This window comes from Lepidothrix coronata, unplaced genomic scaffold (genome assembly GCF_001604755.1).
Source record: "Lepidothrix coronata isolate B3197 unplaced genomic scaffold, Lepidothrix_coronata-1.0 Scaffold324, whole genome shotgun sequence".
Lineage (NCBI taxonomy): Eukaryota > Metazoa > Chordata > Aves > Passeriformes > Pipridae > Lepidothrix > Lepidothrix coronata.
The window spans coordinates 79,041-145,310 of NW_016690504.1; the positions used below are offsets into that span (position 1 = coordinate 79,041).

The following is a 66,270-nucleotide window of genomic DNA, read 5'->3' on the forward strand; positions in this document are numbered from 1 at the left end:
GGCGCCCAGCGGGACGGGGGCTCTGGGCTCCATAAAAACCCTCGGGAGGGCACATCACACCCACCCCAGGCATGGAGAGCCAGCGCTCGTCCTCCTACAGCCGCCGCTTCGGCCCCGCCACCTCCATGCACCGGGTGCCCCCCGCCAGCCCCCCAGTCCGGAGCCACCGGGGACCCCGTGGCACCCACCCGGCCGCCCGGCTGGGCTCGGGCAGGATGGACTTCTCGCTGGCCACGGCGCTCAACTCGGAGTTCCGGGAGACACGCACCAGCGAGAGGGTGGAGATGATGGAGCTCAACGACCGCTTCGCCAGCTACATCGAGAAGGTGCGGCTGCTGGAGCAGCAGAACAAGGTGCTGGTGCTGGAGCTGAACCAGGCGCGGGACCAGGAGCCCTCCCGCCTGGGGGACGTTTACCAGGAGCAGCTGCGGGTGCTGAGGCTCCACGTGGAGCAGTTGGGCACCGCCAAGGCCCGGCTGGAGATCGAGAGGGACAACCTGGCCCAGGACCTCAGCAGCCTCCAGCAGAAGTAAGGCACTGTCCAGCTGGGGCTACTTCTGGGGACCAGGGTGGCCACCAGGAGCAGGATGGAAAGTGGCCACTGGGATGGGTATCAGGGTGATTACCAGGAGCAGGGTGGCCACTGGAATGGGGACCAGGGTGACCACCAGATCCAAAGTGGCAGCAGAGACCAGGATGGCCGCCAGGATGATGACCAGGGTTGTCCTGGAGACCACGGTGGTGATGGGGATGGTGATGTGGCCGGGGAAGTGGTGATGTCATGGGAACCATGGTGGTGGCAAGGCCCAGGGTGACCCCTGGGACCAGGATGGAGACTGGGGGGTACCCAGGGATCAGGGTGGCCACGGAGACAGGAGCAGGGTAGCCCTGGGGACCAGGCACTGATGTGCACCAGGCTGGTGGTGGGGACCACGGTGACCCCTGGGAACAGCGTGAGATGGTGGAGGGGGTGTGGGATGGGTGCAGGCACTGACACAGGGTTTGGGTGGGTGCTGGGGCTTGACACAGGGGGGTGTGTCTGTGGGCAGAGAGGGACAGATCATGGTGCCAGAGGGATCACGGTGCCAGAGGGGTCACAATACCAGACATGTAATGGTGCCCCTGCTCTGGCACAGGCTGCAGGACGAGGTGACCCTGCGGCTGGAGGCCGAGAGCAACCTGGCTGCCTACAGGCAGGTGAGGGCAGGGGCCACATCCTGCACTGCAGGGGTTCAGCTCCCATCTTGTCCTCTCCTTGGGATGGGCAGGAATGGGGAGGGGGTGGACAGGAGCAGGCAGTGAGGGACTAGGGTACATTACAATGGGCAGAGAGGGGCAGAGAGGGGCAGGGATGGGGCAGGGATGGAAAGGGATGGACCATGGATGGGCAAGAATGGGCAGAAAAGGGGTGGGGATGGGCAGGAGTAGGCAGTGAGGGACTGGGATGTGTTATGATGAACAGAAATAGGCAGAAACAGGGCAGGGTTGGAACACGGATAGGGCAGGAATGGAACAGAGATTGGGCAGGAATGGAGCAGGGATGGGCAGGAGTAGGTAGTGAGGGACTGGGATGTGTTACAATGGGCAGAACTGGGCAGGAGAGGGCAGGAATGGGCATGGCCAGGCAGCTCAGGAGGGAGCAGACCCAGGGGGCCAGCCTGGGACTGTCTGCTCTGTCCCCCCACGGTGACAGGACGTGGACAACGGCACCTTGGCTCGCCTGGACCTGGAGCGGCGTGTGGGGACCCTGCAGGACGAGATCGCCTTCCTGCGCAAGGTCCACGAGGAGGTAACCCTGCCCAGGGGGGGCTGGGGGTCCTGGGGCTTGGGGGGCTGTGCTGACTCCCCTGTCCCCACCAGGAGCTGCGGGAGCTGCAGGAGCAGCTGTCCCGGCAGCGGGTGCACGTGGAGGTGGACGCCAGCAAACCAGACCTGACGGCCGCCCTGCGCGACATCCGCAGCCAGTACGAGGCCGTGGCCGCCAGCAACGCCCAGGAGACAGAGCAGTGGTACAAGTCCAAGGTGCAGATTGAGCTGGTGGCCTCACGGAGGGGTGGCCTGGCTGTTCCCCCCGGAATGTCACCTCCTTGGGGCTGGGGTTGCTCACCCGGGGTTGGGGGGTGGTGAGGGGGTGTGGGATCTCTGCTGTCCCCACCCGTGTCAGGGATGTTTTCTCCGTGTTCCTGGGGCTGTGTCCCTCCTGTGGAGCACAGCAGAGCTGTGCCCCCAGGCCATGTGCCACCGGGACACATCTCTGCTGCGTGGTCCCATCCCGTGGCCGTGTCCCTGTCCCAGTTCGCAGACCTGACGGACGCGGCCGCCCGGCAAAACGAGGCCCTGCGCGCGGCCAAGCAGGAGGCCAACGAGTACCGGCGCCAGCTGCAGGCCCTCACCTGCGACCTGGAGGCTCTGAGGGGCTCGGTAGGTGATGGCCATGAGGTGCAAGAGGGGGGACACGGCCTTGGGGAGCTGCCACCACCATGGGGTTCCCCAGAACCCCAGTGGGACATCACCCAGTGCTGGGGAATGGCGGCTCCCCTGGGGTGGGAGATGGGCACTGGGATGAGCCCCCAGCTCCTGGGAGAAGGTGGCCATGGAGGGTGTCACGGCCCCTTGTGGCCCCCCAGAACGAGTCCCTGGAGAGGCAGCTGCGGGAGCTGGAGGAGCGCTACGCCCTGGAGACGGCCGGCTACCAGGACACAGTGGCACGGCTGGAGGAGGACATCCAGAGCCTCAAGGAGGAGATGGCCCGGCACCTGCAGGACTACCAGGACCTGCTCAATGTCAAGCTGGCCCTGGACATGGAGATCGCCACGTACCGCAAGCTGCTGGAGGGCGAGGAGAGCAGGTGATGGCACAGGAGGGACTCCACGTCCTTGTGGTCCCTCTGGGGTGTCCGGCTGGGTTGGGGACCATCCTCCAGACCCCACTGCCCCAGCCCCGGGCGGGTGGAGCTGGGGGGCAGCAGGACCTCGCGCTCTTCCCAACACCCTGGTTGCTCCTGCAGGATCACCATCCCCGTGCAGAGCTTCTCCAACCTGCAGGTCCGAGGTGAGGCTGGGGGGGGGGCAGGATGGTGGCACAAGCAGGGATGGCTTCTGGGGGCTCTGTGGCAGGAGATGCCACCTAGGCCATCCCTGTCCCATCCAGAGGAACTGGGATGTTTTTCTCTGAATCTTATGGAACCAGGACTCCTGGTTTTCCCAGGATGGGGGGAGGAGGGTGCCATGGACACATCCCCCAGGCTGAGCGTGTCCCCAAGGCTGAGCATGTCCCCAAGCCCATTGATGTGCCCAAGACTGATCACATCATCACATCCTCAGTGACAACCACATCCTCAAGGCCAGTGACATCCCCCTGGCCAATTGTGCTCCCCAAGGACAAGCCTGTCCCCAAGCTCAGTCACATCCCAAAACCACCCATGTCCCCATGGTCAATGACATCTCCAAGGTCAAAAATGTCCCCAGTGCCAACTGTGTCCCCAGGGCTAATCACATCCCAAAATCAGCCACATCCTCAGAGCCAACACTGTCCCTGAGGCTGGTTGTGTCCCCAGGGCCACTGTCTCCCATGGTTCAGGGTTTTCCAGCCCAATCCATTTACTTTGGGCCTCTCCACCTGAGCGTGGCTGGAAGGGCCATACCCTGGCCACGGTGTCACTGCCTTGTCCCGGCCTTGTCCCCCAGAGAACAGCCTGGACACCAAATCTGTGTCAGAAACCCACGTGAAGAGGAGGATCGTGGTCAAAACTGTGGAGACTCGAGATGGAGAGGTGGGAAATCCTCATCCTTGTCACCCACGCTCCACCCCCTCTCCCCACGGGGTGTCCCCAGGAAACTTGTACATGGGGCCACCATCCCTGAGCCCCAGGAGCAGCCCGGGCAGGGATCCAGTGATCCCAGTGCCCTGAGAGCGCGGCTGGGCTGAGCCCGGCAGCTCAGAGAGAACACAGCTCCCTGTCACACGTGTCCCTGTCCCCATCCCCAAGCTCATTCGAGCCCAGGCAGGCTCAGCCGGGAGCGGAGCCTGAGCCGGGGGTGATGGTCCCTCTCTCCCTCCGGCTCCAGGTGCTCAAGGAGTCCAAGCAGGAGCACAAGGAGGGGCCGTAGGGCGGACGATCCCGAGCTCCGCAGGTCCTGCCCGACGCTTCGAGGGAGCCCCGCGGGCACGGGGGGCGGGAGGAGCCGGCGGTGCCTCGGGGGGCATCTCCCTCCCCTGCACCCCTCGCCTCTCCCGCCTCACCCCGTGCCCAGGGACCCCCCCACCCTGTTTGGGGCTGGCAGAGAGCAAAGCGCCCATCGGAGCGGGCACCGTGTGGGGCGGGGGTGGGCAGCACGCAGGACCAGGCAGAGCCAAGCTCCCCGGCGGGATCCTGCCGCATTCCCACAGCACGGCGTGCCGGTGGTTTGGGGGCTGTTCCTGCCTCGCCGCGGGTCTCCAGCTCGCCAGTGCCGATGGAGAGGATCCACCCTGTTTTGATCTCCATGCAGTCGTTGGACAAGATGATGGTGCCAAGAGCATCTCCTGCTCCCACCTTGCTGCCCTCTCTGGTCTGGGAGACCTCCCTGGATCTCCCCAGTACACCCTGACCCCCAGCACCCTTGGGTGGGGGCTGCAGAGTGCAAGGCACCCGCCGGAGAGGGACATTGCCTTGTCACCAGGGGTTGGTGAGCTCAGCTGAGAGGCAGGGGCAGGAAAATGGGGAGGATGGAGAGGCAGGGGAGGAGGAAGAGGACAATGGAGAAGCAAGATGCTCTTGGGATGGTGTCAGGGGATGATGAAATGGGGATCAGGAGGGATTCCTGGAGGTGTCCAGGGTGGTTTGTGGGGGCAGTGTGGGCTGGGTGGCCTCAAGAACTTCTCCTGGCACAGAGCCCTGGCACTGTCCTGACCCCCACACTGGGTGTCTGCCACCAGGGTGTCCCCAACACTGTGGTGGGGACAAACAGATCTGAGGGGTTCATGGTGAGGTGTGACCCCTGGCCCTACACTTGGGGGTCTCACATAGGGGAAAATGGAGAGAAAGGGGGTGCAGAGGAGGAGGAAGATGTTGGGGGCTCTCACAAACGGAGCAATCCCTGTCCTGCCTATCCCACCTGGGGTCACACTGTGAGCCAGGGGGTCTGGGGACCAGGGCTGCCCCAGTCACAGCCCCTGCCACACACAGAACCTGAGCCCATTCTTCCATGGGCATTCAGGGTGGGGTTGGAAGAAATCCCTTGTCCCTGGGCTGCATGTGGCCCTGTGCCCCCACCTGTCCTCCCCCAGACCACCCAGGGCATTGCCCAGCCCCACTCCCACCTTCACTGCAGCCACCGACCACGAGCAGAGCCTTCCCTGATGCCATCTGACACAGGAGCAAGGACCCAGCAGCACTCCCCGTGCCCTGCCAGCCCCTTGTGATGACACATCCCTGCTCTTGGATCCATCCCCTCATCCCTCTGTCCCCCTCATCCCCTGGCTCAGGTTTGCTTTGCTCCAACTCCAGAAAGGCCATTCCTGGGGCAGGAGATGTTACAGGAGCCCAGGGCGCTGCCCAGGGTCGGAACCCAGGGGGAATCCAGCGTGGCCCCCACGAGCAGCCTCCCTTGTTATTAATTACTGACTTATTAATTGCTGAGCCTATCACAGCTCGGGGTGAGGAATAAAGCTAATGAACATTCTGGTTGTTCCTGAATCCACCTCTCTGCAGCCAAGCCATGGGGTTTGGGAATTATCTGGGCATTGGGGCCCTTTGGGGGCCCAAACTGAGCTCAGTGCTGTGTGGGGATGTGCTCAGGGCTGAGCCCCACGGCACAGACACGCTCCAGGGGCCAACACCCGTGAGGGACCGAACACGGGGAGGGGGAGCAGGGATAACGCCCTGAGCTGGCAGCCAGGCAGTGGGGTGGAAGAGACCCCCTTCCCAGGAGGGGAAGCAGGGATCTGCTGAGGGTTCTCCACCCTCCCAGGAAACTCCTGGGATCCTCTGCTGCTGTTGGGGCTGAGGGTGGATTTGAGATCCTGCACATCATAGACACAGTTCAAGTGCCAGGGCATTGTTGGGCCCCTCAGTGCCCTCCTGGACAGTGACAGTTGTCTTGGGAATGTTGAAATCCCCAAGCCACATCCTTGGAAAAAGGGGATGAGCCTAGTGGGGACGTCCTGCTCCATACTGAGGAGCAAGTGGCCACCAAAACCCTGCAGAGATGCCACCACCTTTGGGGGACGTACAAGATAACATTGTCTGGCACAAACATTGACTCCCAACTCTGTGCTCAGTTGGATGAGTAAAAACCCTCAAAAATCAGACACGTTTCTGAAGAAAATCACCTGATTAATTTGAAAAATATTTTTTGTCCTTCAAAAATGAAAAAAAAAATGTTTAAACCAAAATTAAAAAAAGAAAAACAGGTTTGCTCCAGCTAAGGAGCTCAAAGGAACATTGAAGGGTTTGGGATGCTGGGACTCACAGTTCTCAGCAAGAAAAACAAGTTAAATAAGGGAAAAAAGGGTGAGAAAAGCAACTATTAATTGAATTAAAATAGTTTGGTGGATCTTTTTATCAGCCTTTTAGGAAAACAACTCTAATAAATCACTGATGCGGACCAAGAACTCTGTAGAGCTTGGCCAGAACATCTTGCATCAGCTCCAAGTTTTCATTGGAAAAAAAAGGACTTTATTGAGCTTAAACCCCCACTGTCAGCCAAGAACACATCCCGGCAGTGTGAAATCCTGCCAGGAACAAATCCTGGCAGTGCGAAATCCCACCTGGAACAAATCCTGGCGCTGTGAAATACCCCCTGTCCCCACTAAGCTGTGCCAAAACAGGGAGTTTCCCACATCAGTCCTCGGTGTCCTGCTCTTGCCCGAGGGCAGGGTGAGCAGGGGCTGGCAGAGATCGATTGGTGGTGGCCAAAGCATTGGAAACTTCCAAAGGGAGGATGATCCAAGTGCCCCGTGGGGGAGATGCTCCAGCCTGGCCAGGTTCCTGAGCGCCCACCAGCAGTGGCAGCCCGGGTGGGTGAGGATGAAGATATGATGATGATGAAGCCCATGTTTGCTCCCCACCGACCCTGCCTGGATGCCCAGGGTGGCAGGATGAAGATGATGAAGATGATGATGATGAAGCCCACATTTGATCCCCACAGCCCCTCAGCTCAGCTGTTGGCAGGTCAGGTCACACCACACACCCACGGACCAGGAGAGGCAGAAGGAATGGCACCACAGCAGAGTGCAGGGACACAGATGTCCCCAAGAGAGGTGCCACAAAGCCCAACATTCACACGTCAGGCCTCAGGGATGGATCCTGTCACCAGGTGTTGGGTGGTTCTTGTCTGCCAGGGTGAATCTGCCGTTTGCTGGGTTGGGTTTTGGAACAAAAAGGACCCGACAGTTGTCACTGGCATTGATTACATCTCCCAAATCCCCTGAGTGACCACGGACACAGGTGGAAAAGGGAAGGGACTATCTGGGTTTAGGTTTCTCCTTCACTACCCAGCAATGTTTTCTTTCCCTTGGTTTTCTCCTCATCCAAGAGACTCTCCCATCCCCATCAGTGAGGACACCCTGCCCAGAGACCACAGCACCACAGCTCGGGAACTGAACTTTATTTGTGCAGAACTCATGCTCCGGGTAGTGCCAAGGTCAGGCCTTGAGTCTCTTCTGAGCCTCTTTTAGCCCCTGAACCCCCTCAGCCGAGCTGGAAACACTTCATCAGCTCCACCACCATCCTTTCCTCCTCGTCTTCCTTTTCCGAGTGGGTGTCCATGGCGTGAGGTTCCCTCCCTGCCTCCTGGCCTGGCTTTTCGGCAGCCCAGCAATCCCTGCTCAGGCCCTGCAGCTTCCTGAACAGATCCCGGCCGCTCTCCTTCTCCGCCTGGCTCAGGAGCTCCACGTTCAGCCCGAAGCGCCGGGTGCCCGCCAGGCCCTGCAGGATCTCCAGGACGGCAGCCCCGTCTCCAGGATGGAAGTTCTCTGCCAGCACCCTCAGGAATTCCCCCAGGAGGCCAAAGCCCACGTCAGCCCGGAAGATCCTGCCCAAGGCCTCCCCTCCCAGCTCCAGCAGAAACCGGTATTTCTCTGTCCCGCTCTTCAGGCACCTGCGCCAATCCCTGTGGAATTCTGCAGCTGTTCCAGGCAGCTGATCCAGCTCCTGAAGGAAAAAGGAGTCACTCAGGTCCTTTTGCTTTGTTTCCCCTCAAAGGCTTTGGTCCCCCTGCCCCAATCAGCCAAAGATGTTTCTCACAGGGGCTTTGGCGGCACAAGGAGCTGCTGAGGGGGAAAATGAGAAGACAAGGAAATGCCAGGTGCCTCGAGCCCAGAGAAACCTGGGAACTCCAGGGGCAGAAGGGAAAGGTGGATGAGATGTGACACCTGGTGTGAACGCAGACGGTTGTGGAGTGATCCTGACCCCAACCAGAACTGCTGCCCAGCCAGCAGGATTAACCCAAACCGGCCCTTTTCCATGCTGTGGATCATTAAACTGTGGGTGAGGATGAGGAGCAGTGGCATAACCCAAAACACAAGTTCCACCTCAACATGAGGAGCTTCTTTCCATGGAGGTAGCAGAGCACTGGAACAGTTACCCAGGGAGGTCATGAAGACATTCCAAACCCACCTGGACATGTTCCTGTGGCACCTGCTCCAGGTGACCCTGCCTTGGCAGGGGGGCTGGACTGGGTGATCTCCAGAGGTCCCTTCCAACCCCAGCTGGGATTCTAAGGAAGCACTGGCTGTGCTCAGCCAGAGGCTGTTCCAGGGAGGATCCTGATGCACATCTCTGGGTTGCAGGAGTGTGGGCTGGGAGGGCTCTGCTCCCCCATTGTTCCTGCAGACCGTGGGAGGCACTGGGAGCTCTGGGCCCAGGCTGTCCAGCCGCCATTCCCACAGGGATGGAGCTGACTCTTCCTGAGGGGGGCCAGCCCAACCCTGTGGGGATCCAAACCCTGATGTTCCAGGGTCTGGGAGGGCTGGCTCACAGTCCCTGAGTAACTCCTACATTCCAACTAACAGCCAGACTGTTCCCAAGCCATTTCCAGCTGTGGAGGAGGCCCCGGAGTCTCCCCCTCACCTGTGGGATCTCCTCAGTGTGGGCAGGTGATGCCTTGGCTGGGGCTGCACAGGGATTCCACAACACATTCCTCCTCTGCCCCAGCCTGTCCTTCTTCTCCAGAGGCTTCAGATGTGAGGCCAGCACGATGTTCCTGCAGGGAACAGGGATGGGAGGGACAGGGGGCAAGAGAAAACACTCTGAGGCTCCGAGTTACTTCCATCCAGAGGCACTGGACAGGCTGCAGGAGCAGGGCCTTATCAGTACAAGGACAAACCAGCTTAAAATTCCCTGGGAATCCTGTTATGGGGACTGGCAAGTGTTTGGGGTAGAAAAAGCCACTTTAAAATGCTTTCCTGCCTCTCAAGGATCAGGCAGTGACTGAGTGCAGGTGAATCCATGAATGGAATTTGATCTGGTCCTACAAAATGTGGTAAAAATCCTGGATCCACCTGTGGATGTCAAGGGACAGGGAGTCGCCAGACAGATCTGTATGGGATCCAGGACTTCAGTGGGGTTTGGGAGTCCCACATGGCTCTATAGGACATCCAGGAGTTCAGTGGGGTCTGGGAGTCCCACATGGATCTACAGGACATCCAGGATGTTGATGGACACTGGAAGCCCCAGCTGAACCTGCAGGTGGATCCAGGAGTTTGGTGGGCACTGGGATTGCCTGGCACTGCTCCCTGTGGAGCAGCCTTGCCATCCCAACCTGCTTCCAACACCCCGGACAGAGCAGTGACGGGGCTGGGAGCAGGGACGGGACTGGGAGCAGGGACAGGCTGGGCAGGAGACAGGGGACGTGTGTCACAACCCTCCTGTCACAACCTTCTGTTTCTGCAGCCCCAGCAGGGCCTGAGGGGTGTGGGGAGAGAGGAGGGGCTTGGAGTGGGAATGGGGACAGGGAACAGTGTCCTGGAGAGGGGACAGCCCCTTCCCAGTGCTGGGCCACAACCGGGCACCACAGAGACCAGTCCCGGAGCAGGGACCGAGCTCAGCTCACACGGGGCCACCCGAGGAGATTTGGGGACAAATCTGAACCACAACCGATTGTCCTCGGAGCCGGGTCGTTCCTGGGATCCCGAGGCCGTTCCCGGGATCCCGGGACTGCTGCCCAGCCACTCCCGCCTCGGGCCCCCCCCCGGAGCAGCTCCGAGTTCCCGGAGCCCCCCAGGACGAGCTCGCCCCGCACCTGAAGTCGCGATAGTCGGGGACGCCCTGGAGCACCGCCCTCAGCTTGGCCTCGCCCTCCCGCTGCCGCCGCTCGTCCTCGGCCAGCGCCGCCCGCAGCTCCCGCTGCAGGGCCGGGAGAGCTGCCCCGGGATCCATCCCGGGATCCATCCCGGGATCCATCCCGGGAGCACAGGCACGGCGCACCCCACTATCGCGACAGCCCTGCCGGGGATGGTCTGAACGACCCCACCCCAGCCCTGCCGGGACTGGCCCCACGGATCCCGCTCTTATCGCGACAGTCTGGCCTTGGGGACTCCACTCCCACTGTGAGTGAGCCCTAAAGGCCACGCACGTGGGCGGCAATGGGGAAGCCCCGCTCCTATCGCGACAGGCCCCGACACAACTGCGGCCCCGGAGCCCCTCAATGTCGCGACAGCCCCGCCGGGTGCCGAGGCCCCCGGCCCCAGGGCCGCTCTATCGCGACAGTCCCGCTGGGTGCCGAGCCCCCCAGGGCCGCTCTATCGCGACAGTCCCGCTGGGTGCCGAGCCCCCCAGGGCCGCTCTATCGCGACAGTCCCGCTGGGTGCCGAGCCCCCCAGGGCCGCTCTATCGCGACAGTCCCGGCCCCGCTCCCGCCTCCACAGCGCCGGGGCCGCGTGAGGCCCCCCGGGGCTGCCCCGGCCGCGCCTGACAGACCCGGCCCCGCCGCCCCGCGCGGCCCCGCCCGGCCCGCGGACCCCGGACACGCCGGGACCGAGGCCGAACCGAGCCCGAACCGAAACGGGCCCGACCTCCGCGCTTCCCCAGCGGGCCCGGCGCCGCCGGAGGGCGCGGGAGGCTCAGTCGTGACAGGCGGCGCGGGCAGCCCAAGGGGCCTTCGGTAGCGGCGGCGCCGGCGAGAGCGGGACCGGGACGGGTGAGGGGGGGAGAGGGAACGGGGACGGGAAAGGGAACGGGAAAAGGAACGGGAGAGGGAACGGGAAAGGGAAAGGAAGCGGGAACGAGGACGGGAACGGGTGAGGGGGGGGAGAGAGAGAGAGAGAGAGAGGGACAGGGAACGGGTGAGGGAACGAGGACGGGAAAGGAACGGGAGCGGGGACGGGTGAGGGAGAGAGAGGGGACGGACCGGGAGCGGGGGGCTCGGGGTGGGGACGGGAGCGGGTCGGAGCGGGGTCAGAGGCAGGCCCAGCACCGGTGCCCCGGTGCAGCACTCGGTCACCGCCCCCCGCCCCCAGCATGGACACCGACCTGTACGACGAGTTCGGGAACTACATCGGGCCCGAGCTGGACTCGGACGATGACGATGATGAGCTGGGCCGGGAGGCCAAGGACCTGGATGAGGTGAGGGGGGGATGGCCCGGCCGCGGGGCTGGGATCTCGTCCCCGGGGTCGGGGTGGGGTTGGGGTTTAAAGGACTCACCAGATGTGTGCCCGGGGTGAAGGGGAAGGCAAAGCTCCCGCTCGGGTCACGGTGGGGACTGGGAGCTCCTGCAGCCGGCCTGTGTTTGAGTGGTGGTGCCAGTCCCGGGGAGGTTCCCTGTCCCTTTCGGGGTCTTCTCAGAAGCTGAGGTTGCATCAGGAGCCAGATCCCCCCGGGGGAAGGCAGAGAGAGACCCCAGGGACACCAGGGGGGCAGGAGGAGGGTGGGGGGAGCAAAGGGCTGAGCCACAGGGGGAAGGAGGAGGTAGTTCCCATCTCCTGTGGGTCTGTGTGGGATGGGGGGGTGTTGTGTTGTGTGTGAGCTGGTGTTGGAGTCCCTGCCCGTGCTGGTGTCTCTGCAAGCCCAGGGGCTGTTCATTTTCCTGAGGAAGAGCTGTGCTGCTCTCCCAGGAGCTGCTCCCCCAGGAGCTGCTCCCAGGGCACCTCTGTGGGGTGCTGTGGGTCCCTGGCTGGGGTTGAGCTGAGGGTGGGCCCTGTTTGGGGTGCTGTGGGTCCCTGGCTGGGGTTGAGCTGAGGGTGGGCCCTGTTTGCAGCTGGAGGATGATGATGATGACGATGACATGGGGGAGCACGACGAGGAGCACCCTGGCATGGAGGTGGTGCTCCACGAGGACAAGAAGTACTACCCCACAGCTGAGGAGGTGTACGGGCCTGAGGTGGAGACCATCGTGCAGGAGGAGGACACACAGCCACTCACTGGTGAGTGGGGAGGGAGAGAAATGGGTTTCACTTCTGTGCTGCCCCTTTGGAGCCCCCTCACAGCCCCAGGAACACACACAGACTCCTGTTTGTCTGGTGTGTGCAGGTTTGGGCTCTCGTGGTTGTTCCAAATCCCAAAAAGAAAAGCAGCAGTCAGCAGAGACTTGAAAGATGTTTAAGGAGAAGTTAAATACGTTTAAGTCATCTTCTTTGATCCCTTTACACTGGAATATTTGTGTTGGAAGGGCCCTGCAGTGACCCTCTCCTGCAGCTGCTTTGATAAAGAGAATCTGTCAGCTGGAAAACTGGGGGTTTGATGGCAAAACTCCCTGTTCCTGGAGGTTGTTCCTGGTTTGGGGGCTCTGGGTGCAGTTTGTTGTTCTTTCTCTTGTTTCAGAGCCCATTATTAAACCCGTGAAGACCAAGAAGTTCTCCCTGATGGAGCAGACGCTGCCAGTCACTGTCTATGACATGGAGTGAGTGCTGGGGGGGTCAGCTCAAGCTGTCACCACTGCTGGTCCCCCCTGCCCTGAGGGGTCCTGCTCTAGGCTGGGAGGGGTGGCAGATTTTTGGAGGGCTCTGGCTTGGTGTCTGACTGACCCCAGCAGCTGCTTCCCAGGTTCTGAACCAAGGACAAAAGGAAGGAAATGCAGGACAGACCATTTCCCAGACGTTTTCCCTCCCCAGCACAGGGCAGGGCTCGGACACAGAGGGGGAATCTCATCTCAAGGTTGAGATAAAGTTCCATAGTCAGAGCCTCTTGTGGCTCAGGAAATACTTATGGAATGGTTTGACATGGAAGGGACCTTAAAGCCCATCCAGTGCCACCCCCTGCCATGGGCAGGGACACCTTCCACCAGCCCAGGTTGCTCCAAGCCCTGTCCAACCTGGCCTTGGACACTTCCAGGGATCCAGGGGCAGCCACAGCTTCTCTGGGCAACCTGTTAAATATTCATGTGGCACACGTCATATTGGGACATTTTAGGTTGATCCCAGTCTCAAATTAGACCCTGTTTATCCTGGAGGAGCTCCCACTGGGAATTCTTATGCTGCTGGGTGAGTGCAGAGCTCTGTGCAGGTCACCAGGACCGTGGGCGTGGTGGTGCTTGCTGGTTGTACCCCAAAGCAGCCCCTGGGACACCAGGACTGGGAGAAAATCTCTGCAAAAAAATTCAATCTAACTTAAAGATAACATCTCACACAAGTTTGATGTGGAACAAAAAACATAATTTTCTTTTTCTATTAAAAATCTGATCTTGGCATCAGCGTTTTTGCGTGCTGTGGTGGGTGGAGGGTCCGTGTCCCCTGCTGCAGTGTGTTTGTGCTGTCCCTGTTTGGGATGAGCAGATGGAGCTGTGGGAGTGTCCTTGGGCTCATCTCTCCATGTGCCACTTCATGGCCAGTCAGAGCTTTTCCCGGGTTTTAATGGTCTCTCTGTGTGGATCCCAGAAACAGGAACGGCTGAGCAGCAGCCCCAGTGTGAGCAGTCCCTCTGCTTGGCATCCAGCAACCTCTTGTTTTTCAGAGGGAACAAGATGTTCCTGGAGCTGGTGCTCACTCAGGAATTCCCAGAGCTGTTTTGGGAGGGTCCACCCCTGCTGTTTTCGGTGCCCAGGAGGATTCAACAGAACCAGAGCAGAGCCCAAGAGCTGCTGGGGCTGGTTTTCCTCAGCAGTTCCTTTGGCTCAGTCATTATCCACTGATTCCCTGCTCCCTCTGTGAGCTGTTCACCCCATTTGTAATTAATTCCTTTTGGCCCTGTTTGTTGATATAAATGGTTAGGATGGGGCCCAGAGAAATTCCTTGTGGGACGTTGCCAGAAACCTGCGAGTTGGGTATCGATTTCCCATTCAGCCTTATTTTCATACCAATTAGCAAGCTTTTAATCAGGGTTAGTATTGATTTCTGTATTTTTTAGCTCTCAATCGAAATGTTTTACGTTAAGAAGTCTACTGCATCAGTGAAAACTTAATCTGTTTAAAAAGGAGGTGATTTGACAGCACTTATTCTCTGCGGGCCTGTGGCAGTGGCTGCATGTTTTATAGCCTCCCATTATTTTTTAGGGTTGGCAATTTAGGCTCTCAATTATCTTTTGGCCAGGATCCCTGCAGAAGTGACTTGGCCCATCATTACCCAGCTTGGTTGCTGGTTCCAAAAAGACTTAAATTCCGTTGCTGTTTCCTTGAGTCCCTGGAATGTCACTGTTTTAAGACCTGAAAATCAGAATTAATGGCCTGTGGACCCCCTGGCTGCTTCCAAAGCTCTGTGGGGTGCTTGTTATCCAGCACGGTGATTTACTTGACTGCCTGCCACGGTTTGAGTGGAAGTGCTTCATCATCTGAGTGCATGGATGTGACTTTTGCTCCAGCACTGACTGGAAGAGAAGAAAAATATTCAATAATATTCCATCGCTGGCAGCTTTGCCGACTCCGTCTCCTCCCACCCACTGCCATCTGTCTGGGACTCCAACTCTCTTGTCCTCCCCATCTGGGAAGTGGGATTCTTCCCCCGCAGGGCACCGGCGGGATGGAAGTTTGGCGAGGATTCAGGGGGCACCGTGGATGGAAAGCGTGGCTGAGATGGCACCTGCTTTTCTTAGACACGGCAGGAGCCTCCAACAGTCTTTTGTGTTTTGTTCCCCCAGTTTCCTGGCAGATCTCATGGACAACTCGGAGCTGATCCGGAATGTGACTCTGTGTGGGCACCTGCACCACGGCAAGGTACTGGGAACATCCAAAGTGTAGTGATAGTAATGGTGACCTCTCTGTTGTTTGCTTTGCCATCTGTCCACAGCAGCACCTTCTGCTCCTCTTGCTGATTCGCTTATAGGACCATGGAATGGTTTGGGTGGGAAGGACCTTAAAGCCCATCCAGTCCCACCCCATGCCGTGGGCAGGGACACCTTCCACCAGCCCAGGTTGTTCCAAGCCCTGTCCATCCTGGCCTTGGACACTTCCAGGGATCCAGGGGCAGCCACAGCTTCTCTGGGCAACCTGTGCCAGGGCCTCCCCACCCTCCCAGGGAAGGATTCCTTCCCAATATCCCATCTAACCCTGCCCTTCTTCAGCTCAAAGCCATTCCCCCTTGTCCCGTCCCTCCAGGCCCTTGTGAAATTTGTAGGTTTTCTCGTAGGTTAAATCTGTAGGTTTTACAATAAGGTGCCCAAGGTTCTCTGTGCTGCTGCAGGAGGGCTGGGGTTGTGTTTGTCCCTGTCTGAGTGGAGTCACCTCCTTTCCCTTCTCTTTCCCAGACATGTTTTGTCGACTGCCTGATAGAACAGACGCACCCGGAGATCCGGAAGCGCTATGACCAGGATGTGAGTGAGCTCCTGCTCTATTCCTGCCCTGCCCTGGGAACAGGGATGGGGTGGCTTTTGCACCCTGAGGGAGGCTTTTATATCCCATGTGCCTGGGGACAAGGTGATTCAGGGACTGGAATGTAGGACTGGAAAGCCAGAGCTCAGTCCTACCTCCGCCTCTGTCACTTACTCCCCACCTTAACTGTGTGTCCGAGTTACTGTGTGTCCTGCTCCAGATTTATTATTTGAGACCAAAATGTGATGTTCTGACTCTTGTTTTGCCTTTGCAGCTCTGCTACACTGATATACTGTTCACAGAGCAAGAGGTGAGTGGTCTTGCAGCGATTTTATCCAGTTATCTCATGCTTTACTCAGTTACAGTAGGCAGTTTTCTTGTCTATTTTAACACCTTTTTGTGCTTTTCACATTTTGGTTATTTTCTGTATCTGCTCCTCTTGTTTGCCTCAGTAAGGTCCCTGGTCCAGCTTTCTTCTATTTCCCACAACCCTTGTCTCCATGGGTGATTTATAAACTGTGTAATGTTAAACCTACAGCAGAGTCACCCCAGCATGTGGGTAACTCTTATTTGCTTTGAGAGAAAGAGGGGGAAGAGGTTTGCAGCAGTTATGGATGAGGAGAAAAACTGTTTCAAAATAAATACGTTTCTCCTCCTTTTCCTTAGCTGGCTCCATGTGGTTGGGCATGAGTGGGAGGTTTATTTTGTGTCATGACCAGAACAATCCTATGAAGCATTTTTTTCTCTTCATCTTAACGCTCTACTTTATGCTCAGTGTGATCAAGTCTTGCACTTTGAGGTGTAACTTGGCAGCAGCAGAGGGTGAAAGCACAGACAAACGTGCACATTCTGTGTCTGGTGTTGCATATTGTGCCTCCTCAGCTGGCATCAGTGCAGTGGTGGCTCACCAGTATGAACCAGTACAACTGGGGCAGCTGGGCTGGGTACTGCAGTGATCTGACGTTGTTATTCCTTCTCTGGGAGTAACAGCATGTCCTGGATGGATGTTAACTTCTTTCCATCTTTCTGATTTTTGCTTGGTCACCTTCTACATCTGCACATGGTGATCACTGTATTTACTTTTGACCTGCTAATCCTGCTTTCCTGTGTTTCAGAGGGGAGTGGGGATCAAGAGCACCCCAGTGACGATTGTTCTGCCAGACACCAAAGGAAAATCTTTTCTCTTCAACATCATTGACACCCCAGGTGATCGTGCAATCCTGAAAATCCTGCTTTGGGAACCACTTGGCTTTGTTTTGTATTTTTTATAGCTGATTCCAGCCTGGTCCTGAGCCTTTAGCTGAGTTCATTCCTCTGAAGTCACTTCCAGCAGTAACAACTACAGCTGGCCCTTAGTCACGCACTCACAGCATGGTTTGGGGTTAAGAGACCTTAAAGACCACCTAGTTGCAACCCCCTGCCATGGGCAGGAATAAGTCAGGCCTGTGTTTGTGATTAGCTGGCCTGATTGAGGGCTGATGAGGCTGAAGGGGTGTTTCACTCCAGAATACAAACAGCACAGGTAAATTGGCTTTTCCTGGTGTTGCAGTGGGATTGTGCTTTGCTCAAATGCTGTTGCCCCACAGCAAGACTCAGCAAATTCCCTTGAGCCTCTGACCGGCTCCTCTGGAGGGAACATAATCACAGATCAACTTGTTTTAAGAAACTTTAGGAAAGAGGGTCTTGGGACACATCTGCTGAGCTACAGCTCAGGCTGAGGGAGGCTAGAGCAGGAGGAGGAGGCTGCAGGGAGAGGCATCTGTTGTCTTTGCTGAGGAGAAATCTTCCTTCTTTTCCTGAAGTACTTGCAAAGAGCTGTGAGAAAAACAGTAACAAATGTGAGGAAAAGTGCCTGTTAAACAAGTTGTTGTGGATATTCTCAAAAAAAAGCATTAAAGCTGAAGTTGAATCCCCATGGGGAGCTCTGGCAGCTGCTCCCGGGTCCCTGTCTGGAGAGGAAACCATCTCTGTTCTACCTCCCTGGGTACCAGCAACCACAGGAATCTGCAGAGCTTCCCACCCTCTGTGCTGCTGCATCAAGGCTTTCTCTGCCTCCACTCACCACCTCTCTGTGGTTTTGAAGGTCATGTCAATTTTTCCGACGAGGTCACAGCCGGCCTTCGCATCTCGGACGGCGTCGTGCTCTTCATCGATGCAGCTGAGGGGGTGAGTGCCAGCTTCTCCTAGGGGTGATCCTCAGCATCTCTTCTCTGGAGTCTCTGCTCCTGCCTTAGCATGAAGGCCTGGGTTGGGTTCAGCTTGCCGGGGTGAAGGTTTTTTGGAGGATGGGTTGGGAAGTGAGTTTTCCGTCCAAACAGGCAGTGACGCCTCTGGCTCCTGTGTCCGGGCTGATGTGATTCGTGTGGCCTGTAGGCTGATTACTCAACTTGTGTGCATCTCCATCCCCATGGTACCTAAAACTGAGCAGGTTATTTATACCAGAGATGTCCACAGGCTTGGATTCAAGGAATTCAGTTGGGTCAGCAGCTATCTCGGAGCTTCAGGAGGATTAGCTGATCGCTGGTGGCTGAGCCTGGGCTTTTCTGCAGCCTGGCAGCAGTGTAGGGGTCACTGGCTGCCCCTCACGCCCCAGATAGCATTTCATGGAGGCTTTCCTGGGGCTCTGAGCTGGTTGTTCCCTGCAGGTGATGCTGAACACGGAGCGGCTGATCAAGCACGCGGTGCAGGAGAGGCTGGCAGTGACCGTGTGCATCAACAAGATCGACCGGCTCATCCTGGAGCTCAAACTGCCCCCAACAGATGCTTATTACAAACTCAGACACATTGTAGATGAAGTTAATGGTCTCATCAGGTGAGGGGGTTTGTGTCCCTGTCCCACTGCAGGTGCTTCTCTCTGTGTATGCCTGAAAACACATTAGTTTGTCTCTTGATACATTGAATCAGAGAAAATGGGGCAGGAAGAACCATTGGAAATTTATTTCAGCCAATATGTTGAATTAGGGAGGATAGGCTCTTCCTGACAAGCTTCATGGGATTTCATTTCCCCCCCATTTTATTTGTCCTCCATTAAGAAGTAGGGACAGAGCAGTGAGCTTCTGTGTTCCCAAATATCTCAAATTATCCAGAAATTATCCAGATTGTATCCCAAACTGGAGGTTGAGATGTCTCAAAGCTCCTAAATATTTGCTAAAAAACCAGGAGGGCTTGCTGTTCCAACCCCTAAACAAAGATATGATACTGATATAATCAAAGATATGATACTGATAATAATCAAATCTCCTCGCCAGCCCTGCTCAGGGAAGGGAGGGACATTTTGGTAGCCATGCATCATTTCCGTGTATTCTGCATCCAGGGAATTTCTTTAGCAACCTTCTGCCCTTCAAATGTATGTGGATTTGCACATGGGCTTCCTGGCTTGTCTCTGTTCAGTGTGTGCTGGCATCAGGCAGCTGGGAGGACGGTAATTCATCCTGGCTTGCCCGTGAGCTCATTAAAACTGTTTTGATTAAATTCTGTCCTTGTATTATCTTTTCCCTTACTTGGTTGACCAACTTGGATGCTTTTTTTAGGGAAAGAAAACCTCCCCCAGACAAAAAAATCCAAAGCACTTGTGCTGGTAACTTTTTAGTTCCAGGATCTTTAAATCTTTGCACATTAATGCTTTCAAGTTTCTAGGCAGAAAATGTTCCTGACCCTGAAATTCCGATGGCGAACGAGCTGCAGCTTAAAGATGCTGCTTGGCAATGCAGGAACCCTGCCTGTCACGTACTGCTGTTGGGTGTGGGAGGTGGGTTGGAGTGTCTCCTTTGGTTCATAACATTGATTTGGGTTTGTTTTCCTCCTCTCAGCATGTATTCCACTGACGAGAACCTGGTGCTGTCTCCCCTTCTGGGGAACGTGTGTTTCTCCAGCTCGCAGTACAGCATCTGCTTCACGCTGGGGTCTTTTGCAAAGATTTATGCAGACACATATGGTGAGGATTATCCAGAAACCTGGTGCACTTCAACATCTCATTCCCCAACCTTTTTTTTGTTGAGGTTTTCTAAGCCCTGCAGCTTTCCCAGCACGGAGATGGCCAGTGTTTGTGTTCGGGAGTTGCTGGGACATGGGAGGAACTGCAGAGCTGAGCCTTGGAGGGCAGAAAGCAGAAATACAGTTTTAGCTGGGTATTTTCTCCTGATAAATGTTTCTTGAGTGAGAAGCCAAGATTTTATACATACCCTAAAGCAGGAATAACAAGCCCTGCTCTGGCAGTCGAAGGCAGGTGTGTGAGTCGTGCTTTGCCTCCTTATCAGCAGCTCAGGAGAGAAGCAGTTAAGCTCTTCCTGCCTTTTCCCAAAACTCTCCGGAGTCTGAGACTCGGCTGCAGCTGGGCACAAGCTTGGCCCACAAGGTTTTGCACTCTTGCCCTCATTCTTTTTTAAGAAACTGTCTTTTTCTGTCTTTGATGTAATTTCCTGCTCCCCAGGTGCCCACTCAGGGCAATCTGCTGTGTGGAGCAGTGGACTCTGTGCTGGCACGAGCAGCTGCACAGCCCAGGTTTTTGAAGTCTCCCACTGGGGAATTCAGGGATCTGTAGGAGCCATGAGGGGGGGGGAAGAAGGAGGTTGTAAAGCAGCTGGCCCAGCTCCTGCAAAGAAATTGGCCTGAGGGAGGATGAAGTTGTAGAGGTCAGGGACCGGAGTGTCAGGACTGTCAGGGAGTTTGGAGCAGTAAATGAGCTCCCCGGGTGTCACAGCGTTAACTCAGAGCCTGCTGGGATGAGACCCCATCTTTGTGGGGGCTGAGAAGAGCACAGTCAGCAGGAGATGCCACCCATTTGGGGCAAGAAGGAGCTGGTGGGGTACTTGAAGTTGGGAATATTGGATTCTGGTCATCAGGGATTGTGTGTGCAGCCACCACACATCAGCTGACAGGAGTTAGAGTGGTTTAAGTGTCCAAATAACAGCCACCATAAAATTCCTTGTGCTCACACATCTGCCCACAGCCAAAGCTTGTTTGGAAACTGCTGTAGGTTTTCACCGTGTCCTGTTATTTGTAAATTCACCGTGACAGCCAGCTCTGTTCCCTCAGCACTGGGTGTTTGGCTGAGAAAGAGAGAGGAACCTGGAGATGTTCAGCAGGGCAGAAAATGCTGGTGCTGAGCCTGAGGGCTGGAGGGCAGCCCAGCACCTTGGCACTGCAGTGTCAGTCACAGCGTTCCCGTTTGGAAGTGCAGCAGATGTGGCTGGGCTCCTGCAGCGCAGTGTCTGGCAGCCAGTGCTCCTCAGCTCTGACCTCCTGGGTAGCTGAGAGAGCTGGAGTGTTCCAGTCTGTGAACTTCAGTGTCCCTGGGCTGCTGGGGACATCCTCAGTGGGCTGTTTCTCCTCACCTCTGCCTGGTCTCCCCAGGTCAGGGCTTAATCTTTCACTCAGAGTTGGGACCTGGCGTTCACTCACCAGCATCAGTTCATTAAATCGAATCCTCAGGGCTGTTTTAAAAGCCAAAAAGTAAAGATTTCCAAGCTGAGAGAAATACATCTGATTCTGCCATTTGCTTTTTCCCTTTAGGAGACATCAATTATCAGGAGTTTGCCAAGCGGCTTTGGGGTGACATCTACTTCAACCCGAAGACGTAAGAACCCTGTTTGAATGTCTGTTACTTTTTTCCTGGGTTTTTCCCTCTTTCCCTGTAAAATGTGGACTAGATGACCACCCAAGGTCATTCCAACCTGATCCTGTGATGCAGTACTATCTGGAAGGGTTGAGTCAGGCCTCCTGCCTGGTGTGAATCCACGTGGTCCTCCTGAATCCCATAAGCAGGGGCAGAGAGGCTCCTCTGGCCTTTGTTTGGAGTCAGCCTGGCCGTGACAGTTTCCTGGGGCTCAGGAGGGAGAAGAGGATAACCTGGCAGGAGCAGAGGCCGTGTAGGGGTGGTTCCAGGCTGCAGTTCTTGCTCCTCATGTCTCCCCTGGTCTCCAACAGCCGCAAGTTCACCAAAAAGGCCCCAACGAGCAGTTCCCAGCGCAGCTTTGTGGAGTTCATTCTGGAGCCCCTGTACAAGATCTTGGCTCAGGTATGTGGTAGTTCTTTCTCCTGTCTTTTTTCTCTTTCTCCAGCCAAGAGCAGTCAGGGCCTGGGCACTGGGTGGCAAGTTTGGTGCCTGTGGGACTCTTCTGTCCCGTTCTGCAGCGTGATCTTCACAAGGGCTGATTTGGGGGTGCAGAGCAGCAGTGACAAACTCCATAACAGTTGTTCCTTGCAAATGCAGCCCCGTATTTGCAGTAAATGGAACTGCCCTTAGTGTTCCTGGTGTGCCCTGATAGCAGCCAAGTGGTAGTGCTTGGACTTGGAGCAAAGACTTGGAGCACAAGTCTGATGAGGAGCAGCTGAGGGAGCTGGGGGGGCTCAGCCTGGAGAAAAAGGGGCTCAGGGGGGACCCTTTGGCTCTGTAGCTCCCTGACTGGAGGGGGGAGCCTGGGAGCTCTGATCCCAGGGAACAAGGGACAGCCCAAGAGAAAACAGCCTCCAGCTGTGCCAGGGGAGGGTCAGGTTGGATATTGGGGAAAATTTCTTCACCAAAAGGGTGATCAGGCATTGGCACAGGCTGCCCAGGGCAGTGGTGGAGTCCCCATCCCTGGAAGTGTTCCAAAAATATGTAGATCTGGTACTTGGGCACATGGATTAGTGGTGGACTTGGTCTAGTGGTTGTGTATATAGAGGGCTTTTCCAACCTTAATGATTCCATGATCCTGTGATTTGACCCATGTGGCTCTCGTGTGAGCTCTAAACCAGTGCAGGTCCAGATCCCTGTGGGTGATGTGTGAACCTGCACCTGGCAGTTACTGGCTTGGATCCCCCCACTGAAGTGAGAGTGGGGCTTCTTGTCTTGCAGGTGGTGGGGGATGTGGACACGACCCTGCCCAGGACCCTGGATGAACTTGGCATCCACCTGACCAAAGAGGAATTGAAGCTGAACATTCGGCCCCTCCTGCGGCTGGTTTGCAAGAAGTTCTTTGGGGAGTTCACAGGTAAAAACTGTTTGTCTTCCCCTCCACAATCTTCCCTGTACCCCGATACCTCCCACCAACAGTTAAGGGGTATATTTTGGCCACGGGGTGCTCACTTGCACAGACCCTGCTGAGCTTTCCAAATACAAACCATTAAACCACCTGCCCACAGGATACCGCTCACCTCTCCCCACTGCTGTGGGTGCGCTGTGGTCACAGTGGCTTTGCCTTGTGCTTGTGGGATCTATTTCTTTCCTCCACACTGGTTAATCCTGTCCTCACCAAGTGTCCCTGTTCCAGGCTTTGTGGACATGTGTGTGCAGCACATCCCCTCCCCGAAGGTGGGGGCCAAGACGAAGATCGAGCACACCTACACCGGCGGCGTGGACTCGGACCTGGGCGAGGCCATGAGTGAATGTGACCCCGACGTAAGGAAACTTGTGTTTATTTTGAGTGTCCAAACCCAAGGCAAACAGGCCCTGCTCTCCCTGCCCTCACAGGGCAGCTGCCTCCCAGCCAGCCATCTGCACAGATTTCACTCACAGCACTCTGAAACCTCTCATCCGACACTGGCACAAATCTCCTCACTCCGAGGAGCTTCAGCTGCCTACCAGGGCAGCCCTGGAGAGAGGGAATTGTTTGACAGCGTTCAGAGAAGAACAGGACTAGGTCAGGACTCCAGAGCACGTGGGAGAGCTGCAGGGTGGTTTTGTGTCCTTTTGTTGCCTTTTTGTCCCTTTTCCTTGAAGTTTGATTCTCTTCCCAAACTGAGAAAACTGATCTGAACTGTGCTGATAAAAATAACCCTGCATTAGTTAGTCAGCACCTTTCCTCTGAAAGCCCTGCAAAACCTTCCTCCTCAAACAGCTTGCACTGAGCTGTCACTCGGAGTTGTCTGGAGCCACCAACGCCGGCAGCTGAGGGAGGAATTTGCCTGTGACTTTTGCTCTGATGTCTGCAGAGAAAATGAGTCTCTTATTTTAATGAGTTGTGATTATCCACATAACACTCCACATTGGTGACTGTCACCACATCACCAGGGTGGAGTGACCTTGTGGGACTGGAGGCTGTGGTCTGTGGGGGCTCAGGTGCTCTGCCCTGGGCAGGTTTGCAGGCCAGCAGGTGACATTTCTCCTCATGGCTTTGTCCCAGCCACCATTTGCTGCTCTGCAGGAGGAGGGATGGGAGCTCCAGAACAGTCCACCAAGGTCATTCCAGGGGTTTCCACACAGGGCAAGGAGATGTAGGGCCTCCAGTGGGAAGAAATGAAGGAATTGGCAAATCAAAAGAAGTATTCCTAAATTCCAGCCCATTAGTCCCTTTTATACGCGAATCATGGAATCACAGAATATCCTGAGTTGGAAGGGACCCACAAGGATCATCGAAGTCCAGTCCTGCCAGGTCTGTGCGTGTTTCTTGTCTGTGCTTTGGAAGAGGCTCATTTCTCTCTCTCTGTCACGGGAAGGGTCCCTTGATGTGTCACACAACAAAAATGTACAGCACTGATGATGGTGTCCAGTTCCACGCCTTTGGCAGGGTGCTCAGTGGCACCATTCACGCTGGACAGCCTGTGAAGGTCCTTGGAGAAAACTACACCCTGGAAGACGAGGAGGATTCCCAGATCTGCACCGTCGGACGCCTCTGGATCTCGGTAGCAAGGTATGGAAAGCTCTGGCAAGGGGCTCACTGGGGAGGGGAGTCACCTGGAGTCAGGTGAGGGGCTGGGAGGCAGGGAGAGCTGCAGGGACAGGGAGGAGGAGGGCACTGGAAGGCCTGAGGCTGCAGTGGTGCTCTCCTGCCTTGCAGGTATCACATTGAGGTGAACAGGGTTCCTGCTGGCAACTGGGTGCTGATTGAGGGCGTGGACCAGCCCATCGTGAAGACAGCGACCGTGACAGAGCCCCGGGGCAATGAGGAGGTACCTGCATGGCTGGCACTGCCCAGCCTTCCAGGGAGGCAGGGTGATGGAGGGCATCCCAAAAGCTCCCCTGGCGAGGCTGAAGAATCCTCGTGGCCCTGATGCTGAGGGAGGAGCCACTGAGGGACAGGGAGCAGCTGTGTCCAACCCTGTGGGCTTCTGTGATGCACTTTCAGCTCTTTGTCCTCTCTGGTTCCAGGCTCAGATTTTCCGACCCTTGAAGTTCAACACCACCTCTGTTATCAAAATAGCAGTGGAGCCAGTGAACCCCTCAGAGCTCCCCAAAATGCTGGATGGTCTCAGGAAAGTCAACAAGAGTTACCCCTCCCTTACAACTAAGGTACTGCTGGGGGTGGTTGGACTAAATGATCTCCAGGGGTCCTTTCCAGCCCTGGCTGTTCCGTGGTTCTCTGTGTGACTGTTTCCAGCCTGTGGTGGGGGCAACTTCTGGGCTGATCTTAAAAGTAGTTAATTTTTTACTGTGGGTTGTTATGTTTGTTGTGGATCTTTTCATGCTGTTGCATGTTGATCTCATAAATTATGTGGAAATAGCAGAAAAGTATAAATCCAGCAGAAAAACACCCCTTGTGCCAGGGAAGCAGCTTTCTGCAGCACTTCCTGCTGGAAAAGGCTGCAGGAGCTTTCCTGGGGATGCTCTGATCCCAACCAGCTGATCCTTCCTCAGGCTTGAGTAGGAGCCTGGGAGGCAGGAGCTGTGAGCAGGAATGTTGTCAGCTGAACCCCTCTCTTCTCTTCCAGGTGGAGGAGTCTGGGGAGCACGTGATCCTGGGAACAGGAGAGCTGTACCTGGACTGTGTGATGCATGACCTGCGGAAGATGTATTCCGAGATTGACATCAAGGTGAGGGGATGAGAGAGGGGCTTTTCCCGGCTGGAAACCCTGGAAAACCAGGGCTTTGTTCCCCTGTCTCAGAAGGATGGGAAAATGAACCTACCTGAACATACAACATGGATTTTGTCACATCCCTGTAAAAGGGAAAAAAAAAAAGGGCTGTTGGGGTGCAGAAGTGCCTCTTACAGCCTGACTGTCACACCAATGGGATTGAGAGACTGAAAATTGTTTTAGAGAAGAGTTTTCCATAATCCAGCCTTTTCCTGTGCCTCAGCCATTGCTTGGTTGGCACCAAATAAATAAATTGAGCAGAATTTTTCATGCCTGGAATCAGGTTTAAATCTTCCTGTCTCATTTGAGTGAAGGAATTAGTGAAGCTGCCTGTGAAGCCTCAGTGGTTCATGCACAAAACACTGCCAGGTGAATCAGTTTTTTCTTGTAGGTGTTCAGGGCTTTCAAACAGTCTCTTTACAAACAAAAAAAGGACTGAAAACAAACCTGTTGTTCCAGGTGGCCGATCCAGTGGTGACATTCTGTGAGACAGTGGTGGAAACGTCCTCCCTGAAGTGCTTTGCTGAGACCCCCAACAAGAAGTAAGAGGCTGTGGCTGAGGGGGGCAGAGGGAGGGTCCATCCCCTGCAGGGGGGCTGTTCCCTCTGGCTGTTGTCCACACAAGTGTCCAGCTGAGCTGAACTCAGGAACACACTGGAGCCCCAGGGGTGTTCCTGTGCTGTGTGGGAGCTCTCAGAATGGAGGGAATACAGATCCACATCCTCCTTTTTACCTGTCCCACCTTCTCAGCAGTTCTGTGGGTGTTTCCCAGACTGGGAGTTGTCCTGGGAGCAGCTGCCACAGAGCCCAGTGCTGCCTTCAGTAACTCCCCAAACAATTTCATGAGCAAAAGCTTTGTCTTCTCGTGTCCATACTTAATCTCGGATTTGTGCCTTCCTGGTGATGCCCTGGGCCCTTGGAGATGTGAGAGCATGGGACATTTTCATGCTTGAATTTTCAGGGAAATCAAGATCTGCTGAAGATGGCTTTCCTCTGTTCCCCCATGGTTTCTGGTTCTTCTTGCCCTCCTTTATTCTGATACTCTCTCCATGGTTGGCAGCCTGATTTCTGGGAACAGAGGGGTTCCAGTCTTCACAGAATCACAGGATGGTTTGGGTTGGAAGGGACCTTACAGTCCATCCAGTTCCAAGCCCTGCTAAGGGCAGGGACACCTTCCACCAGACCAGGTTGTTCCCAGTCTTAGGTGAGTCTTTGACCTTCTGGATACATGGAATGACCTGTGCTGGGGACAAGTTACTGGTGTTGGGAGTTCTTGAGCACTTGGGCTGTGTTTACAAGGAGACAGTGACAGCAACAGGCACGTATGGTTTCATCAGCCCAACTGTGCTGGAGGCAGGGGGCAGTTGTAGAGCTCCAGAATCATGGAATCAGTAAGGCTGGAAAAGCCCTCTAAGATGATCAAGTCCAACAGTCAATGTAGCAGCACCACCATGTTCACCATTAAACCATGTCCTCAAGTGACACATCCACACATTTTTTGAGCACTTCCAGGGATGGGGACTCCACCACTGCCCTGGGCAGTCTGTGCCAGGGCTTTACAACCTTTTCTGTGAAGAAATTTTCCCCAATATCCAACCTGACCCTCCCCTGGCACAGTTTGAGGCCATTCTCTCTCCTCCTGTCCCTTGTTCCCTGGGAGCAGAGCCCGACCCCCCCGGCTCCCCCCTCCTGTCAGGGGGTTGCAGAGCCAGAAGGTCCCCCCTGAGCCTCCTTTTCTCCAGGCTGAGCCCCCCAGCTCCCTCAGCTGCTCCTGCTGCTCCAGCCCCTTCCCCAGCTCCATTCCCTTCCCTGGACACACTCCAGCCCCTCAACATCTTTCTTGTCCTGAGGGGCTGCCAGTGCCTGATCCTCCCAGTAGCTCCATTCTCATCGCTCTCTGGCCTCACTGGGACTGTCTCTCCTCAGGAACAAGATCACCATGATTGCTGAGCCCCTGGAGAAGGGACTGGCAGAGGACATTGAGAACGAAGTGGTGCAGATAACGTGGAACAGGTATGACTGATCTGGGAGAGCAGGAATCCATCTAGGTGCAAATAACTGGGGAAAAAAGGGAATGCTGGGATCTACAGGGTGCACAGTGTCAGGCAGGGATCCTGTTTGGTATTGCTGCCAGCCTGTCCATGAGCATCCCTGCCCCAGGAAATGGACTGTTCCAGGTAAAAGCTGAGACCATTTTATTACTGAAGGGAGCAGGGTTGCAAATACATTATGAGTGCAAGTCAGATACTTGTTTCCTACAGTTTCTTCCCTTGTTTTTCTATCAGGAAGAAGCTGGGTGAATTCTTCCAGACCAAGTATGACTGGGATTTGCTGGCTGCCCGTTCCATCTGGGCCTTTGGGCCGGATGCCACTGGCCCAAACATCCTGGTAGATGACACACTGCCCTCAGAGGTGAGGGGGGGTCATGCTTCAGTGAGACCTTTGTCCCGTGGTGCCAGGAGGTTCCTACTCCTCCCAGAACTTCCAGCAAGGCCCTGGTGCAGTTGGGCTGCTCATTGTTTGCCACAGCTCAGACCTGCTGCACTTTCCCCACCACAACTGTTATTTTTCAGGTGTTGCTGTTTGGGCCAATGTCTTAAAACTTGTCAGCTAATGGGCCTACCTTTCAGGGGCACCAAAATATGGACCCTTAATCTATAGCTCTGGGGTGCCAAGCTCTGAAGTTGATGGTCCTGAGCTGTGAGAGCGAGGGGTGGACATTGAGGGTACAGGGGAACATTGCTGCTCTTTTAGGAACTTTCTTTTAACTGGGGTCTGGCTGTTACTGCTTCTGGTGCAGGTTTGGTTTCTGAAGCTGTCTGTCTGTCTGTCTGTCTGTCTGTCTGTCTGTCTGTCTGTCTGTAGGTGGACAAGTCCCTTCTGGGCTCAGTGAAGGACAGCATCGTGCAGGGCTTCCAGTGGGGGACCAGGGAAGGGCCCCTCTGTGATGAATGTAAGTGGGACCTGTGGGGAAGTGGAACTAATGACAGGATTGATTAAGAATTTAATCTCTGAGCGTTCAGGTGTCCAAGGCCAGGTTGGACGGGGCTTGGAGCAACCCGGGCTAGTGGAAGGTGTCCCTGCACATGGCAGGGGGTGGGACTGGGTGGGCTTTAATGTCCCTCCCAGCCCAAACCATTCCATGATTCTATGACATGCAGCGTTACGACGTGGTCGTGCTTTCCCTGCTGGAATTAAATTTAGGAGAACTGCTGGTGTCTCTGGGCGTTGGGGCATGTTGAGATGCAGTTGGTGCTGGCAGAGGACATCCCCCCAGGTCACCCTGTGTCACTTGTCCCCTCACAGTGATTCGCAACGTGAAGTTCAAGATCCTGGACGCGGTGATTGCGCAGGAGCCCCTGCACAGGGGCGGGGGGCAGATCATCCCCACGGCCCGCAGGGTCGTGTACTCTGCCTTCCTCATGGTGAGGCTTTGCTGTGTGTGATGGGCTGGGCTGGGCTGGGCTGGGCTCCTGCCCCGGGGGTGCTGGTTTAGACTGACTCACCCATCCAGTAACGTCTCCAGTGCCCTTGAAGGGCTGCACTATGAGTGGTCACGTTCCAGCCTGGGTGGAAGCTGGTGTGCATCTCCTCGCTCTCCCCTCCCTGCTTCTGCCTGGCATGAGGGAGAGGGAAGCGTATGACTCATGACCAGAAGGAGAAAAGCTCCCTTCAGTGTCCATGACGTTGGTTTGGGCGTCCACAGGGCAGCAGGAGCCCTGCAATCCCTGGTCAGGTGCTGGGTTTGACCAAAGAATGCCAGTCCCTGAGTCTTGCTTGAGCTGTGCTGGTGGTGCTGGAGGCTCAGTGGGTCGTGTCCCTGTCCCCTCACAGGCCACCCCTCGTCTGATGGAGCCCTATTACTTCGTGGAGGTGCAGGCCCCCGCCGACTGCGTGTCCGCCGTGTACACGGTGCTGGCCCGGCGCAGGTGAGCTGCTCCCATCCCCTGGAGTGCTGCAGAGCTGCAGCTTTGGGAGCTGGGTTGTTGGAGACTCCCACAGTCCTGGCACTGCTTGTGAAGTGAGGGCAAAGTGTGCACGAAGTGACAGCTGGAAGCTTCCTGACTGATCCCGGCTGTGTGGGGAGGGATGTCTGGGATCACACACAGCCTATGGGTTGTGCCTGGTTCTTCCTGAGTATTCTCAGAGGAGAGAATACACAAAGGGATGTGCTCCCCACCAGGAGCACTGTGCTCAGCTCTGGGCCCCCAGCACAGGAAGGACATGGACCTGCTCAAGCAGGTCCAGAGGAGGCCACAAAGATGCTCGGAGGGCTGGAGCAATTTCCCTGTAAGAACAGGCTGGGAGAGCTGAGGTGGTTCAACTTGGAGAAAAGAAGGCTTCAGGGGGACCTTAGAACCCTTTCCAGTGCCTAAAGGGGCTCCAAGAGAGCTGGGGAGGGACTTTGGACAAGGGCCTGGAGGGACAGGACCAGGGGGAATGGCTTCCCACTGCCAGAGGGCAGGGTTAGATGGGATAGTGGGAAGGAATTCTTTCCTGTGAGGGTGGGGCAACCTGGCACAGGTTGCCCAGAGAAGCTGTGGCTGCCTCAGCCCTGGAAGTGTCCAAGGCCAGGTTGGATGGGGCTTGGAGTAACCTGCCCATGGCAGGAGTGGAATGGAATAGGATTTAAGATCCCTTCCCACCCAGACCATTCCCTGGTTCTGTGACACTTAGGAAGACCAATGTTTTGACACGTTTGCAGAGGCCATGTGACACAGGATGCTCCGATCCCGGGCTCCCCTCTCTACACCATCAAAGCCTTCATCCCAGCCATTGACTCCTTCGGGTTTGAGACCGACTTGAGGACCCACACGCAGGGACAAGCCTTCTCCCTGTCTGTCTTCCACCACTGGCAGGTGAGTCCATGTCCTGGGGAAACAGGGAAGAGGGGCAGGTAGGATCAGGTACCAGGTAGGTGCTGTCAGTGCCAGAGCTCACACAGGGCAGGACAACATCTCTGGAGAGTTTCCTCAGAGGATTTTGGGGAGGCTTTGTGCACCAGCTGTTCCATGTCTGCCAGGGCTTTGTTCCAAGTCCCATCACACCTTGTCCTAATGAGGGAGCACTGAATGCTGCTGCTGGCTGAGTGTCAGGGTCCTGGAGTGCCAGGGAGAGGAATCCTCCTGAGGAGGAGGGAATGTTTGGATGCAGTCTGCAGCCTGGGGAACAGGAGCCTTGGAGCAGGGGTCAGATTCACTGATCTGCTGTAACATGAGGTGCCACATTTGAGCTTTACCTCTCACAGAAGGTGTTTTAAACCTGTAGAAAACAAAATTTGGGATGAAATACTGTTCTGTGGTCACTTCTGTGTCTGGGACAAGTCAGGTCCTGTGGGAGCCACTGCTGTGAGGTGCACAGTGGCTTGGGTACAGCCAGGTGGGAGCAGCAGCTGCGGGCTGAGCCTAAAGGTCAAGATGTGAAAGCCCGAGACTGAGCTCTGAAAGAACAAACACGCCTGGTTTGTGGAGAGAGTTGTGCTGACTGAGACCCACATGGGCTGGGCTGGTTATTTTAGGGGTCTTATGCTACACCAGCCCCTGGGGAAGGTGGGACATGTCCTTGGCTTGGATTTTCAACACTGTATTAAGTGACTTCCCCCAGGCACGAACACCAGCAGTGACATGAGTTTGTGTGTGCCAGGAGAACAGAAGGGATGTTGGGGATGTCTGCAGGGCCCAGGGGTGTTTCCTGTTGCAGTTTGGGGTCTCCAGGAGGTTCAACCAGCTCCAACAGCACTCTCATGTCCTGGCCCTGTGTTCCAGATTGTGCCTGGGGACCCCTTGGACAAGAGCATCGTGATCCGGCCGCTGGAGCCGCAGCCGGCCCCTCACCTGGCCCGGGAGTTCATGATCAAGACCCGGCGCAGGAAGGTACGTCTGGGAGCAATCCCTGCAGTGTCCCTCTGGCCCAGCAGCTGAGCTGTTGCAGTGTTGTCCCTTGAGTGTGCCACATCCCCTCTGTGTTCCCAGAGTGCTCCAAAGTCCTCCCAGGGCTTCCCCAGTGCTGCCTCTCAGTGCCTGTGGGAGTCCCATCTGTGACTCCAGCCCAAACCAGGATCCTACGGCCTCCACTGAGCCCCACTCCCTCCCCAGCCTCTCTGACTCCTCAGTGGCCTGGTTTATCCCCCTTGTCCTGCAGAAAAAGCAGGAACTGTTTTCTGAGCTGGACTGAGGGGCTGGAGGGGCTCTCAGGGCCACAGAGGGAGCAGAAGGAATCAAGCTCCCCCATGGGAGGGCAGTGAGGTGGTAGATACGCTCAGCAACTGCACGTTCACAGCCTCCTGAGGGGTGTGAGATGCCTTCAAGCTGCAGAAAAAGCACCTCATGCCTCCTCTGGAGCCCAAAAGTTTATCTTACTGCGGGACACGAGGGCTTTTAGGTGGAATCTCCGTGGAGTGGCTGTGTGGGGAGTAACCCTGGCCTTGTGTTACCCCACAGGGCCTGAGTGAGGACGTGAGCATCAGCAAGTTCTTCGACGACCCCATGTTGCTGGAACTGGCCAAGCAGGACGTTGTTCTCAACTACCCCATGTGAACGTGCAGCCCTGGCTGGCAGCTCTCGGTCCTTCCCTGTCCCTACCTGCCCAGCCCTGGCTCCTGGAGGCTCGGGGCATGCGGGGAGCTGCTCCTCAGATTGTTTTTCCATGGCTGTGGAAGTCTCCCTGGGCATTCATAGACCATTTGTGGGCATTCCCTGTGTGGGGAACAGCCCAGAGCCCTGATCCTTTCTGTACTGTGACCTCCAGCAAGGAGGTTTTCCCCTGGGATTGGCTCCTCCAGGCACATGGAGCAGAGCACTGTGAATATGTCGGGATTCCTGAGGGCTGGGCCTAAACAGTGTGTCAGGCATTTGGGGCAGCTGAGGAGGGGAGGATTCTGGGGAGGGGAGTCTGGAGGGCAGCGCTTCTACCTGCTCCCTGGGAGGAGAGATGAGTGTGGCTTTGACCTTTTTGTACCCCTTTTTTGAACCCTTGTAAACATTTAGTACAAACTTCCAGGCTGGGCTTGGTCTGATCATTCTCAGAGGTGGCAGTGCTGGAGGAGCCTTCCTGGTGCTCCCAGCATGTGCTGCCCCAATTTCCCCCATCCTCAGCCCCCATTTCCCCATCCTCAGCTCTGATTCTCCCTGTCCCACCCCCAAGGATCAAGTCATCCCACTCCTGCCTGTGGTAGCAAACAGAGCAGTCAGCCTAGGACAAAACTTGTCTTGAATTTTCTTCCTTTCTCACTAGATCTTGTTGAATTTTCAGGGATCTCCTCAGCTGCTCCTGCTCTGAAAGGTTTTAGTGCTCCACCTCCTTTCCCCTGCCCTGGCTGTGCCTCTGGACTCTGCCCCAGGTCACTCCTGAGCACGTGCTGTGACACCAGGGCTGGCTCACAGCTCCTGGGGAGCTTGGAAAACAGAGAGGGGAAGGATTTCCTGCCTGCGGACACCGGCATGGCCCCATTCCTGCCCTCCCTGGCCCCTGGCTGCCCCCAGCCCAACCTGGGCTGGCCCTGCCCCGATGCTGCTGTGCTGGGTTTGGCCCTGGCAGCCTGGTCCATCCCAGAGACACTGCTGGGAGCCTGTTCCAGGACATCCCTGCGCTTGGAGAGGCTCGAGGTGGCTCTGAGGGCAGCAGCACATCGGAGCAGAGGGTAAAGCCAAGGACAACCTCCTACCAGCTGCTGGTGGAAACTGGGAGGTGCTGGGCTGACACAGGCGTGGAGGTTAGGAAACATCCACGGGAAAGCATATCCAGCCATCCTGCTGCCTGCTGGGTCAGTGTGGAAACTGGATGTTGTGGAGGATAATTCAGGGCCAGTGGAGCTTGGAAAACAGAGAGGGGAAGGATTTCCTACCTGTGGACACCGGCATGGCCCCATCCCATCTCCCAGCAGGAGGGCACATGGTGCCAGGCTCCAGCCCTGTCACCGGGCTCAGCCATTCCTGCCAGGCAGTGCTGGGAGGGTCCCCACTGCCTCCCACATCCATCCTGGCACTGGAGCCTCACTGGCAGCGTGTTCCCCCTCTGTCCAGGGGGAAGGGGGAGCTCAATCCCTGCTTGGCGCAGGCGAGACACCACCCTGGCACCCCCATGGTCTCTCTGGGGGTGCTTGTCCCCTCCCAGTACAGCCCAGCACCACACTGGGCCCCCAGGGGCCAGGCCAGGCGTCTCCTGGAGCAGTCCCTGGATGCTCTGCAGCAGGATCAGTGGGGGGGGTGGCGGCAGTGCCTGTGCTGCACAGCACGTCCCAGGGCTCCGGGGGGGACCCTGGCTCCGGAGCCAACAGCTCAGCTGCTCCGTGGCGGGTTTGTCCCAGGAAGGGGACATCCCTCGTCCCACCCCGGGCTCTGCAGGGCTGGATAACGCAGCTGGAGGGTCCCAAGCGGACACCCAGGCACCAGCGGGCATCAGCGCTGGTTCTCCCTGCCCTCGGAGAGCAGAACCGCGGGGCTGCGCTGCCCGATGGATCCCTGCGGATCCCAGCATCCCCCTGGATCCCTGCGGATCCGAGCAGCGACCCGGCCGTCACCCCGGGAAAGGGCGGCGGGAGCGGCGGGGCAGGCGTGGGAAGGAGCCGGTTCTCACGCAGGCTCTTCCCAGCGGCTGGAAAACACTGACCCGCAGCGGGGCCTGAGCCCTCGCAGCCGAAAACCTGGTCCCGCGCACGTGAGCTGGGAATTTTCCACGGAAACGGCTCTGCCCTGGGAATGGGGGCTGTGCGGCTGCACCCTGACCCCCCCACCCCGGCCCCTTCCATGCGGCTGGAATTTCCCCGCACAAAGGAGCTCTGTTGGGCGCGGGTGCCTCGGGGACTGTCCCTGCCCGGGCCCGGAGCAGGCAAACTGAGGCACAGCGGGGCCATCGGTGATGAGTGACCCTGTGCTGACCCTCCAGTTGTCCCTGTCTGTCCCCATCCCCAGGTCCCCGGGGCACATGGCACCTTGAGCAGCCAGCTCCTTGTGGGATGAGCCCCGGGCCCAGTGTCCCTGTCCCCATCCTGCTCCTGGTGATCCTGGCTGCGGCCCTCCTCCTATTGTCCTCATCCCTGTCCTGCTCCCAGTGACCCCCCTCTGCTCCTGCTGTCCTTGTCCACAGCCCTATTCCCATTGTCTCCATTCCCACTGTCCCCATCCTGTTCCTGGTGTCCCTGTCCACATCCCTGTGCACATGCCAGTGTTCCTATTTTTGTCCTGCTCCCCATGTCCCTGTCCCCATCCTGTTCCCTGTGTTCTTGTCCCTGTCCTGCTCCTGATGCCCCCATCCCACCCTGCTTTGGTCTCCCTGTCTCCACCCTGCCCAATGTCCCCATTCCCATCCTGCTCCCAGTGTCCCTATCACTCATTCTGCTCCCACTGCCTCCATCGTTGTCCTGCTCCCCATGTCCCCATCCTCCTCCCAGTGTCTTTGTCCCCTTCCTGTTCCCAATGCCCCCATCCTGCTCCAGTATCCATCCACAGCCCTGCTCCCACTGTCCCCATCATGGTCCTGCTCCCCATGTCCCTGTCCCTATCCTGCTCTGTGTCCTTGTCCCTGCCCCGTTTCTGATTTCCCGCCCTGCTCCTGTCCCCATCCTGCTCCCGATGTCCCTGGTTTCCCCCTTCTCCCTATGCCCCCATTCCCATCCTGCTCCTGGTGTCCCTGTCCTGCTCCCAATGTCCCTGTCCTCATCCTGCTCCCCCATGTCCCTGTCCCCACTCTGCTCCTGCTATCCTCATCCCCATCCTGCTCCCAATGTCCCCGTCCTGCTCCCCGTGTCCCTGTCCCCATCCTGCTTGCAGTGTCATTGTCCCTGTCCTGCTCCTGATTTCCCCATCCCACCCTGCTCCTGTTCCTGTCCTGCTCCCTAAGAGCCTGCTCCCCACTCCCATCCCACCCTGCTCCTGTCCCTAAGACCCTGCTCCCCACTCTGCTCCTGGTGTCCCTGTCCTGCTCTCCCTATCCCTGTCCCCATCCTGCTCCTGGTGTCCCTGTCAACAGCCCTATTCCAGTGTCCCCATGTGTCTGTTCTGTTGGCAGTGTCCTTGTCTCCATCCTGCTCCCCGTGTCCTTGTCCCCACCCCTCTCCCGGTGTCCCGTTCTGGAGATGTCCCCGTGCTCTCACGTGCTGTCACCACTCGTGTCCCCCTGTCCCTCAGTCCGTCTCTCCCTCAATCTCTGTCCCTCAGTCCCTGTCCCTCAGTCCCTCAGTCCCTGTCCCTCAGTCCTTCAGTCTCAGTCCCTCTGTCCCTCAGTCCCAGTCCCTCACTCCCTGTCCCTCAGTCCCTGTCCCTCAGTCCCTGTCCTTCAGTCCCAGTCCCTCAGTCCCTCAGTCCCAGTCCCTCAGTCCCTGTCCCTCAGTCCCTGTCCCTCAGTCCCTGTCCCTCAGTCCGTCCCTCCCGCTGTCCCCCCGCCCCGGCCCGCGCGGGCTGAGGGGGTTCCGCGCATGCGCCCCGCGCCCCCCGCCCGGGCTCGGCGGCCGAGGGGCCCCGGCACGGCCAGGGCCGGACCGTGAGTGGGGGGCGAGGGGGAAACCGGGATAAACCGGGAATGCGGCGGGACCCGCGGGGCCCCGAGGGCTCCGAGCCGGGACCGTGAGGGGACCGACCCGCGGGAGCCGGGGGCGGGCGGGACCCCGGGGGCGGTGCAGGGGAGCGAGCGGCGGGAGGCTGAAGGGGACGGCGGGAACCTGAGGGCGACGGCGGGAACCTGAGGGGACGGAGCTGTGGGGCTGAGGGGGGCGGGGGGCGGAGGGCGCAGAGCCGGCAGCTCCGGGGCGATCCGGAGGCGCCGGGAAGGGCCGGGCGCGCTCCGCCGCCGTGAGGGGCCGGCGCCGCCCGCCTGTCCCCGCGTCCCCCCGCGCTCCGGACGGGCCTCTCCGCGCTGTTCGTGCCCAGCGAAGTGATCCCTGAGGCGATCCCTGAGCCCGCCGGGGCTTTCCCGGGAGCAGCGGCCGGTGCCGGCCCCGCCACACGTGGCCGAGCCCCCTCGGTGAGGAGCGAGCGCGGGAACAGGAGCGAGCGCACCTCGGGCACCTCCCGGGTCACCTCCGGTGCCACCGCCATCCCCTCCTCCCGGGGCACCTCCCGGGGCACCCCCGTCCCCTCCTCCCGGGGCACCTCCCGTGCCACCCCCGTCCCCTCCTCCCCTCCCGGCTCAGGGATCCCCGGTGTCGGCCCGCGGCGGTGGATGGAGCTGCAGCTCCAGCACAAGCCCTGGAAGCAGCAGCAGCTCCTGCTCTCCTTGCCCAGATAAACCTTCTCGACGCTGCTGTGGCAGCCTGAGCCAGCCCTGCCCGGAGCCGACGGGCTCCCTGCGGGTTGGCATCGCTCTGGGAATACTCCTCTGGTTCAAGGAGTGTTTGGGCAGCACTCTCAGGCACAAGGTGGAATGGTTGGGGTGTCCTGTGCAAGGCCAGGAGCTGAACTTGCTGATCCCTGTGGGTCCCTTCCATCTCAGGACATTCTGTGGTTCTCTGTGCTTGACCCTAATACAGAGCACAAGGAGAAAAATCCACCCCTGTTGGGATAATGGAAGCTTTGGCCTCCGTTGGGCCTAACTTTCACCCTGCACAGTAAAATTTCACAAGAGTGACATTTGTACAGCTATTTTTACTGGCTTTTTTTAGCCAATTCTCTTCTCTGTTGGTAGGAATTGGTCCTGACGCTTTCTGGTCAGTGTGACCTTGCTTCACCGGGAAGTGCTGGTTTTGTTCCACCGTCAAACTAATTACAAATAGGAGACAGTTCATGGGGTTTAATTAGGGTATGGATGTGCTGTATGGATTCTGGAGCAACAGTTGGTACCACTGGGTTCAGCTTTTTCATTGGGTGTTCGGTTGGTATTTGGAGATGAGAGGAAGAACAAAACCCTTCCATCTGACGGACCGTTGGTTATTGTTGTTATTTCCATGTCTTCTGCCTGCTGAAAGTCAAGGATAATTGGCTAAAAAAACCTCAAACCGTCCCTTCCTGTTAGAAATCCCTGTCACTGGGATGTTCAATGAACCAGCTGTCAGTGCAGTTACCAAACCCTCTGTTCTTCAGGTCATTTAAAAGGGAAACTTGTTTTCTGTCAAGATTTGTGCTTAGGAAAATGCAAGGTGCCTTTCTTTTGTATTTTTGGTTCTTTCCAAGTATAATCCGAAGTTGTGCCTGTGCTCTCCTGGGGGAACAGTTCAGCTCGGTCCTGCGAAGCGGGATGGGTAAGGATTTTTAGAAGGGAATTGGAGCTTTTTTGTGCCGATGGGCTCCAAGTGAAAGTCGTGGATTTGCAGCAGCACTGGCATTAACTCCGGGGTTTCCAGCAGTGCTGGCATTAACTCCTGGGTTTCCAGCAGTGCTGGCATTAACTCCTGGGTTTCCAGCAGTGCTGGTATTAACTCCGGGGTTTCCAGCAGTGCTGGCATTGGCTCCAGCGTTTCCCTTGAGAGGGGAGGACGGTGTTTGCAGCTCTGTGCTCGCTGTGGCTGTGCGGCTCGGCGGGGGTGGGCTGAGCTGTCACATACTTCGGTGTCTGGCGAATGCGTGACTCGCTCGGCCCGTCCTGCTCCTGTGGGCAGTGACGAGAGCTGGGAGCGAGGGGCTGGTCCTCGCTGGAGCCGAGCTGGAGTATTTGGAGTGCGGGGCTCTCCCGGGTGCAGCCGGAGTGCGGGGCTCTCCCGGGTGCAGCCGGGGCTCTGACCATGTCTGTGAGTGAGGAGGCGGCCAGGTAAGGGCTGAGGGGCTGGGGGGCTCAGGGGATGTGCTGGGTGTGAGGGTCTGCCCTGCCAGCCTTGCTGGGGCTCCTTCTATGGAAACTGGCCCTTTGCAGTGTGTTTCCTAAAAAACAGTAACTTGACTGACGTTTCCGAATTGAAATGGGGCAGAACAGGACCAGGAGCACTGGGACACATCCCTTTGGAGGGCTGTGTTTCACATCACAAGAAACTTATTTTGCCAGAGGGTCTCTGTTCTTTTTCTGTGGAGAACACAACCAGCCACTCCTTGGGTTCGTCACCCAGCACCTCTTGTCCTTTTAAAACGAGCTTTGTCAAGTTTATCAGTTTAAGTAGTGAAAAGTTATTAAAAACATCTTCCTGACAGGGCTGTTCCCTTACCAAGGGGTCTGCCTGCCTTCAGTGCTTTTAGACTGGAGTTGCAAGTTTGTCTTACCTCTGATGCAGGGGACCATTGTGTTACTGCTAATGGAAAACATTTCCATTTACAAAACTAAATGTTTTCTCAATTAATGCGACAATATTAAAATTTTTGTTTTTTTTTTAAAGCAACTCACAGGTCTGAATGCAGGAGGAATTATCATGAAATACCTGTTTTCTAGACGGGTTTCATCCTTAGCCCGTCATTAGGGACTATTTTTGCCTGTCACTTCAAAGCAAACATCACAGATAACGTGCAAGTGATGCAAAAACCAGTAAATAACTGGAAAATTTGGAGCGATTCAGAACACAGCTCTCTTTGAAGGATTCAGAGAAGAGCCCCAAGAGGGTTGGGAATGTTTGGGCAGTGAGGAGTCCCAGCAGTCCCGGCCGGTCCTCAGCAAAGGGAAGGTTAAAAGAAAACCTTGCTGGGCAAGTTTACACCAACTTTAGGAATTTAGCAAAGATTTTGGTACAGCCTGAAGAGTTTTAATTGTAGACACAATTGTTCTAAAGAATCCAGTGGTTCTAAAGGTAGTTGGTGTGAGAATTGTGTTGCTTAGGTGCAGCTTTATCTTAAAAGGTCTTTTCTGGGTTTGGATGGTTTTAAAGTTTACAAGAGGAAAATTCTTATAAGCTGAGAGATCTAATCACTGGTGGGGAGTTTGTGATTAATTGTAACGCACAGATTTGTTGATTTAGTAATTTGCTGAGTGCCAGCAACTTCTGCAAGTCCATGAAAAACCCCAGACTTCCCTAATCCGTCACTTTTGCCAAGGACAGCATGAGATCCGGTGCCCGAGGTTGTACCTAGGTGTGATCTGGCTCTTAAGACCAACAAGGCAGCCTAAAAACACACCGTCAGGGGCTGGATAATCCTGGAAGCCCCTTCCTCGGGTGTGTGGTGGATTGGGTCACTGAGACCCCTGTGCCTTGGTGCTTCTCCGGGGAGCTGGAGCCAGGGAAAGCGGAGCCAGCAGACACTGGCAGTGCTGCTGATGCTCAGTTTGTCCCAGCTGTGATGCTGGCAGCAAGGACTTGTTAGAGCATGGTGAGCTTTCCCTGGAATGCTGCTGGAACAGCACAGAGTGTGAGCCAGGAGTGGGCAGCCTGGGCAGACCCTGCTCACCGGGGTGAGTTCTGCTGATTTGTGGCCGTTGGTACCTGCGAGGGGCTGTGTGCCTGAGGAAAACAGGGCTGGGATCAGGAGCTGGACTTGGGGGATCCTTGTTGGTCCCTTCCAGCTTGGGATACTCTGTGATTCTCTGAGGCTGTAGCCTCACCATCAACATGGAGCCAAGAAAAAGGGGGGATTTTATGACTTTTCACCGTGGTTCAAACGTGGGAATCACAAGGCGCGTTGTCGCCTTGTACAAGGCACCTTGTGCATCCTCACCCTTCCTGCTGGGACAGGATTCCCTGATCAACAGCACAAACCGGACAAGGGTGACAATCATTAAACAGTTGGAGTGAAACCCTTGTCCTGGATAATGGACCCGAAATCCTCGTGGATAATGGAGCCCTTTGTGCTGCCTCATTAGGGGGAAGGTGATCCTTTCCTCCCACCCTGCTTCCAACCTTTGTCTTTTGTGCTGCTGCTCCACAGAGTTGACTTGTGCTCCAGATCTGTTTATTTTTAATCTGCTTAATAGGAAATAAATTATTGCTGTGGAAAAAGTTCTGTTAATACTCCCTACATTTTATGGTTGCTTTACTTTAGCACTGCACTGTGCACATTCCTACCCACCAGGTAGGGAGACTCGCTGAATTGTGGATGAGCCTCCAAAATCCGGTCCCTGGGCCCCCACTGGTGGTTGTGTGCCCTGTTTGGGAGGAAATGAAGGTTTTATTGCAGAACCCTGTGGCATTATCAGTCCTTCCAGCTGATCTCTGCACTTCCCACGAGCAGCAGGAGTGCAATTCCACTGTCCTGTGCTTGTGCCATGGAATAATGTGCCGTGCTTTTCTTTTTATTTTACTCAAGTTGTGGTTAATAATGGTCAAATTGTATTGAATCACATTTCACTTGTGAAAAACCCCATACTTCTAAAATGTCAGAATCACCAAATTACCCGTTCACTGCCCGTTCCTCGTCCTGGTTTTGGGAGGTCGTTCGCTTTCAGTTAAAAGCCACAAAAAGGAATTTGTCTTCCAAATGTTCCTTGGAGGGGAAAGGGCAACGTTGCATTTCCTTTTCTGACCTCGTGCCGTAAATATGAATTATCACTGCTCGGGTAGTGACACACAGTTCTCCTCAAATTCGAGACTGGCTGGAAGATCTGGTTGGGATTTTTAAAAACTTGTGGGTTTTTTTTTTTTAATGAGGATTTAAGGTGAAAGTTCCTGGATGTGGTGTGGGATAAATGCCATATGCAACGTGTGGCTGGGCAGTTATGATTTTACTGGTGATTTCTGGTGAAGGAAATAGTGAGAGCGGTAAATATTGGAGCAAAAAGAAAACCCTTTTCCTTCTGCAAATGTAGAGAACTTGGTTTCATACCTCAGTACTGGAAAATAATTCCTTAGTGATTCCATTTCAAAGGAGAACCTGATTCCGTCTCAAAGCAGAACCCAGGGCTTTAAGCAATAACACAAGTTACAAGGTTTTCTGGCTATAAATAAAGATCTATATTTGGAAGAAACAAATAGTGTATTTATGGACAAAACTGTATTAAGGGAAATGTGATGGAAAAATTGAGTCAGATGAGCTGATGTATGAGGCATTTCCCTCTGGAGTCATTGGGCTGAAAAATGTTTTATATGCCTAAACTTGAACAGATGCTTCAGCACACACACACACACACACACACACACAGACAGTCCTCCTCCAGTTCATATTAACAGTTCTGCTCATGCTGCTGTGATTAATTCCCAGACCAGTCTGGTTTAGGCTCTTTTCCGGGGGCTCGGGGGTATTTCCAGCTCCTCCAGGTACTTAAACCGTGCCTAGCTGTGAATAAGTGAGCAGCCCGGTTATTAGCAGGATTTATTTCCAGCTTTGCATTAGGCATGTGCTTAAGTGCCTCACTGAGCTGGGATTTACATTTTTGCACGGGAGTGAGGGATTTCTTCCTATTACCTTGCTTAGATGGGAATCGCTGGAGTCAGCCAGCTCTTTTGCCTAAATAAGTCCATGATACCAGCTCTGGGCTCTTGCAGTTATTAGTTCCACCTTTTTAGTTACAAATTTGTCAGGAAACAGGTCTGAGTGTGCGTGCTTGACCTCGTTTGAGATCCTGTGGAAGGAGAAAGGGAAGACATCCATATGGATGACCAGCAGACTGTGCCTCCCGGATGTCCGGATGGCGCAGTCGGTGGTGCTGGAGGAGGCTGACAACTGCATTGGGTTGTTTTCCATTGAATCCCTGCTCATCCGTTAGTCTGCTGTCCAGGGGTGTGTTTTTTGCCCCAGGGGTGTGTTTTTTGCCCCGTGGGTAGCTGTGCACAGCACTACCCCTCTCCTGAACATCCCCAAAGTCATCCCAAAAAATGCAGCGTGTTGGGGACACTTCTTCCCGCTTTGTTTTTGTGTCAAAGGAATGTGGAAAAATGACTTCTGGGTCTAAACCTGATGATTTCTGGGTTTAAACCTGGGTCTGGCTGTGGTGTATATTGGGAATACGGCTCTTAAAGGATGAGAGATGATGCTGGTGGCATCAGGGGATGCCAACTCCTGCTCGTGGTGACATCCCAGTGCTGGACATGCGTGAGCGGTGCAGCCCTGCCAGACTTGTACAGAACAAGCCATTGCCCGGGAAGTTCTGTATCTCTTGTGCTTAAAATAGTCAAGAGCCTGGAAGGGCGATTGCATGTCTTGTGTGTTCCCATGTTCCCTTGAGGGGGAGTTTTGACTCCTTGTTAACTCCTGGAAGCCTGGCGCTGGTGTGGATTCAGGGATGCGGCTGACAGCTAACGCTGCCTGATCCTGAGGTTAGAGATGAGTCTGTAGGCAGGGAAGGGGCTGCCCTGCTGTCAATACATTTTTAAATGGCATAAAATTAAAAGTAATTAAAGTTCTTAATGTATCTCTCAGGTGTGCTGCCCTGCACGCAGCCCCTCTTCCTAAAAATCTAAAAATCTTCTGATTTTCATGGTAAATGTTGAAGTAGCTGAGAAATGAATTTTACTTGCAGCAGATTCGCTCACAGGAGTTGCTCAGATACTCAGAGTTACTCTGGCACTCAGATATGTAGTTAAGCTATTTTGAATAGGAGAATTTTCATAGTGGAAAGTGTGATTCCTGAGACACTAAAAAGCAAAATAAAATTGAAATGTTTGGGAGGAAGCACATGGTGATCTTCCATAGGGCCATATGGAAATTATCTGTATTTCTTGGTTCGTGTGAAGTCTTTGCTCCTTCTAGAGCTGACTGGAATCCTCCTCCTCCGTGCTTGGTTTGTATTCCTCAGCCTGCTCTTGCTCTCTTTGCAATCTGTGGCCAGACCATATCGATCCGGGTGTCTGTGAGATCCGATTCTCTGGAGGATTGTGCTGGAGAGCAGGGACAGAAATAAATCACCTCTGCCCTCCAAGTGTGCCAAGTGCCTGAGACTGTCCATGAGTACAGGTGCAGTTCCAGAGGGCTGGAACTGAGCAGTGATTAATAACCTGGGGTACCGGTTCTGTTCCCTTTGATGCCTCTCTCTTGGCTGGTTCATCGCGGGGCTCTTTCCCCAACAGCAGAGACACTCCTGGCTCCTTCGGAACAGCCACACGGATCAGACAGAGCCTTGCCCGCTTTGGAGTCCCGTTCCCAACCTGGCCACGTGGAAGCTGCAGCAGAGCCCAGGAGAAGCGTGTCTGGACCCCCTCAGCCTGCTGGCTGCTTTTTGCCTGCAGACTTACCCATGTCTGAGGCGCTGTCTCTGGTTTTCAGGTTTGAAGGGGTTTTCCTTCTGCAGGCTCCCCCAGGTTTTACAGCTCCCCACCCTCTTTCCCCCGCTCAGCTGCCTTGTTTTTCCAGTGTTCCTCCCACACTGTTGTGTCCATACATCTTCTCCAAGCTCCTGTTCTCCTCTGTTCCCATGATGGGGGATGATGAGAGTGACCAGAGCCCTGGCTGAGCTGGGGGCACTCAGGGCATGTGGCAGCGTGTGCTCTTGGGGTGCTTGTCCTCTCACACTGGTGAAATGCTGTTGGCTATGCTGGAGCTTTCACAGAGCAGCCTGACAGCCCCAAGACCTCCTGCTCGCTGAGGCCATCTCAGGGCACATCTATTTTTAGTGTGAAATCGAGATTTATTTTGTTTATTCCATGTATGCATCACTTTATCCATGTGGAATTCCATCTGCCATTTTATTACTAGTTTGCGTAGACTCGTGTGGTCCCTGTGCTGCTCTTTGTGGTTGTTTATCTGCCTCACCTTGAATATTGCCAGCAGGATCCTTGGTCACATCCCACCCACTCACTGTTGCGTGCACTCAGACAATGTCCTGGTCTGGCACAGATCCCAACCTCTCCTGTGATCCCTGCTCTGACCTCCTTCCCATGCAGGAAATGGCCATTTACTCCTCTTCCCGTGTCTTCTCTCTGTGAAGGAGGTGATCACTTTTCCAGTGGCCTTTTGGGGTCCCTTCAAGAAGCCGCTGGTGAGAGGGGCTTGCAGAGGTTAAACCCCGGTGGTCTGGGGCCCTCTGTGGGGTTGGAAGTGCCTTTGCAGAAGCCCCGTTGGACACTGTGCTTACACAGACAATCCATTGCCCACTGGTTCTGCTCTATATGAGATTGTCTCATTAGTCCCCTTGGAATGTTGGCTTTGGGGAGCTGCACTTTGCCGGGATTTTCTTCACAGCCCTTGTCTTGCAGAGGTGACACGACAGTGCCAATGGCTGTACCCAGGCTGGGAATCCATCTCTGGTGAATCCACCCAGCCCTCCCAGCTGTGACTCCTCATTTTGGCTCCTTATTCTGTAACCTCCCCTCCAGTCCCTGCAGTGGAAACCAGTTTCCCAGTGAGTCCCAGAGGAAGGGGCTGGGGAGGAGCCTGGGGCTGTTCCTGGTTCTGTGAGTAGGAGTGTAAAGAAGTCACATCATTTTCCCTGGGTGACATTTTCATCTCTTTTAGTAGCGTTAAGGAATGAACTTGATTCTGAAGGGGGAATGGTCTGAGGGCTGGAACAGCTCTGCTGTGGAGAGAGGCTGGGGGAGCTGGGGGTGTTCGGCCTGGAGAAGAAAAGGCTCTGGGGAGACCTTGGAGCCCCTTCCAGTGCCTAAAGGGACTCCAAGAGAGCTGGAGAGGGACTTTGGACAAGGGCCTGGATTGACAGGACAAAGGGGAATGGCTTGGAGCATCTACAGAACCAGCATGAAGTCCACTCGGTGGCTAACAAGGTGTAACCACCCTCCTAAAGTCTTGGAGGCTTGGAAGTAAGAAGCCAGGGGGAGCTTGGCACTGTCACTGTGCCCACAGTTGTTCCTGCAGTGTCTCAGTGGGCTTTTCCCACCTCCAGCAGTACCAAAACATGGTACATACCATACCCTGGTCCTGTTGGTGCTCTCCCATCAAGCCTCCTGTCTGGCTTAAGCAGTTTCCGTGCTTTTGGGAGGCTGATCTGCCTAAAATTCGCTGCTAATTGTCATAATCTGTGCTGATAATAAGTCTGATAAAATTCATGGCCATGGAAAGCAGTGAGGTGGAAAAAGCTGACCGGCTGTGTGCTTGGTGCAGTGTGCCTGTCACTGGGAAAAGAGCTCCCAGCTTCCTCTCATGAAATAGGGGTTATTTGCAGCTATTCTCAGAGACAAGAGCCCCAGTTGGTGTGTGTGTTCCCCAGCTGGGGTGATGGAGCATAGGGAGTTCAGTCAGTGCTTCGGGTCTCTTCCCAGGGGGGTCTCAAAGTAGTCAAGTCTCTCAGAAAATGACGGGTTTAGGTTTTTTATTTTATTATACGAAATAAGTGTTTTTTTCAACAGATAAGTCACTTAGTGAATTTATGTGCGTATTTATATTCTGAATTTTATCTTTGGCAAAATAAAGCTGTTAAGACTCCTGTTGAACTCAAGCTGGAGTAGCATTTTAATGCCAGTGTGGCAATCTGCTCTGACTTACTCTGCTCCTCGACTCAAAATAAACTGTGTGTAAAACTGGTGTATTCAAACACAACTCTCCAACTAATTGTGCAGTTTGGTAGCGCTTGGGAGAAGTTGAAGCCCCAGGAGAGTGAATGAGGTGCTGGTTTGTCGTTGTGGACCCCTTGTCCTTGGCTGTCCATCCCAACCCCATCCTCATGGATTGTGACACACCGATGGCGAACAGGGAGGAAATGCCTTCTGGCACGGCTGGCCACCGTCCTCCTCACCTTAGTGCTCTCCACCCAGACATGCACAGTTGGGTGAAGTCACAGGGGTCTGCAAAGCTCTCTGGTCCTCCATGTCTCATCTCAGGGACAGTTCTGACAGGGTTTAGTGGAGCAGTTCCAAGTACTGGATGGCTGGAAAAGCAGTTGGCGGTGAGGGTTTGCAGTGCCCTCCTCTGCCTCCGAACATCCTTCCCTCTCTGCAGAGCTGCTGTTGTAGGAAACGTGCCATGGATTTGGTGGAGTTGTAGGCTGAGGAGGTGGCTCCTACTGGACCAGATGACAGAGCTGGGGAATAGAAGTCTTTTTTTTGAATGTGGGTCAGGGAGGAGCAGCTGCCGTGATGCGGGGTGGGTGGCTGGGGACGCCGTGGCAGCCCGGGCTGCGCCGTGGTGCGCGGTATCCCTTTCACTCTCAAGCTGTTCGTGCTAGTTTGTGAGGCTTATCTCTGAAGCAAACACTGCTGTGGTTCTCCTGGCTGTTGTAAGATGGTGGTGGGAGCAGTAGGTGTTCATCCCCACCCGGCTGCCTCCCGCTCAGTGAGAGCCTTTGACGTACAGGAGCCGACAGAACTGCTCTCTTTTGGCTTCTCTCTCCTTTCCCGAAATGGCCGGGAGAGTGATATTCGGGTCAGCTGCCTCCAGTGTGTCATTTTCTTTTGACACTCATCCCTCTGAGCGAAGAGGAGGAGCCCGGTGGGGAAACGCTGTGGAGCTGTTGGCTGCAGTGGACTCGGGTGTAGTTAAAAGGGTGCTGTGGTTATTCGAGTTGCTAATCACATCAAGGCAGGGACATCTCTCTGATGCCTGGCTGGAACTGTATGGGAGTGAGGATGGCCTTTCCCAGACCTCGCTGCCAGAGAGCTGGAGGGACCCAGGTAAGCACATGGGTGCTCCAACCTGTCCAAAGGCAGTTCCCCAGCAGTGCATGTTTTGTGGGGTGTGCAACACGCAGTGGTACCTGGGTGTTCTCTGTTCTTCCATTTGGACCTTCCACTTCCTGTGTGTTCTGTGATTTTCCATTTGAAATACAGTTGTTCTTGTGTGTCTGCAGTGCTCAGGGTCAGAGTGGGTGTCTCTCCATAGCTCTGAGGTCTTGGGTAGGCCGAGGTGCTCCCGTTCCCTGTGTGTCCCCAGGTGTGCTGGGCCTGCCCACACAGGCAGTTTGCAGCAGGACACTCTCCTGCTATTTTCCACCACTCTTCCCAGGCTGGCGAGTGCATCCTGAAAGGAGCTGAATCCTGGGATTCAATGCCTGGTGTGTGCAGGAACCCCGGCCCTGCTCCATCGCACTCCCGCTTGGATTGCTGTTGGTCACTCAGGACTTGCCTTTTGTCATCCTTCCTGCTGTGTTTTTGCCATCTTTATCCTTCCATCGCCCATATTTGTAAGAGTAACCACTGGAAGCACAGGTGCAGCAGGCAACAGCACGATATTTTTGATATTTTAATAATATATTCTTTTATATCGTGCCAGTGCTGTGCAGGGCGCGTTGGGCAGGGGTGGGCACTGGGAGGGGGAAGATCCCAGGTCACAGTTTCACTTTGCCTGTGTGGTTCTAGTCCCTGCAACTTGGTCATGCTCTGTTATGTTCATTCTTACAGGAGAAATTGCTTTGCTGCCCTTGCTCTTGTCCTAGACTGGTCTCTGTGGTACCCAGGGAATGGTGATGGGCACAGATTGAAACAGGGAAAATTCTGCTTGTGGAAAAGCCTGCAGGATCCCCGTGGTGTGGAACAAAGGGAGCTGTCGTGGTCCTGTGCAGGGTTAAGAGTTGGACTCGATGAGCCTTGTGGGTCCCTTCCAACTCAGAATACTCTGGGCTTCTGTGGCAGCTCACATTTGGGAGTGTTGTGTGCCCCTGAGGCCACACTCACCCGGCCTGATGGTCATTTCAGCTGGTAGGAACACTCTGTCTCGAGGATGTCCTCCAGATCTTCAGATTTTAAGGGTGCAAACAGCAGGCCCTGGCCCTGTTGTGTGCAGACAGCCTGGGCTGGCAGTCCCAGAGCTCAGGGTTTGGTTAAACAGAACAGCAGTGTCAGGTGGTTTCTCTAGTATGGCTTGAGCTTTAGATTCAAAATCTTGGAAAAAAAAAAATTGTCCTTTACCTACCCTGTAATTCCTTGTTTTCAACATCCAACTGAAAGACACAGGGAAAGAGTTTTCCTGTGCATTCCCAGCTCCTCCACAGGGACGAATGAGCCACTCCCTCTTAGGGGCTGGGGGATATGATCTGTGGTACAAGCTGCACATTCCTGAGCTGGTTTTGAGCAGGGATCACATGGGATTTCTGTTCCTTCATATTTACATTTACCAGGCTTATTGGGAGACAGGGAGTGTGGAGGAGACTCCAGACCCTTCAGCTCTGGACTGTGCTGGAGAAATGCTGTGAGATGTGTGAGGGTGGAGGAGGTGAGAGGAGAGAGGGAGAGCTCTGGAGACGCCGGGTTGGTTCTGAGCTCCAGCAACCCTTCCCTTGCTGGGTTATTCCTCATCCACCGGCGGGTTGCGAAGGAGGGGGGATGTTGCTGCTCCAAGCTCCGTCCTGGCACGGTGCTGGTCCCGAGGTCTGGCACGGTGCTGGTCCCGAGGTCTGGCACGGTGCTGGTCCCGAGGTCTGGCACGATGCTCGTTGGTGTGAGCGAGGCTGCCGCGGGGAGCGAGGGTTTCCCTGCGGGCTGTCAGACGGTGTCTGGGACCGCTTGGTTCTCTCCTTTATTACATTTCACGTCACCACAGTGCTGGCGGCACCTGGGGCTCCCTCTGCCTCCTGATACCTGGAGTGTGCAGCAGAGGTGTGAGGAGCAGCCTCGGGCTTGCTGGGTGTCACACAGCTCTGCCCCGAGTCCTTGCAGAAGTGCCCAGCTCTGAGCTGGTACAGCTCATTCCCGTCGTTCAAAGGGACTCCAATTGCCGAGCGTGTGTGAAGGGATTCAGGCTGACACAGACCCCGCCACAGGTCTCCAGAACCTCACGGGGTGACGGAGGCTGTACAGCCCAGCCTCCATTTTCCATGGATCCTCGAGTCAGGCTCACAGCTCGCCCTGTCCTCACAGACCCTGCTCTTCCAAGCTGGGATCCGCGTGTTCCGGGGGGCCTGCCCTGGACACGAGGCTTCCCAGAGCACTGTGGTTGCTGTAGGTGCAGTAAGAGCTGGTTTGGGCCAGCACAAAACACATCGTGATTTTCATTTGAATTTTGTCACTGCGGGGGAGTGTTGCTAAAATTGTCACTTGGCTTCCCATGTTAGCAGTACCTGAGGGCACGCCGAGGCGGCCGGAGGTTCATGTCTGAGCTGCAAATTCCAGTTTATCTGTGAGCTGAGTGCTCGGGTGGGTATATGTTGATTTTCAAAGAGATACGTTCTTGACATCTTTATTTTTTTGACAGCGCAAGAATCTTATTATATCCCTACCTCTTACCCATATTTTCCTGTTCTATTTATATCCCGCGTTGGATCTGTGGTCTCGGGATTCAACGGGGGGTTTTTCAGGCTCGGGGGGTTGGTCTGGGGATCAGCAGAGCCTTGTTATCCTGCCTGGGATTGGAAGGCACCGTTCAGAAATGGTTTCCAAATTGACATTGACATTGTGGCTTTTTCCAAACCCTTCTCTGCTGCTGCCACGTGAGCCCTGCCAGCTGACAGAGGATTTGTTTGAAAGAGCACTGTGTGCTCTCCAAAAAGTCCCAGCCTTTTTCCTTCCCAAGTGCTCTGTAAGATCAAAAATAAAACTCAGTACAATTTTCTTATTCTTTTTCATCTGTGTTGCCGAAAATAGGAGGAAAGTTGGTAGTGCTTGAGCCCACTTCCTTCACAAAGGATGGAAGGGTGATGGCTGTGAGTTGTCTTAGCCCGGGTATTCCTGGGAATACTCCCACATCCTTGCCCTTGTGTCACTTAGGAGGATGGACACTGGAATTGCTGCTCATGGAATGCAGGTGGGATCAGCACAGTGCTCGCCAGGATTTGGGATGTGCTGGTCCCTTGCTGGTGCTGGGTCTGACCCCAGCCCTCTCCTTTCTCGAGCAATAAAGTCTTACTCATTTTCCAGGTTAAAAAAAAAAAAGGGAACTTCTCTCCTTCCTCAAAAGTACTTGTAAATCATGTAGTTTCTTACTTTTCAATGTAAATGAGATTTGAGTGAATAATGCTAATTATTCATTCATCCTAATTCAAATCCTATTTTAATTAGCCTGTGGGCCCAATTTCACTTTCATGCAGCATGAAACCTCTTTTGATTAACAACAGAATTGCCATGCATTTATTCTTCTTTTTTTTTCTTGCTCAGCACATGTCTTTTTAAACTGCTTAAAACCAAAACAAGACAAATAAATCACTAATAAATTAATCAAATTTCATTTGCATGACCCATGAGGACATATTCTAAGGGGGAGAAAAGTCTTCTCTAAATATATTGATTCTCCTTAACAACTGCCTCAGGGCTACAAAACCTCCTGCAGACAAACCTTTCTGAGGAGGTGGTGGTGAACTGTGGTGCCATCCATGGACATACTGAGGCTGTGCCCAGCCCCACTGTTGATGGAATGACAGGGAATGACAGGAAGTGAATCCTGGTGTCAGAGAAGCATCACAGAAGAGCTTGGACTGGAAAGGATCCATAAGGATGATCCAGTCCAACTCCCTGATCCTCACAGCGCTGCCTAGTGCTGAACCAAACCAACACAACTCCCTGCACCCTCCTGCTCAGGTGCTTTGGGCTGCAGCTGCCAGTCTGTACTGGGATGGAGCCCAGGACATCCAGTGTGTACTGGGCTGGGCCCGGTCTGTGCTGAGATGAGGCCACGGGATCCGGTTTGTACTGGGACATGGGCCAGTCTTTACTGACACGTGGCCACGGGATCCAGTCTGTACTGAGCTGAGGTCCAGTCTGCTCTGGGAGTGGGTCAGGGATCCAGTTTATACTGGGCTAGGACCCAGGCTGTGCTGGGACAAGATCGGGAGATGGTTCTGAGGGCGTTTGGGATTTGACAGCCCGGAGTGAGGTTGGTTTTAACCCCCATCTGGTGCGTGTGGTGCTACCTTCCAGGTGCCTCCGTCCCAGCGGGATGGGGACATGGCTGGAGCATCTGACATGTTTCAGTTCATACCCAAAGCCCACCCTGGGCTGGGGAGGGGACAGGGCACACCTGGGGGACTGTTCCCTGGCTGTACCTGAACAACAACCATGTTGAACAGCTCCAGAGCTTTTCTGCAAGGAAAGCTGATTTCTCTTTTCTCATGTACCTGGTCCAAATTCTTCTTTTTTGTCTCTGGATGTCAGCACCTGCAAAGCTTTAATTCAGGAGCCAGTTTGCTGTCAGAGATAAATGTCTGGTGTTTGTGGATCCTGCCCGCTCCAAGGAGCCTCCTCTGCTGGAAGTGCTGGAATGAATTTATGACAAATACAGGGAATGAAAATCTCCCTCAAATGCACTTTCTGGCATGACTTAAATTAGCTGAAATTGCTGACATTTTGCCTTTCTGGGATGCATGTCAGTGTCCATAAACCTTTCTTTCAAATATTGGAAAATTATTGAGTTAAATGTTGCCAGAACCACAGAGGCAGGAGACACGAGTGTAGGTTGGGTGAAGGTTACTGTGATGTGTCTGGGTGCTGCAGCACGTGGTGCAAAGGCAGAATGTGCTTCTCTAACCTTGGCTGATCCCACAAAACTGAAGGATAACACCACTTCCAAGCTATAACTCTGCTTGTAGAGTCTTGGTTTTGCATGGCATTTAATTGGGACATACTGAACCTGGGATACCAGAGTTTAATGACTGGTCATTTTGCTTGGGCTGAAATGTTTCCTTAAAGACAAGGAAGTTCTTTGCCTGCTGGTGGGTCCTCCCGTGTTCATGCCACCACTCTGCTCGGGACTAGGACTAAATTTAGTCCTTCCCACTTTATTGGGAAGAGAATCAGCTCTTCAGCAGCTTTGCAGCTCCACAGCCAGGACCTGCTAATTGACAGAGGTCCTGGCCATTAACCAGGGTCAGATAATGCCAACTGCAGCCGAGGGCTGGAGGGAACCCCAGCACACACGTCTGTGTGGGCAGGGTCTGCACACAGAGGCTCTGGCACTCTGTGCATTGTTATAACTGGTGGGATCCAGGTTGGGAATCCTCCTGGACAAGTCCCAAAATGACCCAGGTGCCTCATGCCCTGCAGTGGCTGAGTGGTGGCCGAGGGATGATCCCTGTGTCTCCCTCTTTACAGCTGCTGAGGAACAGCCCAGCCTCAGGAATGTGTCTGCAGGTAGAAGACACACCATGAAAAGTTGGCACATGACACAGAGGGGTTTCCTTGATGATAAGGTAGCAGCTTGTCTAAAAGTAAAGACTCTCTTACTGAAACCAGCACTCATTTCAAACTTCTCTGCTGTTAACTGAATGTGACAGTATCTGAGGATTTAAAGACTGGTTCCTGCTGTTGTTCCAAATTTACATTGGCAACAGCATTTAATTAATTTAAAATTTACTTAGTAGTTTATTTTCAGAACCCTAATGTTTTCAGTGAGAGAGAATTAACCCCTTCTTAAACTCCTTTGGGTTTTGTCTCCTTTTTTAGTTGACAAATCATGGCATGTCAGCAGGAACGTACCTGTCCCGTTTGCCCCCAAATCCAGGTGGGAAATGCTGAGCGTGGGGGTGTCTGAAGCACTGTCTTTTGTCCCACTAATGCAGAACTCAGAGAGGCAGAGCTGACCTTGGATGTCTCTCTGAAATAGGGGTGCAGAGAGGGACTGCACTGGGACTGGAACCTCTCCTCTTTTTTTCCTGCTAAAAACGTGTTATTTCTGCCAGTTCTCTATGGCACAAGGGCATCAGTGTTGTGTAGGAGGAAGAGCTCTGGTGGAAACCTTTGCAGGATTGCATGCACCTTGATAGCTGCTATCTATCAAACACTTGTAATTTATACATGGCCCTTTTCAGGGTTAAGTGCAGGTGGCCTGTCCACCTGAGTCAAGGCCAGTGATTTTTGTCTTAGTTGATAATTTTGATGACAGTTATGATCCTGAGCCTGTTGATATTGAGATTCATCTGTAATTCCTTCCATTTTCTTCCCATTTTTCCCAGCTAAACAAACTGAGCTCTCTAAATGCCTCCCTTTCAGGCACCTTCCCCGTCCCTCAGCTGGGTCTGAGCCCCCCGTGTTCGCCCTCTGATGTCTGAGGAGCTGCTGAAGGATGCGGCCGCGGGCGCCGAGGGCTGTCTCGCTGACAAGGAGGTGAGCTCACCCTCCCTGCTCCTGGCTGCAGGTGACACAGCCAGGGCTCACATCCTCAACCTTTGCTGCATCACCAGCTTTCACTGAGACCCTTATCCCTGAGGACCCTCCCTTCCCTGTGAACTGACAGCCACGGCAGGCTCCCTCTCCCTGTGCTGGTCTGAGCTGCAGCTTTGCATTGAGCGTGATTTAAGCAGTGGATCTCTTCCAGCCTCTCCAGCAATCCATGTTTTCCTGTTTCACTGGTAACTCATCTCCAGTTCTAAGCCTGCAAACTTGTGTCCATGTGCCCATTTTGTCAGCAGCCACTTCCCAGCCGAGCCTGGGGAGATCCAGCCTGCCTGCCAGGCCTGGCTGGCTGTGCATTATGGGACTGATCTTGGATCTAATGTGGGAATCATTTGTCAAGACCTTGGCTACTTTTGGTCCACTTAATGTGGTCTTTTTTTAATACTCTCCTGTGCTATTTTTTTCTCTCAGTGCCATGAAGTGATAGATCAAATGTCCTGCACAACCCATCCACACCATGTCCCTCCTGTTGGCTAAACACGTTGAATTCCACCAGAGGAGGATTACATTTACATCCTTTAATTCTGCATTGATTGCATCCCCTCACATTTCATTATTTTGCTTGTGAACAACTCTGGTTGTGTGAAAAAAGTTGAATAGTTCCTAGTTTTCTTCCAGTCTCCTGAAATTTCTCCAGGTTAAGAATAAATCCCTTTTAAGATCAGAGTGCTGGAGATTTGTCCAGTTCTGGGTTTAGGATCTTTCACCAAATGTTCTGTTGTAAAAGTTTCTGTTGATAATGTTTGACAAACTGATATTTGACATCAACAAAGCTCTGAAAGATGTCTCGTCCCCTGTGCTGTAACGGTGTCCAACAGCTCTTCCAGTGCTCCATGTGTTACCAGTTTCACTCCTTGGAGCTCCACGTGGGCTTGGAAGGTTGGTGGGGGTTTTTTTTGCAGTGTTACCAGATGAGAGTTTCCATGGATGGGTTTTTTTATTGTTAGGGTTGCAAATTTGTCGTGGAATCATAGGATTGCATTGGAAAGGACCTTAAAACTCATCCAGTGCCACCCCCTGCCATGGGCAGGGACACCTTCCACTGTCCCAGGTTGTTCCAAGCCCTGTCCAACCTGGCCTTGGACACTTCCAGGGATGGGGCAGCCACAGCTTCTCTGGGCAACCTGTGCCAGGGCCTCCCCACCCTCACAAGGCTGGAGCCCCCCTGCTCTGGAGCCAGGCTGGGAGAGCTGGGGGGGGTTCACCTGGAGAAGAGAAGACACCTCCAGTGCCTAAAGGGGCTCCAGGAGAGCTGGAGAGGGACTTTGGACAAGGACCTGGAGGGACAGGACAATGGCTTCCCACTGAGAGAGAGTAGGTTTAGATCAAGTATTAAAAAAAAAATCTTTCCTCTGAAGGTGGTGCCTTACAGAGCACGTGTGTCTCTCTCTTTGGCCGGAGAGTAGCTTTGGGAGCACATTTTTCTGTGAAATGTCACTGAACTGCTACTTTTTCTCCCAGCAGACTCCTCAAAGGCCTGCGGAGGAGACGTAGGATCTTCAAGCAAGTTCTGGCAGCTGGATCCCGATAACAGGTGATGTCACAGACATGGATGGGTGTTGGGTGTAAAAGTGTGGAGTTTTCAGACTCTCTTGGTTGTGTGTTTGCACTGCTTGGGCTCAAGCTGATACACTGATAAAAATCTGGGGGGGTTGTTTGTTTTTTTAGATAAACTCACTTGACCACCATGAGTTGGAGCTTTCTGACCCGCCTGTTAGAGGAGATCCAGAACCACTCGACCTTTGTTGGCAAGATCTGGCTGACAGTGTTGATTGTGTTCCGGATTGTCCTGATTGCCGTGGGGGGAGAGTCCATTTACTACGACGAGCAGAGCAAGTTCGTGTGCAACACGGAGCAGCCGGGCTGCGAGAACGTCTGCTACGACGCCTTCGCCCCCCTCTCGCACGTCAGGTTCTGGGTCTTCCAGATCATCCTGGTGGCCACTCCCTCGGTGCTGTACCTGGGCTACGCCATCCACAAGATCGCCCGGATGGTGGAGCACGGCGAGGCCGGGAGGAGGGGCCGCAGGAGGAGCCTGCCCATCCGCTGGAAGCAGCACCGCGGCCTGGAGGAGGCTGAGGGCGACCACGAGGAAGACCCAATGATGTACCCGGAGATGGAGGTGGAGAGTGTCCGGGAGAGCAAGGAGAAGCAGAGCCCCGCCAAGGCCAAGCACGACGGCCGGCGGCAGATCCGGGAGGACGGGCTCATGAGGATTTACGTGCTGCAGCTCCTGGCCAGGGCCCTGTTCGAGGTCGGCTTCCTGGTGGGGCAGTACTTCCTGTACGGCTTCCAGGTGAGCCCCGTGTTCGTGTGCAGCAGGAAGCCCTGCCCGCACAGAGTCGACTGCTTCATCTCCAGGCCGACCGAGAAGACCATCTTCCTGCTGATAATGTACGGGGTGAGCTGCATGTGCCTGCTCCTGAACGTCTGGGAGATGCTGCACTTGGGGCTGGGCACCATCCGGGACACGCTCAACAGCAAGAGGAAGGAGCTGGCGGACTCTGGGACCTTCAACTACCCATTCACCTGGAACACCCCGTCGGCTCCCCCCGGGTACAACATCGCCCTGAAGCCGGAGCAGATGCCGTGCACGGAGCTGTCCAACGCCAAGATGGCCTACAAGCAGAACAAAGCCAACATAGCTCAGGAGCAGCAGTACGGCAGCACCGAGGGAAACATCCCCACCGACCTGGAGATCCTGCAGAGGGAAATCAAAGTGGCTCAGGACCGCCTGGACCTTGCCATCCAGGCCTACAACAACCAAAACAACCCCGGCAGTTCCAGAGGGAAGAAGTCCAAAGCCGGCTCGAACAAAAGCAGTGCCAGTAGCAAGTCAGGAGATGGGAAGAACTCGGTCTGGATTTAATGTTGTCTGAGTTGATGTACTGTGGTTTTCTCTCCTAGTTTATCATAATAACCAGCAGCCCCCTCAATAATGGCTTCCATTAAGGGAATATTTGACTCTACTTGTTTTCAGGGATACCGTTGGCTAGTGATGCAGCCCCTGGAGAGGGTTTATACACTGACTCTGGGACTATAGAACTTTATTCTTTTGTCTTCCAAGTCAGGAGACAAATAGGTATATTTAATTCATTCTCATTGAACGGTTTATGCTGTATGTACAGTATTATAGTACATTTATTATGCACAATTTTTTTTGTATTTGTACACTGGATCTGATGTTACACTTTTTATATCGACCAGGACAAGGCCATGGGTAGCCATTAATTAGCATTTTGTTAATTTTATTATTGTTGTCAGCAGTTATGTCGTTGTTCTTCCTTGTTTTCCGAGTAAAACTTTTTATAAAACTTTTCTATGCTGCGTTTCCGAAGTGCCTTGAACGTGCAGACAGTGGAGCCTCCACTCTCTGGGCAGCCCCTGGGTGGGGAAATATTTGGGAAACTGTTTGTGGTGCTCCTGACTCTGCCCTTTACTAAAATGATGTGCTGCTGGCAAACTGGAATTATCATCCCATAAACTCCTATGTCCCACAGGTTTTTTCCCCCTGTAGAAAATGACTTACAGGAAAAAATGTGTGTATGTGTGTGTCGAGAGCAGGAGTGCCAGGGGTGGAGAGGGCTCAGACCTCCCTGCACACTTTGTGGAACAGGAGGGAAGAGACACTTCAAAGTCCTGCAAAACATCCGAAAAAAACCTGAATAGGAATGACTGGATTCAGTAATTCCACGTGTTTCTGTGATATTGATGGGAGGAGAAACTTGTGAGGCTTGTTGTTGTGTAACAACAAGGGCAGGCAGTGGAACCTTTTGGGGAGGATCCCTGTCCTTGCCAAACTAATCTGGTCAGGTGGAGTCCTGGCAGCTCTGCTCTCCCTCTCCCGCACACAGGAGCCGTCTGGGGGAGTTCCACAAGGCCCTTCCCAAATATCAATGGTTCTGCCTTATCCCAGACCCCTCTTCCCCCTGTTCTGTCCAAGGGATTCAGTTCAGACAGAGCAATAGGTACAATTTAGCTTTCTGCTTGAGAGCCCAGCCCGCCGTGGCATTCCGTGGCTTTGGCATTAAACTGGAATTTCCAATGAGCGGGAGGGGAGTGCGGGACGGTGCCTTCGGCTCTGTCTTTCTGGCAGGGAGCCACGATCGTCCTGGAGACACGCTGAGAAATGTCTCTGCTTCCTGTGCTGTTGATAATGGATTCGGGACCTTGCTGCTCTCCCTTTTTGCTGTCAGGTTTTCAGGCCTTTCAGTGCATTTTGGGGGCCTGTTTCAAGCAGGACCGTTGTGTTCCGAGGCTACCTCAGCCCTCAGTCCCTCGTCAGAGCTGGGTCAGGAGCAGGACTCTGGGAGTCATGGAATCACAGGATGGTTTGGGTTGGAAGGGACCTTGAAGCCCACCCAGTCCCACCCCTTGCCATGGGCAGGGACACCTTCCACCAGCCCAGGTTGCTCCAAGCCCCGTCCAACCTGGCCTTGGACACTTCCAGGGATCTGGGGGCAGCCACAGCTTCTCTGGGCAACCTGGGAAGAGTGAGGAGTGAGGCTCAGATAAATCCCTGCTCCATTCCCATCCCTCAGGACACCCTCACAGAGGCTCCTGGTTAAACTCCCACCAAGGGACAGGAGCCTGTCCTTGCTGTCCCCTCTGCACGAGCACTTGCTGAAAATAGCTGTAGTGCTGAGTTGTTTTGGTGTGTTTTCCCTCTGGCTCACCAGGCAGGCCAGGCGTGGATCCCAACTATCCCTGAGCAGTCTGGGGAGCCTCTGGAGTGCCCAGAGCCCACACAGCCCCCGTGTGAGCCCCTCTGGGGCTGTGGGGGCTCTGGGAAGGGAACTGGCTGCCCAGCCCTTGGCCCAGCGCTAACCCCAGGCAGCAGCAGCCGCTGATTTCAGGTGAAGTGCCAGGGTGATGTGTGTGAGGAAGTGTAGGTGACACAGGAGGTACAGAGCAAGTGGACGTGGGCAGGGATGGCCCGTGAGATGGGACTGGGCTGTGCAGGTGAGAGGAAATTCATTAATAGGGCTCCTCTAATTAAACAGGGGCCTGAAGAGAAGCACAGAGGCTCTGCCAGAGTGAGCTGTGAGTGTGGTGGGGAAGCTGGGTGGAAAACATGTCTGGAAGTATGAGGGAGAGACATTTGGAGCCTGGAGATAAGCAGGGCTGGTGGCTGCAGTCCACTCATACCCAGCACTGGGGTGGTTCTCACTGTCCCAAACAAGTGACGCTGCTCTAACCCCGTGTGGTGCTTTGGGAACAGCTTTCACCAGTGAAAGCAGGGAAAATCCTTCCCCTCGCTGCTCTCTTCCCAAACTGCAGTGATTTCCTATTAATGGATTAAAATGAAATAGGTTCCCACCCACTGCTCCCTGTTGTTTGTGTTATTTCCCAATTAATGATCTGAGCCATCCCCCACATGAATGCCTCAGGTCAGTCCCATGAGCCTCTGCCCACCCAGTAAATCCCTGGTAGTGAACAGAGTCTCCAGAATATTCCAATCCCAGCGCTGGATTCACTCCAAAAATGCCAAGTACTGGAGCTGTTTCTATTGCTGCTTTTTATTTTATTTTGATTGTGTTGAAAGTGCACATTTTGTTGGAAGCTGAGCGTGTGTTGGTCGTGGGGTCTGTCACAGCTCCCTGTTCTGGCTGTGGTCGATTCCAGAGCATCAGACTTGATATTTCCTTTTGAAATGCTTTAAAATGCTCTTGCTTTGGCTTAATGTAAAGGTCATTCCGAAATAAACGTCCAGGAGAGACTTTGGCACAAAAAAATACTGGATGGAACTTGGATTTGTGGTGACATTCTCGGGGTTTGGAGAAAAAAAAAAATCTTATTAAATCCAGTGGATTACTCCAGTCTGAGTGAGATGGCTTCTTTTTTTTCCAGCAATAGAATATGGGAGGGAGGGAGAGGGATGTTTAGGGATTTGTCTTAGAGCCACAATTTGGAATTTTTATGTATTTGACTCTGTTTAGTAGGAAAAAAAGGGTTGGCATGGAACTAGCTGTGCCTTTTGCGTGGGAACTGCTGTGCAGGGACGAGAACAATCACATTAAAAAAGGGGAAACCCACGAAGTTTGGAAGTCAGGCCTCGGAAAGGGTGGCACTTCGAGGAGGGGGGAAATCTGCATGTTTGCATATGGATGAGCACGCGGGCCCTGCCCAGTGAACTGTGCTGCATTAGCTGCCCCAGTTGAGCCGCGGCTGCGGGAGCCGCTCCTGTCGCGGGCACGGCGCAGTGTCTGTCTGGGGCTGTCACAGGGCGGCTTTGGTGAGTGTCCCCGCTGTCCCCTCGCTGCCGCTCTGACCTCAGCCCGGGGAAGGAGGGATGGAGCGTTTGCCGTGGGAGCTGGGAGGGAACAAAAGCTGTTTGTCTGGAGCGAGAGGAAAGCGGGCACAGAGCTGCCCTGTGCCCGAGCCTGTGGGTCACCAGGGCAGCTCCATCGCTGATAACTCTGGTTTCTCCACTGCCAGGGCACCCGAGCAGCCCACAGGCTCCACAGTCTGGGAGAAGTGCATGGAGCAGAGAACAGCCCAGATTCCATTGCCAACTCCATGCCTGGGAATGGTAACACCATCCTGAAGCTCACCATGGGTTCCCGTGCAGGGATATCAGGGATCTGGGTTCCTGCTGCATTGGCATGGAATAAAGTGCAGGGATAACCAGGATCTGGGCTCCTGCTGCATTGGCATGGAATAAAGTGCAGGGATAACCAGGATCTGGGCTCCTGCTGCATTGGCAGGGAATAAAGTGCAGGGATAACCAGGATCTGGGCTCCTGCTGCATTGGCAGGGAATAAAGTGCAGGGATAACCAGGATCTGGGCTCCTGCTGCATTGACACAGGTTCCAGTGCAGGGATACCCGGGGCCTGGGCTCCTGCTGCTCCCGAACCCTTAACCCCCGTGTGTCTTCAAACACGTAGTTCCCCCTGGGTGAGCCCACACAGCAGCCACAGGCCCCGGCTCAGCGTGTGCTCCCGGGGTTTTAGGACAGAAGCCTTTGCTTAACAACGAATTCCCAGCGAGAAGGTCCGAAATGCCTTTAAACCTCTGCTGCAAACATGGGGACGGTCCCAGCACTCTGCCCTTGCCGCACATTTGTTGTGGGCAGTGCTCTGGTGAGAGCCAACCTTGTTGTGCTCGATCCCGCGCTCGGGAGGAGGAAAGGGGAGGTCAGAGCCGGGATCACACGCGGGCTCCCCTCAGCGGCCCCGGGCAGATGCGCGGAGCTGCCGGAGGTGCCCCTGGGTGTTCGTGTGGCCTCCAGCTGCCGCTCCGAGAGGGAGCAGAGTGGCTCCCAAGGGTCCCCTGTCACATCTGCCACCCCCGGGCCGATGCCTCCGGTGCCTGAGGGCCTCTCCCACAGCACCACACGTCTAGACGTGATCCCAACTGAGCCTTTGTGACTCCTTTCCCTCTGCTCTAAAGTGAGGATAACGCGATTTGTTTCATATTGGATAATGCCAGTATAAATGAGATCCTCACTGCAGGGTGATTTTCCCATTGGAAACATAGGTTGGGTGTTAAATATTGTCAGCACTAAGTGTTCCTGCCTGTAGCTTTGTGGCAACTGCTTGTATGGAGGCACGTTACGTTCTTGTAGCTTGGTTTGTTAATAATTCAAGGTTTCCTGGTCCCAGGCACACACAGCTTGCTGGCTGGGAGGTTCCATCCAGAGGAGCTGTTCATTGAGACGTGCTCAGTGCCTGATCCCTGTGAATGGGACACGCTCTGCTCAGTTACCGTGAAGCAGCTCCTGAAGGACGGATCCATTTGCAAGAGTTAAATGATGTTTTGTTGTCTGTGCTGTAACTCAGTGCAATCCACCCTCTGCAGCAGCAGGGGAAGGAGCTCGGGGGCTTCTGCTCCCAGGGAAATTACCATTCGTTTTCTCTGTATCAGAGGAGACTCCAAATACCAGTTCATCATTGCTCAGGAAATGACATTTTGTTTTCTGCAGCGTGACATTATCACTGTTGTGTAAATTCCATGTTGATAGCTGGGGAAAATGCCTTGGAAGGGGGATTTAAAGGCATCTCCTCAGCGTTCATCTGGCCTAGGGAGCCATTTCTGAGCAATCCAGGCTTTGCTGTCCTCCTCCCTGTCATTTTTTCATTGGACAGGATGTTCTGGTGACTCTTTGGCTGTTCCCACCTGGCCCTTCTCCAGGTGCCCAAGCTGTGACTCCTGGCCGAGCTGCCTCGTGGCCTGGATTCCCTCTGTGGGGGGAGGTCTGGCTGAGCAGGAGCAGGAGCAGGAGCAGGAGCTGTGAACCCACTTTCCTGTTGGAAACAGCCCCAGCACAGTTGTGGGTCAGGCTGAGAGGTGAAATGATGCACACCCATGTGTCCTCTGGAATGTGCTTTGCCAGGAGGTTCCCCTTGGAATTCCGATACCAGCCAGGATCCCAGGCCCTGGCAATGAGTGAGATTTCTTCAGTGAGCAAACAAGCAGTGGTGTGGTTCAGCTCTGCTGTGGGTGTTGGGGAGCACCGTGTGGCTCCTCAGCTCTTGTCTTGCCCTTATTGAAAGGCACATCATGACTGAAAGTAAGTTACTTTTGTTTTTTCACCTCTGAGTATTTCTTGTCCCTAGAAAATCAATATTCCCATTTATGAATGTTTGCCAGGCTTTTTATATCTTTTTTCATAAACTTGAAATCACCTGAAAATCCATGATCGACAAACTTTTTAAAAAGCCTGTTCTGCACGAAAAATGATTTTGGAAACACATTGATGTCCTTGTGAGAAGGGCCTGGGATTCCAGGACTAGGGGGAATGGCTTCTTGCTGCCAGAGGGCAGGGTTAGATGGGATATTGGGAAGGAATTCTCCCGTGTGAGGGTGGGGAGGCCCTGGCACAGGTTGCCCAGAGAAGCTGTGGCTGCCCCTGGATCCCTGGAAGTGTCCAAGGCCAGGTTGGACAGGGCTTGGAGCAACCTGGGCTAGTGGAAGGTGTCCCTGCCCATGGCACTGAGTGCTCTGGTCTAGTTGACAAGATGGGGATCAGTCAAAGTTTGGACTTGATGGTCTCAGAGGTCTTTTCCAGCCTGAATGATTCTATGAAATGAAATCCTGATTTAATCATGGGGCTCAGAAATCTGGTTTCTTAACCCCTCTTGCCTTCCCTTGCTGACTAGGGAAGGGTTTTTAACAAAATAGTAACTTAGGATGCTCTATAATGCTCCAATTTAGGCATTTTGGTTTTGTATTTGCATTTTGATGTCCAGTGAGGGAGGGGAAGATCCTTGTGAAGGAGATCTCAGTGAAGGGGTTGTAGCCAGTGTAGGGTGAGGAGAGAGTTATATAAAATTCTCTGACCTGGAGGCCACAGTGCCACTGATATCCCAGAGGGGAGCCAGGATTTTGAGAGACCTCAAACCTAATTCAACCTAATTCAGTAAAATGCTCTTTTCTAGTTACGAATTTAAATTCTTAAGGACTGGGAGGAAAAACTCAGGAAAACGGGAAAACGGAGCCTTTTCTTTGTCAGCTGCCGATTTAACTCAGCAGCCTCTGCTCCCCGGCATTCCCCAGGAGGGCCCGGCGAGGTGCCGGGGGCAGGGGCGGGGGCAGCGGGGGGGTCCCACCGCGCCGGTGGGAGCGGGCGCTCGGCAGCTGCCGGGGGACTGCGCTGACAGGGTGAAACGGGCCCACCGGGAATTCCCATTAAGTCCTGGTGACCTGGATTTGAACTGCCGGAGCTGTTCCCCGGGGGCTGCACCTCTGCTGGAGATCCGGGGCACGGCCGTGGCTGCCGCGGCCGCGCGGGGGTTAAAGCGGAGCGTTGGAGGCTGGACCGCGCCCGGGATGACACGGGCCGTGAGTTGGAAAAGACCCGCCAGCGATGCGGGCAGCACGAGACCGCTCCTTAAAGGGCATCGGGAAATTTTCTTGTTCGCTGTCTGGTCACAACAGACCGCAGGAATTGGGGTTCCCCCGTTTTCCCCGGGATAGTCGTGCCCTCCCCCCGGAACCGGCGGCGGCGCAGCCGAAGTTGAAGGACACCAAAGCTTTCGATCACGTTTTCAGGCCACTGGCTGAGGACAATCCTCCCCCTCCCCCGGTTGTCTGGGTTCTCACCCCCCTCCAGCCCATGGCCTCTCATGGTCACTGGTGCTCTGACCCACGAGCTGCCCCGTCCTCCCCAGCGTGTGTCCGGCTGCAAGAGGCTCTGCCGGATTCCCGTCGGGATTTGGCTGATGTCCCCAGTGCCAGGGGCTGCTCTTGCCTATGCTCCAGTTCCTGAGCTGACCCCAGGGCTCAGCTCCTCTTTCCTTTTCCCTTTTCCCCTGACAGGGAGAGTTCAGTGCTGTTGGGGCTGCTCCTGGCAGGTCCATTCCCCTGAACTTGTTAAGCCTCAAAGAATTTTTAAAAGTGATTTTGGGTTTGACATGAGTCAAGTTTGTGAGCAGCTCTGGGAAGGCTGAGTTTCTGCTCAGGTCCTTATTCTGTGCTGTTGGGGGATCCTCACGAGAAAGTGGGTCAGTGGTGACTCAGACTGGGCAGAGGAAGGTCCCAGCTCAAATACCTTTGTATTCACCCAAAAGCCAAACAGTCCCAGCTTTCCTCTGCAAAATGTTTTGAGCCCCAGGTGACACTGGCTGTGTCTATACAGTGGGTGTGTTATCACAGGACTTTTAATACTTCAGGGGGCCCATAAGAGAATGGAGACAAACTTCTCAGTGGTGCCTGTTGTGACAGCACAAGGGGTGATGGTTTTGTACTGAAGGCCAGTCAATTTAGATCAAATTTAAGAAAGAAGTTTATTGTGATGAGGGCGGGGAGGCCCTGGCACAGGTTACCCAGAGAAGCTGTGGCTGCCCCATCCTTGGGAGTGTTTGAGGTCGGGTTGGATGGAGCTCCAGTGGAAGGTGTCCCTGCCCACGGCAGAGGGATGGAATGGATGATCTTTAAGATGGTCTTAATCTTCTGTGATTCCATGGTCAGCCTGAAGAGCTCAGGGACACAGCCAGCAGGAAGGAGCCCAGGAGGTGAGTGTGGTCACCACAACCTGTTGTGTTTGCCAAACTGCCACAAGCATTTACCAAAATTCCTGTGACCATTCATTCCAATCCATTCCAATTCCACCTGCCCAGCTCCACCTGGTCCACCCAGAGCTGGAGTCACCTCCCCTGAGGATGGCCTGTGCTCAGCAGAGCCTGGGCAGCTGGATGCTCTGAGCTCTCCTTCCCCCATGCCTGGTTTCTGGAATGCCTGTGGGGGGACAGGCCTGTGTGAGGTGTGTGGAGCCACTTTCCCCAAATGGCCTCTTTTCTGTGCACAGGTTTGTTTCTTGTTTCCAGCTGGAGCCTCAACAGCAAAATTCCCATCGTGGGCAAGACAGAGATGGGATGTGCTTCCACCTGAGGTGTGTGTGCTCCTCCTGCAGAGTTTCTCCATGGTGATAGAACTGTGAATTTCCCTAAAATTCACATGTATTAAATAAAAGCCTCTCTCCTCCCCTCCCAGTGTCCTGGTTTGTGGTCAGAGTTCAGTTCAGGTTCTTCCTTATTTGCGTGGGAAACGAGGATGTGGTTGTGAAACTTGTCTTTGAGGTGTTATTTTCCTCACCTGTGATGTACCCCCACGGAACTGGGATGTACCCCCACGGAACTGGGATGTGCCCCCACGGGACTGGGATGTGCCCCCACGGAATTGGGATGTGCCCCCATGGAACTGGGATGTACCCCACAAAACTGGGATGTGTCCCCACGGAACTGGGATGTGCCCCATGGATCTCTCCCTTCAGGACACAATTCCCCATCATTCCACACAGCAGCAGCGGTGCCTCCCGACCATCTGACGTGTCCCTCTGCTCCCAAAGGTGCCCCAAACATCCCAGGAGGAGCCTGACCCTCCCTCTGCTCACACAAACTGCTCCTCACATGGAACCCCCTCACCCCCCATGAACCCACAACCACCTTCCTGGGGAGTCCACGAGGGCTTTTGTCCTTGTGCTCACCCCAAAAGCAGCGTCTGCCTTGTTAGATTAGAGTTGAAAAATTGCAGCCAGATGGTCGATCATCAGCTTCAGCAACCAGAGGAGTGGGGATATTTTAGGTTCGAGGGTTTCCCATTATGCAATGGCGCAGACACGGGCGGGGGAAGCTTTGGGTTCTTGTTTCTTTGGGTTTACTAATTATGAGGGATTTGTTTGGGTTTTTTTCCCTTAGGTGAAGGGTCTGAAGCACCAGGAGCAGCTGAAGGAGCTGGGGGGGCTCAGCCTGGAGAACAGGAAGCTCAGGGGGGACCTTCTGGCTCTCTGTGACTCCCGGACAGGAGGGTGGTCCCTGACATAGCCCTGGTGAGTCAGGAGAAGGGAAGGAGCTGAGGACAGGCAGGAATTCTGCAGCACCTGCCTGTGCTCCCAACCTGGGGCAGCTGAGTGGTGGGATGTGGGAGCTGGAAAGGATCTGAAGCAGTTTGTGATGGAGGGAAGTGGCAGCCTGGGGTGTCAGGCACCTTTGGGCACTAGACCTGCTGCCTCCTGCAGTTTTTGTGATCCTGGGGAGTTGTCCAAGACACATCCAACACACCCTGGTGATGTCACGAGCCCCTGGCACAAGGACCCTGCCCTGATCATGCATTGTGGGTGTTGTGTGACCCTGTGGGGCAGCAGGATGGAGCTGGGCCCACCTTAAATCATGGGTTTTGCCCTGCTGACCCTGAAGACTCTGAATAACTCAAGATTCAGAGGCAGCCTGTGCATCTGGAATATTTCTGACTCACTCATCGTGCTGGTATCTCAACACCAGCCCAAAATAGCTCCGTGCTGTGGTGCAGCTCCTCTGTGGCTGGAGCAAAGCTGCACTAAAGCCTTTATGGGGTACAAAGATGCCCCTGCAGCAACAGGCTCACGGTGCCAGGGGTGGGGAAACAGCCCCGTTTGCTCCCAGTCTTGCCCTGGTTGGGGAGGGCACCGTGGTGAGGGGGCAGTGATGGGGGGCTCCTGGTGCAGACCCCTCAGCTCTGCTGTGCCCACTCACCCCGTGCTCACTGCCACAGCCAGAGGCACCTCCAGCATCTTCCTCTCCCCACACCACCCCCTGTGAGGCTGCAGCCACTGGGGGCAGAGCGAGAGGACAATGATTATCCCTTTAATAAGATGGGCTGGACCCTTCCAGAACCAGAGAGAGCCCCCCACCTGGGGCTGGGTCTCCCCCCGAGGAGGCAGCACCCA

At 54.7% G+C, this 66,270-nt stretch overlaps 4 protein-coding genes across 8 annotated transcripts; 3 read left to right on the top strand and 1 right to left on the bottom strand.

Annotated features, from left to right (window-relative positions):
* The first annotated feature begins 75 nt into the window (after nucleotides 1–75).
* Nucleotides 76–4,227, top strand: GFAP (glial fibrillary acidic protein). The gene is made up of 9 exons (XM_017838136.1): nucleotides 76–529; nucleotides 1,137–1,197; nucleotides 1,694–1,789; nucleotides 1,861–2,022; nucleotides 2,296–2,421; nucleotides 2,628–2,848; nucleotides 3,008–3,051; nucleotides 3,687–3,772; nucleotides 4,068–4,227. Exons 1-9 carry the CDS (start codon nucleotides 126–128, stop codon nucleotides 4,107–4,109), a joined length of 1,242 nt encoding a protein of 413 aa, XP_017693625.1. The 5' UTR covers nucleotides 76–125; the 3' UTR covers nucleotides 4,110–4,227.
* A 3,347-nt stretch (nucleotides 4,228–7,574) lies between these two features.
* CCDC103 (coiled-coil domain containing 103) lies at nucleotides 7,575–10,640 on the bottom strand. The gene is made up of 3 exons (XM_017838122.1): nucleotides 10,224–10,640; nucleotides 9,053–9,185; nucleotides 7,575–8,134 (listed from the first exon to the last, which is right to left on the bottom strand). Exons 1-3 carry the CDS (start codon nucleotides 10,382–10,384, stop codon nucleotides 7,673–7,675), a joined length of 756 nt encoding a protein of 251 aa, XP_017693611.1. The 5' UTR covers nucleotides 10,385–10,640; the 3' UTR covers nucleotides 7,575–7,672.
* Nucleotides 10,641–11,018: 378 nt separating this feature from the next.
* Nucleotides 11,019–32,424, top strand: EFTUD2 (elongation factor Tu GTP binding domain containing 2). Its single transcript, XM_017838121.1, has 28 exons — nucleotides 11,019–11,120; nucleotides 11,440–11,545; nucleotides 12,178–12,343; nucleotides 12,741–12,819; nucleotides 14,988–15,063; nucleotides 15,594–15,659; nucleotides 15,932–15,967; nucleotides 16,773–16,863; nucleotides 17,741–17,823; nucleotides 18,303–18,469; nucleotides 19,467–19,591; nucleotides 21,169–21,232; nucleotides 21,583–21,673; nucleotides 22,493–22,628; nucleotides 22,908–23,035; nucleotides 24,073–24,266; nucleotides 24,414–24,525; nucleotides 24,725–24,865; nucleotides 25,285–25,386; nucleotides 25,888–25,970; nucleotides 27,355–27,441; nucleotides 27,714–27,840; nucleotides 28,294–28,381; nucleotides 28,735–28,853; nucleotides 29,263–29,357; nucleotides 30,134–30,287; nucleotides 31,194–31,301; nucleotides 31,869–32,424. Exons 2-28 carry the CDS (start codon nucleotides 11,441–11,443, stop codon nucleotides 31,962–31,964), a joined length of 2,919 nt encoding a protein of 972 aa, XP_017693610.1. The 5' UTR covers nucleotides 11,019–11,120; nucleotide 11,440; the 3' UTR covers nucleotides 31,965–32,424.
* A 3,428-nt stretch (nucleotides 32,425–35,852) lies between these two features.
* GJC1 (gap junction protein gamma 1) lies at nucleotides 35,853–57,507 on the top strand. 5 transcript variants are annotated; one of them, XM_017838132.1, is made up of 4 exons: nucleotides 35,853–35,904; nucleotides 52,943–53,056; nucleotides 54,587–54,659; nucleotides 54,794–57,507. In XM_017838132.1, exon 4 carries the CDS (start codon nucleotides 54,813–54,815, stop codon nucleotides 55,992–55,994), a length of 1,182 nt encoding a protein of 393 aa, XP_017693621.1. In that variant the 5' UTR covers nucleotides 35,853–35,904; nucleotides 52,943–53,056; nucleotides 54,587–54,659; nucleotides 54,794–54,812; the 3' UTR covers nucleotides 55,995–57,507. The 5 variants fall into 5 exon arrangements, with proteins under 5 accessions (XP_017693621.1, XP_017693617.1, XP_017693619.1 ...); XM_017838128.1 differs by having other exon boundaries at nucleotides 54,590–54,659; XM_017838130.1 differs by lacking the exon at nucleotides 35,853–35,904 and adding an exon at nucleotides 37,530–37,597 and having other exon boundaries at nucleotides 54,590–54,659.
* The last annotated feature ends 8,763 nt before the right edge of the window (nucleotides 57,508–66,270 follow it).

What these genes read in the sequence shown, in the direction of transcription:
- GFAP (XM_017838136.1), top strand. Translation starts at nt 126, where the DNA reads ATGCACCGGGTGCCCCCCGCCAGCCCCCCAGTCCGGAGCCACCGGGGA. An exon ending in TGCGCAAGGTCCACGAGGAG is followed by an intron (nt 1,790 to 1,860) that starts GTAACCCTGCCC and finishes TGTCCCCACCAG; the next exon opens with GAGCTGCGGGAGCTGCAGGA. An exon ending in CTGGAGGGCGAGGAGAGCAG is followed by an intron (nt 2,849 to 3,007) that starts GTGATGGCACAG and finishes TTGCTCCTGCAG; the next exon opens with GATCACCATCCCCGTGCAGA.
- CCDC103 (XM_017838122.1), bottom strand. Translation starts at nt 10,384, where the DNA reads ATGGATCCCGGGATGGATCCCGGGATGGATCCCGGGGCAGCTCTCCCG. An exon ending in CCCGACTATCGCGACTTCAG is followed by an intron (nt 9,186 to 10,223) that starts GTGCGGGGCGAG and finishes TGTTCCCTGCAG; the next exon opens with GAACATCGTGCTGGCCTCAC. An exon ending in ACACTGAGGAGATCCCACAG is followed by an intron (nt 8,135 to 9,052) that starts GTGAGGGGGAGA and finishes TTTTTCCTTCAG; the next exon opens with GAGCTGGATCAGCTGCCTGG.
- EFTUD2 (XM_017838121.1), top strand. Translation starts at nt 11,441, where the DNA reads ATGGACACCGACCTGTACGACGAGTTCGGGAACTACATCGGGCCCGAG. An exon ending in TACTGTTCACAGAGCAAGAG is followed by an intron (nt 15,968 to 16,772) that starts GTGAGTGGTCTT and finishes CCTGTGTTTCAG; the next exon opens with AGGGGAGTGGGGATCAAGAG. An exon ending in CAACATCATTGACACCCCAG is followed by an intron (nt 16,864 to 17,740) that starts GTGATCGTGCAA and finishes GTGGTTTTGAAG; the next exon opens with GTCATGTCAATTTTTCCGAC.
- GJC1 (XM_017838132.1), top strand. Translation starts at nt 54,813, where the DNA reads ATGAGTTGGAGCTTTCTGACCCGCCTGTTAGAGGAGATCCAGAACCAC.